Source organism: Strongylocentrotus purpuratus, unplaced genomic scaffold (assembly GCF_000002235.5).
Source record: "Strongylocentrotus purpuratus isolate Spur 01 unplaced genomic scaffold, Spur_5.0 spur5_scaffold_3, whole genome shotgun sequence".
NCBI lineage: Eukaryota > Metazoa > Echinodermata > Echinoidea > Camarodonta > Strongylocentrotidae > Strongylocentrotus > Strongylocentrotus purpuratus.
Genome location: NW_022145609.1, coordinates 38,099,539 through 38,167,423, shown reverse-complemented (window position 1 = coordinate 38,167,423; position 67,885 = coordinate 38,099,539). Strand labels below are relative to the sequence as shown.

Genomic DNA, 67,885 nt, shown 5'->3' with positions numbered 1-67,885 from the left:
GTTTCAAATTGGCATTTTAATCAATGGTTTAGAACTACAGAAACACACTCAGAAAAGGTTATTGAAAATCTTGTGCTGAATTTTAGCTATCCAGACTTTTTAGTAGCAACTTTTTTTTATCAACTGTAACAGTATTTTTATAATTTTCACCAGATGGAAAGACCCGTTTTTTAAATCTCTTAAATAAAAAATCTAGTTCTGTTTTAGATATGCAATATATTATTTAACACCAAACCTTTGAAACAATTTTTTGTTAGTCTCTGAATTTGTCAAGAGAAGGGGTTTTATTCATTGTTTTTCTGTTAATTTAATTTAACTTTAAATCATGTTCATTTATTTTCAAACTGCTTCTTTTAACCTTCATCTTTTAACACGTTTTTTTGTTATCATGATAAATACATTCTCTTAATCTTCACGTACATAACAGGTACGACATACTAACAAGACTTTTCAAAAATACTATAAAACAAAAATTGTTGGAAATATTAGAGTGATGTAGGTCTACAGTTATGGGAGAAAACTTGCCACTCTTTTTCTCTGTACTTTTTTAAATATCACTTTATGTGGATGCTATATTCATTATGGAGAATGCTGTGTAAATAGATTTTGTAAAAGTCATGATGATTGTCATATTGTACAAAATAATAAAATATTTTGTAAGCAAATCATTGAATGCTCATGGCTGTCGTTCATCTTGTGTTATCGAGAACTGAGGGCGATCCAAGAGAGAGAGACAGAGAGAGAATGAGATACAGAGAGAGAGAGGGAGAGAGAGTGAGATACAGAGAGATGGAGCAGGAGAATGAGAGAGAGAGAGCGAGAATGAGAAACAGAGAGATAGAGAGAGAGAGAGAGAGAGAGAGAATGAGATACAGAGAGATAGAGCGAGAATGAGAAACAGAGAGATAGAGCAAGAGAGAGAGAGAATGAGATACAGAGAGATAGAGCGAGAATGAGAAACAGAGAGAGAGAGAGAGAGAATGAGATACAGAGAGATAGAGCGAAAGAGAATGAGATACAGAGAGAGAGAGAGAGAGAGAATGAGATACAGAGAGATGGAGCGAGAGAGAGAGAGAGAGAGAGAATGAGATACAGAGAGATAGAGCGAGAGAGGATGAGATACAGAGAGAGAGAGAGAGAGAATGAGATACAGAGAGATAGTGCGAGAGAGAGAGAGAGATGGAGCAAGAGAATGAGAGAGAGAGAGAATGAGAGAGAGAGATGGAGCAAGAGAATGAGAGAGAGAGGAAGATTTAATGGAAAATGATAGACAGACCTGTGGAGAGAGACTAACAGAGGGGTAGAGAAAGAGCTAGGGGAGTGCAGTGTATAAGGGAAATCAAAACGAGGAAAAGAGTGGTTCCAGATTGATTGATTGATTTTTTTTTTTATAACAAACAATAACAAACACTAAAAACAACCCTAGAACTGCTACTTGATTGAGAGAGCATTTTTCATGTGAAAACAGACCGAGCATTAAAATCAACTACAAGACTCTGAAAAACAAAGCTTTGAACAGTAAATTTCCATTTATATTGTCAGATCTACATTTTAGTGAACAAGCATGGAAGTAGAAAGAACATAGGAAACAAGAAATATCTCCTAAATATTACTTTAAATTATGCGCAATGGCTCTGTTATTTACCCGCATTCTTTTTTTTAAAATTCAATTCGTTAAACAGATTGTTTTTAAGGTATAGAAGTGTTAGCAAAGAAAATGATACTAAGCTGGAAGAATTTTTTAATATACTTTTATTAGCCAATGTTTTTGTCATTCAATCATTGTGATTAATGTAAATATGTATTGAAATGATAGAAATAAAAACCTCGCTTGAGGAAAAGAGAAAACAAAAAAGAAAGTAGATCTTCAGAATCCTTCAAACGTAGCAAATGGTTTAAGTAAAATATAAACAAATCAATTAATAAGCCTGACAACTGTTTCATTCACAATACATTGACAACACATGTACACATCCGATGTGCATTACCATGACAATATCAACAGATTCTCAATCAGTCTATCAATATGACGTCATGACGTAATTAGTACACTCTTATCTGTGAATTCGTTTTTTCTTCATCGAAACCGGATGAGCGTAGCAAGGATCTAGTCACGTTCTGTATCGTCAAAACAAGGTACATACATGCAGTAAAGTACCATACGTATTTGAAAAACTCTACGTGCTATAAATCCATAATTGTGGTTTCTTAAAACTAATTACGTTGCAATGATGTTGTTTATATTCATTAACTTCACCAGAGGATACATTCAGTAAGGGGGAGATCGCGTATTTAAAGAGATTTCGCTACCCTCGCGGTTAGCAATGTTCATATTTGTTACAGTTCATCATACCAAAATAAAATGTACATCTATAGATGTGAGTGATATATTTATTCGTTGTATCTATGTGACATGACTTTTATAAAAACAAATGATCAAATCAAATCAAATAAATTTTGCTCCATTCTGGACTGGTGTAGATGCAAGTACATGGAAGGGGAGGGGGTAACACCCCTTATCTTTTGAAATCAGTTTTTCTCATATTCATTGATTATTATGTATAATATTAGGAGACCACACGTCTTTTACTACAATATTGCTATGGTCATGTAAATTAGTATTTTTTCGTGTTTTCTCAAATTACAATAATTTACATCTAAAAAAAAATATTTAAAAAATTGAATTTTTGTGAGTTTTTATATAATCATCACCACTACGAATCATTTGTCACTTCACTTTTTTCGAATTTTCAAAATTATATCTTCAGGGTATTAGGGTCACTGTGTGCTGGTAAACTTCTCTGAAAATGCTTGTACGAGCTATATACGCATGGTTCATCAGTCGATGTTTCGAATTGGTGCTTTTCGAGGGGGTTGGGATGGAGAAGAATAGAAGGGAAAATAAAGAAAAAAAAACTAAACTAAAGTATACTATTGCTTTTAATATTATTACCGTTTGGTTTGTGTAAACAGGTTATGAATTGGATGATCTGGGCGGGTTGAGCTCTCCTCCCAGAAGACATTTTAATGTAAATGAACATCCTTCAAATTTATTTGCCCATTTGCCCATCAATTATGTAAGAAAATGCATATGGACATAACATATAGATGTATTAAACTTAGGGGTAGGGCAAATGGGCTTATTGCCAGGGGCGGCGTTTCTTTTCATGACCAGGGGGGGGGGGGGGGTGCGGGGAGGCGAAATGCGAGGGACGAGGGAGCATAGTGAACGAAAGGGGCGAAGGTGACAGAAAGACTTGCGAAGGAGCGTAGCGACCTTGCGAGAATTTTTTCGCATTTTTATTAGTGTAAACGCTGCGCTCTTGGGCCCTCCAGACTCCAGAGCCTAAAAGTGTGCTACAGTCTGTAGACAGTATTTGCTAAACATTTCTTTTTTGCACTTTTTCAAATTTACTGTTGGGGGGGGGACGAACCCTAAACAAAATTGAGGGGGGGCGTGTCCCCCCCACCCCGTCCCTCCGGATCACCGCCCTTGCTTATTGCTACTCCCTTGTTCTGGAAAACTGTTAAGCAGTACAAAAAAGAAAGAAACGAAATCGATCGATTTGCAGGTTGCAAATAAATACATAAACCCCACCCATATGGTCTGAAAAAGCTGATGTGACCGCCCCCCCCCCCCCCCTCCTCGAAAAAAGCAGTGTCTACGCCACTAATTTATGAATTGTTTATCCAGAATACTATGGGAAATATAATATCAGGGGAAAATGAGGGAAATTGAGGGAATTTGAACTGATCGACCGCTTGGATACAAATTCTCACACTCGTACAATGTTCCTGGAAGGTAATGATATTTCCGGAGGACACATGGGACATAATTCACACTAAGAAATAAGGATGCGATTGGGGTGAAGATTTGCATGCACCTGCGAGTATTTGGCAGAGGGTGCTGCTATTGTAGCAAAATAATTGTACCTTAATATTTCTTAGTGTGTACTGCTCCGAACACAAATGCGATTTCACTGGCGGATCCATGGTTGTCAGATGCGGGATCGCGTAAACAAGTCAAGTCAACCCCCCCCCCCCCCCCCCAATGACGTACCCGCCCCGCCCCCTCCTTGTTGTCTATCTGTCTAGAAGAATTCCTCACATTTTGACAAAAATACGGGCCGAAAAAAAGGGAAGAGGCAGGGACCGACAAACTAGCGATATTATTTCACCTGATACAAAGTTTAAAAGGGCGATAACCTGCCTCTACAACATGAATGTTTACTAGATATAAACAGGTATCATGACGATTTCACCGACTGCTCATCACTCGTCGAATGCCCATCATCATCACCATCACATCACATCTAGATCCCTCATCACCATCAAAACTAGGGCAGATGATGGGCCCATTGTCTCGCTCTTTAGAGCAAATTGATGCGCAATTGTGTATCCTTTTCACGCTTTCTCAATCATGCATTAGACAGTCAACAAAATGGCAGACGGAAAATTCACGATGGAGGTAAATGCGTCTCCATGGGAAGAATATACGTCAGAGGAAGAATCGAGAATTAAGAGAAGGGGATTTTTTATATTTTTTTGGTTAAATCCAACAGTCTGGATGGTCAGTCACCTCTCATTTGATCCGAATCATTTACATTACATTTATGATGTCCTGAACAAAGGTCATCATCTCGTCTTTCATTAGTTAAAGCGCTGCGAAACAGTTTTAAATGGTGAAGTGTTAAACCCCTTTAAAACTGCCGTTGTATCTTATTATGTATACCCTCTGAAAAGTAAAATATTAAATCACCATTTAAAGGGGCCGAGCAGAGACCACTTTTCAGAATGTCAGATAACAATAATTTATATCAAGAACGGCAAATTGAGTTTACATGAATCTGTCACTGTTTAAAGATAACACAGTTTGTATCAAGAAAATGAATCTTTCCAGAATAGAAAAAGAAGCAGAAGGTAAAGAAGCGTAAGAAGATGACACAGAGAGATTAAAACAAAGCAAAACACAATAAACAACAGCAGCAACAACAACTTCAAAGAAAACAAAAAGAAGTGACTGCGACACATAAGGATGTTGCTAGTGGAAATTTTAAGGAGGCACATGTCTTAAAAAATCGTCTACCATGTATAGCATTGAAAATAGCTTTCACGAACTTCCGAGGCGTCAGAATCTCCAGCAAGCAAGAGAAAACGAGAAAATGAGGCTCTTCACATTTTTCCTTTGGACGCTATGTTTTACAACTCATCACGGGGGAAGCCCCCGCCCTCCCCAAGTAACCTTACCCTAAAAGCTAAAGTGTTTCTCGTTCTCCTTCGCACGCGCGGTCGATCTCGCTTTCTCAGTAACTCATCTGTTACGAATGAGCGTGCTTCGCGTTTTGAATCGACCTCATCCGACCACCGCTTGATTAATTTTCCGGCGAAGAAACAATTGCGACTCCCACTCTTTGCTATTTCTAGGACAATATCGGCGCTATATAGTATGAGCGAAACTACTCGGGTTCATTTTGAGTCGTTTGATCCGGTCGTTTTGAGTTCATGACCAGTCGACCATGGGGTATTCCCGGTTCAAACGAGGAAAAATATACTTTTATGCGCGGAACTGGTGAAAGGCCTATATTCGGCCAATGGGGCCTCGTGCCCCTCCCCCTCCTCAAAGGTACAAAGAAAAAGAATGGGGAATCTGATATATGTATTTTTTCCTTTCATATCCAATTTGCACCGGACTTACTGATAAGTCCCCCCCCCCCCCCCATCTCACCTTCCTCGATGACGTAATGAGTTTCATGATCCTTTTGAAAAAATACCGAGTGCTATGCAAGGAAACACAGAACTTAATGTGAATGTATAACATTGATTTATAACCAACTCGCAGCTACTGCTTAATCCCATGACAATATTTGTCCAAGTATCAGACTCGAAACAAAATACAGGGGGGTGTTTCACAAAAAAAACTATAATAAGATAGACTTAACTGTGGCAGACCATTCCTGCCACTGGTTGCTCTCACCAATGTGATCTATGGATAATATTTTTCCTTCAATAATGAATTATAAAAGAATTTAAATTCTAAAGATTTGTGACCATGATTTGTACGTCCCTTGAGAGACCAATGCCAGTAAATGGTGAGAGCAAACAGTGGCATGAACGGCATGCCATAGTTAAGTCCAACTTAAAGTCAATCTCAGTCTTTATGAAACGCTAACGCCCCCATGATCTTGTTATTACTCCTCTGTACGAAACCATTCAGAATGTATTTTGATCTCCACATGCCGAGAAAAGGTCAAAATTAGCAAACATATAGATGAAACATATCATATTTGTCTTTCGTTTTATTTAAAATGAAATATAATATATTACGTTTCCTGATTGAACACGAACACGCGAATGAAATGAAAAAATGAAAACTCGGAAACCGTTATCCCTTTTCATATTGTAATCGTGTATGTCATTTTCGAAATGGGTATTTTCATAACATATATGTTGTTAGGATCCCTTGTATTCTCTATAAACATGAATAAAATCATTGTTTTTCGATTCATTTTACATGAGATAATTTGTCAAACCCAAACATCGCATTTTCCTGTCAAAATAAATTACAATAGGCTGTGTAGGCATAGGCGCCGGAAGTGGGGGGGCAGGGGGGGCAGTTGCCCCCCCAGTCAAAAAAGTGGGGGGGCAAAACGCATTTTTGCCCCCCCTAAACGCCCCCCCCCCCCTTAAAAAAAAAAAAAACAGTAAAGGAGTAAACATGGTTTGTATTTTTAATCAAAAAGAACGTAACAATAATAAAAACCTGAATTAAATCACATATACAATTCCATTCAAAGAAAAAGGAAAGTTAACAGGAATTAAATTTCATAAACATTGCGCATGCCACCTATACGGGATTTATCAATGGAGGTCTCTATATAATAGCGATACGCGCATATCGTGGACATATTGTGCGAGAATGGGAAAGCGTGTCCGTTTTTTTGTTATAAAAGATGAGAAGACATGAGCCCCTGAACGCTGGCGTACTGATGGGGGGGGGGGGGGGGGGGGTGATGTATTTTTTATTCGAAACAAGTGATTTGCAAATGTTGATGTTGTGACATGATTTTCCGGGAATTTTTCTCCATTTTTTTTGTAATTCATACCTTTTTATGCGTTTGTTGGAAAAAAAGAAATTCTCAAATTACAGTCAGGCGAAATACGCTTATTTAGAAGCCTTTAGGTCTTGGTCTGCAAAGTGGCTGGGCTCGAGCCCCCCTCCCCCCCCCCCCCTCCTTTTTGAAAAAGTATGTTAAAGAGAAAAAGAAAGAAAGACGAAGAAAAAAATAAGTGACCTGCCAATGTCACAAATAAGGTATAAAATATGCTCATCTGACCGTAATTAAATGCTTAAAACCCCAGAGCTTACAGGGGCTCCGCCCCCGAACCCCACCAAGGGCCCTAAGGCGGGCCCCTGGATGCTCAACTGACCGTAATTAAATACCTAAAACCCCTGCGCTTCCGGGGGCTCTGCCCCCTGGACCCCACCAAGGGCCCTAAGGCGGGTCCCTGGATGCTCATCTGACCGTAATTAAATGCCTAAAACCCCTGCGCTTCCGGGGGCTCTGCCCCCTGGACCCCAACAAGGGCTCTAAGGCGGGCCCCTGGATGCTCATCTGACCGTATTTAAATACCTAAAACCCCTGCGCTTCCGGGGGCTGTGCCCCCTGGACCCCACCAAGGGCCCTAAGGCGGGTCCCTTGATGCTCATCTGACCGTAATTAAATGCCTAAAACCCCTGCGCTTCCGGGGGCTCTGCCCCCTGGACCCCACCAAGGGCCCTAAGGCGGGCCCCTGGATGCTCATATGACCGTAATTAAATACCTAAAACCCCTGAGCTTCCGGGGGCTCTGCCCCCTGGACCACACCAAGGGCACTAAGACGGCCCCTGGATGCTCATCTGACCGTAATTAAATACCTAAAACCCCTGAGCTTCCGGGGGCTCTCCCCCCCCCCCCTTGGAACACGTCAATTGCCTTACAGAGGGCCCCTGGATGATCATCTAACCGTAATTAAATAGCTAAAAAGCCTAAGCTTCCGGGGGCTCAGCCCGTTGATCCCCTGCCGAGGCTCATGCTCTGGACCCCACGCCAATTTACCCTCTACCTGATCGATAATACTCCACTTTGAAAAACGTTCCGCGGGACCTGCATGTAACGTGTAAGACTGGTGGTGATGCAGATTTTTCGTCTGCCCCCCCCCCCTTCCGAACTTTATTTTTCTCATTACGTCACTGCCCCTGGAATGTGAGCCCCCTGGAATGTTTGCCCCCCCAATCCCAAACTGCTTCCGGCGCGCCTGTGTGTAGGCCACAGCGGCAGAAGGAGGTGGGGCGATTCATGCTGATTTTCCCACAAAAGGTGCCCTATCATTAAAAAAACAGTGCCACCCCCGCCCCACCCGATTTGAACAAATTTAATGAATCTGATCAAAAGAAATGATATAAATTAATGGATAAGGGGAAGGGGAGAAATGTAGTAAAACGAAAAAATGCTAATCATCAAAATTAAGGATTAGACATGGTAAATGATTAATGGTAAAAAAAGGAGTATCCTTTTACCAAAATGAAAAATACAAATCTTACATTTTCATGTAGGTGTTTTGCTGCATGTCTTTAAAGATACTAGGCTATGTCCCTTTTGCAACCAACATCATATTCTGTAGAACTTTGCAGGAATGATGTCATGTATGTCCTTTCTGTGAACTTTAAACGTTAGCAGTGTCCTAATATTCAAATTATGCAAGGAAACCTGTTTACTTGCTGGACTTCACTGTCAGACACTATTGAATGACTGACTGTTTTTTTTTCTTCTTTGGTAATAACATACATAAAATGAGCTGTAAAGAGTACATGAGTATTTGTCTATATCAATAACCCAATTCTTGTAAAGGCCAAAATTAAATTGATTGAATCTTTGCGCAGCATAAAACGTATGACCATTCAGTACAATAGTCTGAAAATCAATCGATTCGACTAATATTTGTTATTTTCCCACTTAAAGACATTTTCAAGCCCCCCCCCCCCCTCCCTTTTTTTAAGGGAAGTTCTAGATTAGTATTATCTTTGAAATGCCATCGGAATTTAACCTTTTCATTTTTTACCTGCAAATGGGACATAGTACCTTTAACATTGCTTAAATTCAACTAAATTTAAACGATATGAAGCGTGTATGTGTGTTTGGGGGTGGGGTGGAGGTATGATTTGTTTTATTTCAAGCCTTGTATATCACTTTAAAGATAAAGTTGAATTCTGGTCATGCGATTGCATTGTGAAAGAAACGGTGTAGAATCGATCAGAAAAAGTTGATCATGTAGCATATAATTATTGGTGTATACTGCAAGGTTCTAGAGTCATCAAAATGATAAGAAATTTGGCCAAGTCTTGGTAAAGTAACAAGCACTGTACACAGAAAGACGAATATGGGACTACACATACATGTGGCATATAAATCTGGCCTCATTTTTAAGCTTTTACTTATTACATTTTGAATAATAAAGGCTATTTAAGAGTCATGCTTTTTTTTTTTAAGAACGTTTTTCTCTAAAAATAAAAAATAAATGTTCTTCCCACTTGTAGAATAACAATGATAACGCTCACAAATAACTTTTCACCTCTCCCCAGAACTCAGTCAACCATCTCCGGCTTTAAATCATTTTGGGATATCAATTTTATTTCGTTTTGCCACTTACTCACGTGACCCCCGATCCAAGTACAATCTAATAACAGGGACTTGCTAATAAGTCATGTTTATACCATAACATGAGTGAGACGGTGATTAGCGATAATTATTTGATTCGTGCTGGTCCCAAAGGAGGGGAAAGCACGCTTTTACTTCCGTGAATGTCGCTTGCATGAACCGGGGCATAATCGCTCATGAAAAGAGACTGTAGTCATCCACTTCCCCATTTCAACATTATCGTTTTTAACAAATGAGAGAAAATTAAAGGGACTCAGTCCAACCTTGAAAGTAAATTACTCTCTGAAAAAAAGTAGAACAAAAATCAAAGAAGAGTTTTGGTGATGGTTTTGGTGATTGTAATTATCAGGAAATGATTTTTAAAAAGAAGATTTGTTTGTGTAAATGAAATTGTAATCATTATACATATTACGGGAATTTCGAATCGGCTGAATAGATCACGCCGCTATGATGTAGTGGTCGACAACTGTTCCGTTTGTTCCCAACACACAAAATGACTAAAATGCCATTTTTTATTAAAAATGTATAACTCGGGGACCAGTGTCTTTTCTTTTTAGAGGACCTAAATTAATAATATACTATCCATACTTTAGTTTGAATAGTGCCCCGAGAGAGAAGGGACTCGGAGTAAAACAGAAATCACCGATATTTTTTAATACGACAAAACGGGAAAGTTGACCATAAATGCATACGTCACAATACACAGCCAAAATGGTAATGTAAGATTCTCATCTTATTTTTAATAATAATAATAATATAATATATTACATTTATATAGCGCTTAATACAAAGTGTCTACCTGCTTAACAAAAATAAAATTAAAGTAATGTTAACCTACAAATTACAACAATATAATACATGATACATAATTATAATAACAAATTCCTAATAACAATCATACAATAATAATAGTTAATATTTACATAAATCTTTATAGTTTAACAAACAAAATATGATTACATTACAAATAACATTACATATTGAACAGATAAGTCTTAAGTTTACTCTTGAATGTTTCTAACGTTGGGGAGTCGCATATTTCACGGGGAAGATTTTTGTATTATTTCTCCACTCTATTTCAGACTTGCGCCATTCTATTTCTTTGTATCTTATTTGTTTGCTTTCACACGAATGAACTTATCACAGTGGTTGGATTACCCTTTAAAATGCAAGTGCGGCACACCCGTTAAGTGATATCAAATTTGGGGGTAATTTCAGTTAATGGCTTTTTCTAAGCGTAATTGCACTTTATCAAGCCATTTATTTCAGGGTGGACAAATCGTGAACGATTCTTTTTCAGGTTAAATGGGTGTCTGCGAAATTAAATTGAGCAACAAAATGTTATTACTAGATTGTGATCTAAACAGCAAGGGGGTGTCAATACACGATCGTGAAAATAGGAGGGGTGAGGGTGTCGGCTAGAAATTTATAAATTAACCAAAAAATGTGCTAAATGTGCCGACAAGGGTAAGATATATAGTCGACAAAATGTTTGCGTTTTTCATCAAGGAAAGCAAAACCCAAGAGAAAGAAATGTCCCCATTTTTTGGCTATGATATTTTTTTTAAATGATAAAAAAAGGGGTTGTCATATCCCAAACACCCCTAACCACGCCATTTTGCCTGATTACTTTTGAGTATCTGATGGGGCGCGTTGAGCAAATCAGAGAGGGGGGGGGGATTACCCCTCTCTGTATACATGCAGAGCGGAGTTAAAGAAAATAAAATTAATTAAATGTAGTGCATTTACTGTCAAAATGGCTTACATTAATTAAGCCGTACAAAAGAAGAACAAAACGAAAAACCAGACAGAAGTGGGAGTGGGGGGGGGGGGGCAGGGGCGTGTTGCATGGGCAAATCAAATGTGAACAGTTGCCCATCCGTCCCGGTCGAAAACCCAACGAGCCTTATGACTTTAGTTTTTATCTCATGACGGACGTTTTTACGGAGTACTGTCAACATGGATTGCAGTGCTGAAAGCGGGAATCCGAACTTGGAGAGATAGGGGGGGGGGGGAGGGTGTGTATGGTGTTAAGCGGATAGAAGAGCAGAAATTTTTTCCGACATGTCCCTGTTTTAGCGACTAATCACTTTGGCACGTTCGGTGTACTAGTATTTTGCCAAAACAAAAACAGAATTGCAGAGCGGAGTAGAAGAGTAAAAGGAAACAATGTAGTCGAGTGCAATTTACTGCCAGCAATAAATTAAAATGGGCTGTGTAGGCCATAGCGGAAGAAGGAGATGGGGGCGATTCATGTTGATTTTACCAGGAAGGAAGGTGCCCTGTCATTAAGAAAACAGTGCCACCCCCATCCCCGATTTAAACAAAAAGTACAAACACTCTTACCTTTCTTGGGAAATATTCATCGAACACATTCACACCTACCCCCCCCCCCCTCCCCCCTCCCCCGCCCCCTTTTCCACTGAAAGGGTCTAGGGATGACCCCGGGTTCCCGAAACATTTTCCTTGGACACTTTACAATTTCTTTTATTTTTTTTTTAAATAAATATTTTGTTCCTTCTTTAAAATATCCCGGATCCGCCCTTATAATTCTATAGTTCTTTTCTCGCCTTCAGTTTAGTGAAAAACTCAACTCACTTACTTTCTGCTTTAAGTATGAAGAAGACTACTTTCTTTTCGCCTAGTTTAAAGCCCCTGTATCATAATGTGAAAGAGGATGTCATTTAAAACACATTTCTGCAAGGATTTTCAAAACAAATGTGTTTGGAGTCGAATATTGATGAAAGTATACAAAATGTAGGTTTTCCGCGTAAGACAGAAAACACAAATTATGTATTTAAAAAAAAAAATTGTTCTCAAACACATTTGTTGGTGGGCTAAATCTTTGCTGCAATGTATCATAAATGACATCCTCTTTCATATTGTGATACAATTTAAGTGAAACTTTGCCATCTAATTTTAGGAGAATTTGGGTCTCCCAACACTTTAGAGGGGCTTTAAGAAATTCCCCTTAATTAAATGAAGTATAAGTATCCTTAGCCTGAAAGTACTCTTGCCATTTTCATGGTGTCTTTTTGATCAAGTTGCAATAGCGACAGGGTTTACTCCCAAAATACTATTAACATTGAATAACATAAAGCCAATAGGCCAAATACGCAGTTTATTTAACATTAATTATGCAAGCAGAAAATCGCAAACTCATGTTTCATGAAGTCTCTATTCTTTGTATTTTCAAAAGACTAATCCACAACCGATTAAAGATCGAAAGGAACTGTAAAACAAAAAAGCTATGCATTTTTGAAAACACTGTTATTCAAGAAAACGAAACATGTTTTATTTGAACTATGTTAAGAAGCTACGATGTTATTTCAATTGATTGTGTATGATTGTTTGATTTGTTCAAAAGCATATATTTATCAATAAATTCATTTTACAAAAAAAAAAAAAAAAAAAAAGCCAATAGAGTTGAGAATGTGTCTGTTCATCAATTTGAATTAAATGATTTTATCTAAATAGAAACAACAGTTCGAAAACATTTAAATAAGCGATCAAATGACACTGAATTGCTGAGAAGAATGGCATATACGAAATTATCATATTTGTAAAGAAATCACATTAAAAGATACTATCATTTCAAATGATCAAAATCAGTACAATTAATTCATTATTGAGAATACAGATCGAAGAGCTTATCGTAGAAGTAGCTTCGGGAAAGTTGATCGTTTAATCTGCCAAAATCGTATGATCAGGAAAAGTAAAAGTCGAAAGACCTTTTCTTTGGGATCACCCGCCTTCACCACACTGCTACCTGAGACTTTGCAGGATGTCAAGGGTATTTCCCTCTCAGACTGAAACGTCAATCAAACCTTGAGCCACAGGAAATACCAGAAGGATGTAGTCAATAATTTATCATACTTTTGATAAAACAATTAAAAAAAAAAAAAAACCTAACGTCTCAATATCATGTGTGTGTGTGTTTGTGTAATTGGGTTTTTACAGACGTTTACACTATGAACATGACAGACAAAGAAAGCGGACAAAATATACAGTTTCTCAGGTAGACAACGGAACATCTCTTCACTGCTATTATGTAAAAAGGTGAATAATATGCATGTGACACCTGTTCTACACATTTTTACATAATAGCAGTGAAGGGATGTTCCTTTGTCTACCTGGGGAACTGTATATTTTGTCCGCTTTCTTTGTCAGTCATTTTCATAGTGTTAGCAATCAGATATGATTATATACGTCTGGGGACCGACCTTTAACGTCACCATCCGAAAGACATATTTGCACGTTGCAATACAAGGCTAAAATGTTGATTTTTCGAAATTGGTTGCTATCATGATAAATAGATTTCCGCGACGCCCCTTCCTTGCATAGTAGCCTTAAATATTACACCCTGATTTAAAGAAAAAATGGCAACTACAACAAAAATTCATATTGTGTTTCGTTCTTGGAGAATTGCATTTTTGAGAAGCAATTTTTTTTGGGAACTTAAAACGGTGCTCCTTTCTTGGAAACTTGTATTTTTCAATTAGAGATTAAAACGGCATTAGTAAAGGTTGAACTTGTACATATCAATTACAGATTCTTAAGCATTGACGTCAATACTAATCCGAGTGAGGATCGTTAGTAACACGATATACACCATTAAAACGTGGTAAAATTCCCGTTTTGCGTGAAATATGCGATATCCTTTATATTATGAAAATATGACGGGATTTTACACAAGAGGTAAACATTATACTACCAGCATAATCAATGAGCTAGCTACCTTTGAGTTTAGGTTATCAAGTTTTAGAAGGATGTATTTACGCACTGGGAAGAGCAGGAGCGGTTCTGGACGATTTGTTATTTTGTAAATTTGTTGTTAATTTTTTTTTTTTTTTTTTTTGGGGGGGGAGGGGTGTCTTTGTGGGGCTTGTTTCGGGATTTTCGCATTTATTTTTCACATCTGTCTGCTCTTTTTTTTTTGGGGGGGGGGGGCTTGAATAATTTCTTTTAGAACCGCTTCTGCTGAGAAGACTTCGGTACGAAAAAAAAAGAAAAATTTAAATTAAAAAAAAAAAGCAAATTTTGTATATATAACTACATGAAAAGTTCTATGATTAACATTTTCTATAACAAGCATCAGCGTACGGCTAAAATCGGGTTAAATTAAATAAATTAAATCTCACGATTTTTTTCTTTAATTTGTTTTGGTAAAAATAATGTCAGACCCCGCCCCCCGCCCCTCTTGCCAGAGAATTCTGGATCCGCCACTGAAAACAGCTGATCGTAAGAAAAATGATTCAAATTTCTGGATCCCGGATGCGGATCGATGCCTGTAATATCCTTTCAAATATCTCTAATAACCTGAGAATATATACAGCGGGGGAGGGGGGGGGGGGGGGGGTCATAGTCAGTTCATAGCATATTACATTTCGATTTTGCCACCGATGTGTGATCAAATTTTTAATTTTACCGGCAGGCCTTATCGAAATTCATTGAAAACTCAAGATTTTCAAATAGAAAATCCAAAAGGGGTCTCTCTTTCCTTTTTTAGTGACAACTCTGATTTTGTTATGAGTGAGAAATAATGTCATGATTTATCAAGTTATGAGGCGCGATAGCTCAGTGACTCAGTCGGTAGAGCAGTGGTCTCGTAATCCGGTGACCCGGGTTCGAAACTAAGCCGATGCGCTATATAGTGCCCTTTGGTAAGGCATCAATCCTAACTACCATGCAGGTCACTCGGAGAGGACCTAAAGCCTTCGGCCGTCTGGTTGCTTACTTACAAGCATTTTTTGTTGTCTTAGCAGTCAGGTAAAATAACCAACCATCAACGTTATATACCATTTACGTCCGGGGTGGGTGAGATCGTTGGCTAGCATAATAATCAGGGAGCAATCGCCTTGCCCCCATTCCCTCCATAACGCTGCCCCTGCATCTCGTTTTTCAACAATGAGGTCATGAAGTGTGCAGATTAATTTCAATAGCCTGCATTTGTTATGGTTTAGTTGGCGAGGCTCTTCTGCGAGAAAGAGAGGCGACCGATAATTGATAAGAGTTGGGACTCAGTATAAGGGCAAATCTCTCTCTCTCTCTAAAAAAAAACTTGAAGAGGTGAATTTTCACTCTATTTTCACTTTCTTGGGAGTGACGTCCGTGATCTCTTGTTTAGGAGTGAATATCGATTGATTTTCGAGTGCTCTCTAAGAATCTCTAAGAATCTCTAAAAAGAAAAGAGTGAATGTTCAAGATGGGGAAAGAGGACACTTTTTTTTTTTTTTGGTCTCGAAATTTGACAATTTGACATTTGCTCCGTTTGGGGGGGAGGGGGGAAGGTCAACTTATTTAGATCAGCCATAGGTATAATTTTAAAAAAAAAAATTACAAAAGGGGGGGGGGGGGGTTCCTCCAAAATAAACACATCAAAATACCCCCTTGCGTAAGCGCCCTGACCTTGAACCTTGAACCTTGAAGAATTACTCTCCCAAAAGCGTGACCGCTGTCCTGGAGAGGGCTGTGCTGTGTTGCGTGCTGTTGGTGATGTGCTGTTGGTGAAGTGATGGTGGTTGTTCTCCGTGCACTATATTCAATGTGCAGGGTGCAGTGTGCAGGTGGGTCAGGTGTGTCCCTCGTTATAACATCTTCAGGGGCAGGGGCGGCGCCATAGTCTGTATGGCGGGTAGTGCCGCTCCCTAAAGGCAACTGTATTTGCAGTGACAGCGTTGCTTGGTAGAGTGTTCCAGACACGGACTGCTATGGGAAACATGCTGTAAACAAAAATTTTTTTTTTTTAAATCGCTAATCTATGACGAGTCTGTCAATATAGTAAATGTAGTTAATGGTTAATAGGAGAATCATAATAGTATATCGTATATTATTCCATGAAACGTTTACACCAATAATTCTCTGTATCACCTAGTCATACGTACTCTTTCATTACCTTACTCTCTATCCAACAGGCCGTATATATACACAGTTTCCACTTTTTTTAGAGGAAGAGAAGGGCGGGGGCGCTTGTGGCACACGTCATCAAGATTTGCTTATCATGGAGCCCTGCCAGTTCTGTTTAAAATAAGTTTCTATTTAACCATATTTTTTTTTAACGTTTAATGATTTTTTATTATGTTTTCAGAACTGCAAAAACAAATTGAATTGAAAAAAAATGAATGAAATTTATGGGCCTGACCAACTGACTTCGCTATCTTGTGATTTAATGTAGTTGTCGGACTTGACAATGAGATTAATACGATCTTGAGATTGCAGTGACATGCTGAGACCTTAGTAAACATCTCCTATAACTGAGGATGCTCTCGAAGCCACCATCAATCTTTGAGTAGGCCTGAGTGGTACTCGGTCACTGTGTCATAAACTCAAAGGTTGATTTAATTTGAATGGTGTATAGCTAACATGGCGCAGGGTGCCTCTCCCCAGTCGAATTTTGTTTAAAGGGAAAGAGAAAAAGAAAGAGAGAGAGAGAGAGGGGATCGAGAGAGAGAGAGAGAGAGAGAGAGAGAGAGAGAGAGAGAGAGAGAGGGGGGGGGGGGGGGGGGGAGGGGGGGGGGGGGGTAGTGAATATTAAGAGAAAAAGAAATAGATTAGATAGGGAGAGGGAGAAAGGGGAAAGGGGATAAAAGGAGCTAGGAGAGAGAAAGGGATGGGGGCGCCTAAATAATTAACATAATGTTTGTTTTAGGCGGTACATTTTTATTTCATTCAACAGTTTGACCTACTTTCGTTTTTGGAAAGTTGAAACCAAATGTTTCCCCTAATGCAAAATAATAATCTCCGAGTTCTAGTACGAGTGCACGGATCTTTGTGAAACATTTCTGGAAGAGAGCTCTGACGTCATCCACTCTTTTCTGGGAATATTAAGCCACACAATATCGGCGGAAACTGAACACATGTATGCACCAAAACGTCTGCGAGTCTCGTTCCGACAGCGATTGATACTATACTGTGTGCGGATTGTGGAAAGAGCTTTTCTGCTGCTAATTGTCACTTTGAATGGGCTATAATACACATTATTTGGCGACTCAGGTTAACGATATGGTAAGTGCTCATAATTTTTATTCTGCTATATTAAAACACTCTTTTACTTTTTCGTTGTGATTTAAAGAACTTATTGTCGAAGTAGCCGAGGAGCAGTCGCTGTGTTTGGTAGCGGACCTCCCAGTTCATTCCCGCCCCACCTGTAGGGCTGGTATTGGTAGCGGGAGACTGCAGTCTAACTGAGACATGTATGGCCTTTGCACACGGCGTAACTCAGAAGTTTTGCAATTTAGCCAATAGCATTAGTCATATGGAATTCCTGGTACAACAAGTTAGATAGACGGAAGAAATAGTACTGGAAATAATCCCTGGCTTATTGTTTTGTTTCCGTGTAGAAGGAATCTTCCTTGATTGGGAATTTGTGGGGAGTTTGAGTTCATGATATTTAAATTTGAAAAGGGTGATGAAAAGTTTGAGATAAATCAGATAAATTATGACTTGTTTCTTGGATTCTTTTCCTCCTAAATACTGTGAAGAAGAGTTTTCATTGAAAAGAAAGTTGCACATAGTACTATTATGAAGTTGCAATCAAATTGCTTTTGGGAAATCCTAATTGAGGAATTCTAGAGGGGAACAAAATAGATCTAGATAGCCTACTCTTAAACCATTGAGTGTCACAATAACAATAAATGATAAACTCTTGTCTATAATCAACAGGGTTGTCCTCGGCCCCACTCTTTTCTTTGGACTAAAATGTTCATGAAAGCTTTTCTTCTCCAGATATTTTTCAATCACTATTTTTCATATCATCTAGGCCTATAGGAGGAATATGATCACATTTATACTTGTTATTGTTAATTTTACCATTTCTTAAAATGGCAAAGATAAATTGCTGAATGGTTATGCTCAAGATGGTTATTTGAGTAGAAACTGGGGAAAAGACAGCAAGACAGCAACAGATAGAAATGACAACATAACAACAACACAACTGTTGTTGAAAACTTGTTTCCCAACTCTGAAGACTTGCTTTCCTCAATTATTTGTACTTTTCACATATCTATTTTTTAACCAACTTCTATGTTTCCTGTGATATGTCACTCATTGTAATTCTATCCCATTCACATTTGTAATCGAATCTTTTAGATACCATTTGATTCAAATGGCATTTAAGACGAAGGATATGAAGAGAAAGAAGTTATTTAGAGGAAATAGGTATACAAGAGAAGAATGTAGTGTCATAAAACATAGAAGTAAAAGGAGATCATAGTTGAAAATGTAGGATTGTCCTCTAACTCTGCAAACCAGCAGTATAACATGTTTAATACATAATAGTGGTAAGAACCTGCAAATTTGTATCATCATGTAGTCAAACATGGTGCTAGACTATTTTTCCTTTCTTGCGTCTTTTTGTATCATTACCCTGTTAAAAATGTAACCATTTTTTAGGGGGGGGGGGAGGCATCCAAAGTGACATTTTAAGGATCAGTGTAATCTCTATTTGTATCAAGTCCCTAGGCAAGCATATTCAAAAAGATTATTTTTACTGATTAGGAGAAATCTAAAACTCTTAAGGAAGGAAATATTATGTACATGTTATATTTTAAGGTCCTTTTACATAAATCTATTCTTTGTATAGTAAACAGGAAGAAATTTATATCATAACGGAACTCCTGTATGTTTGTTCCTGTACCTGCTAAATATCATGTTATAAACATTTCTTCCTTAATATAAAACAGTCACATCTAAAAATATTCCTTAGAAATTAACAGTAGTGAAGAAGAAGAAGATGAAGAGGAAGAGGAGGAAGAAGAAGAAGCAGAAGAAGAGGAGGAGGAAGAGGAGGAGGAGGAGGAGGAGGAGGAGGAGGAGGAGGAGGAGGAGGAGATGGTCAATACAATGTAGTTTAATTCAAAGTAATTCTTGTCACTTTCTCTTTAATATTCAACTTTCAGTTTGAAAAGCATTCAATTATTTCTGTTGTAAATAATGCATGCATTCTTATTTATCATAACATTTTAGTTACAATTTTCCATAAGCTTCCCTTTTTTAAGAATTGAATGAAACAATTTTGAATTTGCACACAGAATTGCCCTGTTACCCCTTTTCAGATACAAAAGTGTACATACTAAACTCTCTGGTGAAACTAGCCTATAAAAATGCTTGTCAACAGCATATACATTTTGTTACCAAAGGGTTCATGATTAAAAGCCTCCCAAGAGCTGAAAAAGATCAAAAAACTATTCTTGGTGTGTTCATAGTTGACTACAGTTCAGTGACTCAATGTGAGAGCATTTTGTCTGTGACGAGCCAGAAAGTTTTGAACTCTGTTAAAGGTACTATGTCCCTTTTGCAGCCAACCACACATTCTGTAGAACTTTGCAGGAATTATGAATATGTCATGTATGTCTAATTGTGAAATTTAAACATTAGCAGTGTCCTCATATTCAAATTATGCAAGGAAACCCATTTACTTGCTAGACTTCACTGTCAGACACTATTGAGTGACTGACTGGCTTTTTTCTTCTTTGGTAATAACATACATGAAAAGAGTTGTAAAGGGTACATGAGCATTTGTCTACATCAATAACCCACTTCTTGTGATGGCCAAGATTAAACTGATTGAATTTTTGCGCAGCATAAAATGTATGACCATTCGGTACAATCGTCTGAAAATCAAGACTATTACTTTTGGGCTCTATAGCCCTAAAGTCGATTTGATAACCAATAGTCATTATTTTCCCACTTGAAGACATTTTCAAGCCCCACCTTTTTTAGAGAAGTTCTAAATAAGTATTATCTTTCAAATGCAGTTGGAATTTAACTTTTTCATTTTTTTGGCCTGCAAATGGGACATAGTACCTTTAATGTTTATATGATAATGCCCTTTCGGACTGAACAGGCATCTCTGCCTTTGGGTATCTGATGAAAAGAGTTAAGTTTTGTGGAAATTTCTCTTTGAATGCTGAAGAAGAAAAGATGATCGAACTTTGGTAATTATACTACGGTGACATACCTGACATCATACATGTAGGGAGCAATAAATTAAGGATATTTTTAGGTCTACAATAATTCATTTGATTGATGGTGGTAGATATATGTGCTTTGTCGTCTTTGGAAAATGAGGAATGGCCCCTGTTTTAATTGTTGTGATTTTTCTTTGATCTTCTGTCATGAATACATTGCCAACACCATGATGAATGCCTCACTATTTTCTTTACTGTTACGTATTATTTACAGATAAGATTGCATCTGAAAACGGGCAGGGCAAGCGCAGCTGGAACTGTGCAGCAGATAGTGATGGTTTTCATAATAGTGAAGAGAGCTTTATGTAAAAGATTTTGTTAGAAATGAAAAATATCCAATTTAAAATAGGAAAGTTATGAATTTTTGAAATTGTCATCAGGGCAAATAGGAGGGGAGCTCACAAGATTTGTCACTAACTTCCTATTTGTGTTTGATTGATCGCACCTTCGAAAATCCATAACTTTCTTATTTTTTGCTCAAATTTTACTGACCTGTTTCTCTCATTTTTCTGCTTCTATTAAATCAACTTAATACCAAGATAGACTTGCTCGTTAAGTCCAAACTAAAAGTCCAAACTAAAAGTTACTGAATATAGTTTCCTTTGGGTTCAGGACTACATGAATTTTACTCAGTTTTATTCAAAACCCCCCTCCCCTCTTCAAATTGAAAAAATGTGTGGATTTGTAGTTGAGTATGTATATATGCCCCCTGCTTCCATATATCCACCTGTTCAACCTGTTTCACCTTCAATGTACCTGATGTACCAATCTACCTGATTTTGTGCCCCACTAGTTCAATGCTTCAGTTGGTCAAATTTGGAATAATTCAGAAGAATTATTGTCATGCTTGGCAAATCTTTTTGTTGATAGAGAGATATGCTGCAGGGCTGTAATTCTATGGTGGCATATATTCTCTTGATTATGACTGTAACCTTAAAGGTACAAGTCAAGCCAGCTTAGGCTGATTAATGATTTGAAGTTGTTCCACATTTATATATTTAAAAAAAAATCAGATTCACATAGACTGAAGGGTAACAATACAATAATAATAATAGCTAGTTCTTATATAGCGCTTTTCAGGACCGAAGGCCCTCTCAAAGCGCTTTACAGATATAAATATCATTACCCCGGTCATAGGATTCAGGCTTACCCGCACACAATGTATGCACATTCTCCACTCCCTGGGGAGCATTCCAGCCAGGCGTCTTTTTTACAAGCGCACACATGCTAATCTAACCACATTAGCTTTCACATCCTATTGGGTACCCATTTAACACCTGGGTGGAGAGTGGCAAATTTAGATCAATGTCTTGCCAAAGGACATTAGTGCCGCGGTGGGACTTGAACCGCGAACCTTGTGATCCACAGTCCGGTGACATATCCACTCGTCCATGACACCTCTACATACAATACAGGTAGAAGAAGTACAATGAACAATTAATTAGCAAAGTGTATCGAGGGAAGTCTATATCTATACATCCCCAGGGAGTGGAGAATGTGCATACCTTGTGTGCGAGTAAGCATGAATCCGATGACCGGGTAATAATATATATCTGTAAAGCGCATTGAGAGGGCCTGCGGTCCTGAAATGTGCTAAAGGACGAACTATTATTATTATTATTATTATACATTTAGGCAACATAAAAACAATGTGAAATGTGAGGAGATTAAATTAAATACAAAAATCAAAGTTTTTACAAGATGACGTTCATGTAAAGAGTGGTATTTCCAAGTCCGATTACTAGGAAAAGGTGAAATAAGAAACCTACAAAGCGAACAAACTTTGGAGTAAAACAAGAAAAGAAGTCCTAATGATAGCATTCCTTGCAGGTGATCTACTAGTGGGCTTACAGCTTGAAGTCTTATCCAAGGGACTTGGTAATGAGGATGATTTGATTTGGTATTGAACCCGAGACCTTCTGATAATGAGACCACTCCTCTACCACTGAGCCATCAGCCTCCTGTGATGCATTAGGCCTATCCATCCAAACTTTTAGGTATTGTAAAATAAAAAGTGAGAAAGACAGGTAGCATAAATCATTTTTCATAAAAATGAGAATTGTAGTCACTTTGCCTTCTGGTGTTTTTGCTAAACTGATGCAATAGGTAAAGAGGTATAATTTAAGCCCTGTATCTGTGCTTACACTGCAGATTAATAGGCATATTTCATTAGATAAGTTGCATATAAATAATACTTTTAATGCAATTAATTTGCTGAAAGTTGCCCAATCTGATTCAAGATTTTTTTTTTCCAGAGAGATTTACTGTAATTCAATGTCCTACTCCTACATTATTCAGATGATGATGATGATACAACAAGAATAGAACAAATTAATTTTCAGTTAAAAATGTTGATATAGTACCTTTAAGTATGTCAAACTTTGTAATATATGAGTAATTGCGGTGATGCAAATAGAGCTGATCAAATGATTACGAATTCAAAATCAAAAGGGTATTAAGGAGATAAAGCCCTGAATGAAATTTAAAGAAAAGCTACTTTTAGAGCACCTTCATTCATTTCTTGACGATAAACCTTTTTTGTGAAGCGACCTGCGGCAAGAAGTCAATGCTCTTTCGATTTAAAAACATCTTACAAAACAACACTTGTGAGGTATGTACATAATACATGTGTAGCGTCATGCCATCATGATCATTGATAATTGACATCGTCAATGTACTAAGCGCATGAATGCTGAATATGATTGACCTAGCTTTGGTTAAGATCTTGTTATAACTTCTATCAAATCTGCACAGGGTTTAATGTTAATATTAAACCACACCTTCCACCATGATGCACCTTGCCACATGACACATGAGAGAGAGAAAAAAAAATCAAAAGTGAAAAAGATCAATTTATCTGTTTAATTATATAATTCTTCTAGTTGATAAACGGCAAGAATTTCCTCTATTCTAACTTTAGCTTTATTTCTTTTATTCGGTAGAGCAAGTAGAAATACTTACAAACCCTTGGTTCCAGACTAGACCTAGTTTGGGTTAAGATCTTGTTATAACTTCTATCAAATCTGCACATGGTTTAATGTCTAAAGAGAAATACAACTCTCTAATGTTTGTATTTCTTTGTTTTCCAAGCACTGGTATGTTTCACAAACACACCTGGGGGAAATATAAATAATAGTAATATAATATTCCGCTTTTATTTAGCGCTTAATACGAATGTCTCTAAGCGCTTTACAGATATACTAGTATACTATCATACCAGTCATTGGATTCAATACTTGCCCGCACACACTGTGTGCACAATCTCCACTCCCTGGGGAGCATTCCAGCCAGGCGTTACATGACGTTCAAAAACTGTTTGACCAACAATGACGGTGGCTTCCTACCGGTACCCATTTAACACCTGGGTGAAGAGTAGCAAGTGCAGGTTAATATCTTGCCAAAGGATATTAGTGCCGCGTCGGGATTCAAACCCTCGACCTTCGCATTTGCAGTCAAGCACCTTAAACCACTCAGCCACGACACTCCCAAACATGACATAAAAAGAAATTCATTAATAGGTGCCTTTTTGTATGTTTTTTAAAATGTATTATTTCCCCCAAACTTTGAATTGATATTTCACCTTAGTCCAAACATTGCTACAGAGTACCTTAGTTATCTTAGTACCTTATTGGTTATTAGCTGCATTCTACGATACAAGGCTCATGCGTTTTCATTTTGAAGTCATCCTTTCATCTATTGTTTATCTACATGTATTTCATGCGATAATCTTAAAATGTGTTTTTTACTTCTGATGGATGATTAATAAAATTGAAATGAAATTGAAAAAATTGAAAAATGCAATTATTGGTTCGTGGTAGGTTTCATTACTGGATACTTGAGATGAGGCCTTTATCTCACATCTTTATTATAAAAGAATGATAATTACGATGAAAAATTGATATACTACACGTAGTTGGCCTTTATACCCTTCATGATCCCTTCTGTATTTAGAAGAACATGATTGTTAGTAGATGCTGCTTGTAAGTATCGGCTTGCATGGTGATGTAGATATACAGTAGGATAAACATGGTGCATCCGCAAGCCTACTGTATATGATTGTTATTATAAGTTATAATACATGAGTGCTTTATTGTTTTTTCAAAATGTTGCTGGCAGCTATAATCGTGAAATATTAGTATTATGTTCTCTCATATGGACTTGAAAGAAGAGAAGCTTGGACAATGACGGATCTTCAACATCTGTGTGTAATTCAAGATTTCTTGAATTTTAGTAGGTTAAAGGTAACGTACTGATTGAGGCTAATATAAAGTTTCACTCAGGGCAGCATTTCACGAAACCATGGTAGGGTGGTTGTGATGTTTTTTCTTGTATTCCACTCAAATATTTTAAGACCTGAACACATAAACATGTGAAGACAATTTTCCCCTTAAATGTCAACATTTTGTCTGTGTCGCAAAACAGATAATACAATACATTACAAGAGATCTGTCTTTTTGATAAGTTCAAAGTACAAATGGGACCACCAATTCCGCAGAATGCATTTTCAATTCCAAAATGAACAACATCTATGCAAGTGCAAACACCATGAAACCCTTTTGAGGTTTTGGTAAACATTCTATCTTTTGTGTATGATGAAAGGTAAATCAATCCAATCCCAAGAGAAAGAAATGACTTTATTTGGTTCTCAGTTTGAGATATTCAGGGAATCAGCCACAATGGAATTGGGACTGTATAAAGTAGTGAAAGAATTTTTGGACTCAGCTTCTGAATAAACCGAAAGACGGAGCTTTCATATCACAATCTCCATGTTTTCTGCATGACTGGCTCAGGTTAGATTTTCTTATTATTTCATATAGATTATTGAAATATTTATCAGTCTTGACCAACTTGACCAACTTGGACTCCAAAAAGGGTTTCAGCTACATATAATACCTAAGGTTGAGATAACCAAGTGGATCAGAATCAAAACACATATTCATGTCACATTTTTTTCCTTCAAAATAATCTTCAATTTCTGTCGGGATAAAAGTGAACACCCTAATCTTCCTCCAAACCGATGATAACACAATCACATAGAGTATAATGATGACATTAGGCACAGCACTTATCTATCTTTGGCAGCACTCTCAAGATATTAACTCAAAGCACAATCCTACTAGGAATGAAATCTAAGGCACTCTAAGGGCACAGCAATACCAACTATACATGTATCTGTCACTAACAATTGCATAAGCATTTTAAAGATCCCTTGAAAATGGCTTCAATGACAATCTCTCTTAAGTTCAATCAAGTATAGTGTAAGATACTATAAGATCTATTAACATATCTTTCTGTTATGCCATTGACGTGCATACAACATGAATCAACGAAATAAACGTCATTAGATCAGTGATAACACTATTTCTATTTCAATATTTACCCAACTTTGTCTATGACTCTTCTTTGTAGATACTCGGTAAATAATAAAACAGGAATTATGACCCCCTCCCTCCCCCAAAACACTAAGTAAACATTCCATTTAGAACTATAAAAATTGTATTTGTTGCTATTATTATTATTATTATTATTATTTATTACTTTACCTGTTGCTTCAAATGCCACTGTTTGCTCTCACCATTTACTGGCATTGGTCTCTCAAGGCACTTAAAAAAAAAATGCTCACAAATCTACAAAAATTTTCAATTTTGTTATAATTCATTATAGAAGGAAAAAATATCATCTAAAGATTATATTGGTGAGAGCAAACAGTGGCATGAATGGCCGGCCTGCCATAGTTATGTCCAACTTAAAGTCGATCTGAGTCTTTGTGAAACACTCCCCAGAACTCTCAATGAAAACGTGGAGCCCTGCTATATAGTCTTGTAATATTAGCCACCAGAAATAGTCTTGTGATAATGGGTTGCGCTTTACCTTGTAATTTTTAAAGATCGATCTTGTCAAGATTTCTGACAATAAATCAATACGAAGGTCACTTTGTAGGTTTAAAAGCACCTATACTTAGTACTTTAGCAGGGCCTCAGTTAGTTTGACAGACTTTATTTTAATAGTGCAGTGAAGTTGAAGTTCGAAGGTGACCAACATCTCATTACCTCATCCTTGCATTGGGTGTCAAATTTCATTTCTCAACATGCAATCGTACCAAACTCCCGGATACAAGGAAAGTTCAGTCTCCAGTCGAAGAGTTGATGACAATACAACATATTGTTTTTGAATTTTTGATGGTATAACTCTATTATCAAATAAACATTCACTTTACTTGTATCTAAGAGAACTGTTGCTGAGCTTGCGCCATGAGCGTCCTTGGATGGTGTTTGCGATCTATCAGTTTACACTATTATTTTTATTATTACGTACTAAGATATTACGGTAATTATTATTACATTATTATTATTATTATTTATTCAACCATTCATATAAAAAGCACAGCATGGCAAGAGACAGGTACATAATAAGAATGAACAAACACATTGCACTGCAAGCATAAAACATTGGATTTTTCTCACATTCAAGTATTTTTTGGGGAAGTTTGTAAGCAACTTCATATCGACCAGCAAACATACCGAAAAACCAAAATAAAAAAAAACAAACACCTTTTGAGTCTTGAATGTTTTTTTAAAACACATTTCACTGATTTTTGCAGTGTGAATGCCCGCTCTCAAAACATCGTTGAAGAAATCTGGTGTTTGGTCACATGACTCCCCTCCCTTCTATGCGATTGCCTGCAGAGCAGCGCTTGTAAATGGATATATCGGCCTGTCCATCTTGGTAGGATAACCAGCCGGCATTACCAGTAAAATATTTGAAATCAAGGGCAGGGTCAGGAGAAAATGGAGGCATAGATATGAAGATCCATCACATCAACCTTCATTATCTAGGGATAATGCTTGTCCTTTGTGGCATCATAATAGTGTCAAGCACATTTCATTGACTTAATAGAGTACCCAAGCTGTGACATCATAAAAATCTATTTTTAGAATTTCTTAATTTCAACTTCATTCCGAAAGAGCATTAAAAATAATGTCCAAATATTGAAAACCAATTGAATATGTTAAGTATTAGCTGAGTCTGAGATATGACCGTCCAAATAAATAGAGTTCAGTAGGAAATATACAGGATGATGGGAGGATCAACAAGTAATCAAATTATTGCACTTTAACAGGGCATGGAATCGTAATGTCCATTCATATCTTTCTAAAATTTCTTTCCTGCTCATTTATCTCCTTCTCTGTCCCTCATGCTCTTTCCCCTCTTCCACCTCTCTCCTCTCCTCCTTTCTCCTCTCCTCTCTCTCTCCTCTCCCCCTCCTCTCTCTCCCCTCCTCTCTCCCCTCCTCTTTCCCCTCCTCTCTCTCCCCTCTTCTCTCTCCCCTCTTCTCTCTCCCCCTCCCCCTCCTCTCTCTACCCATCCTCCCCTCTCTGTCTTTCTTTGCCCTCTCTCCCTGTCCCTGTCTTATCCCCCCTTTTCTCTGTTTTATATATGAATGGAAATTGAATTTATGAGTCGAGATATTAGAAGTACGCCAAGAACACCAGTGTACTTTTACCTTTTCTCATGCTCTCTCTCCCTCTATCTGTCTTCTTTGCCCTCCTCTCTCTCCCCCTCCCCCTCCCCTCTTCTCTCCCCCTTTCTCTCTCCCCCTCCTCTCCCCCTCTCTGTCTTTCTTTGCCCTCTCTCCCTGTCCCTGTCTCTTCTCCCCTTTTCTTTGTTTAATATATGAATAGAAATTGAATTTATGTGTCAAGATATTAGAAGTACGCCAAGAACACCAGTGTACTTTTACCTTTTCTCATGCTCTCTCTCCCTCTATCTGTCTTCTTTGCCCTCCTCTCTCTTGCCCTCCCCTCCCCTCTTCTCTCCCCTCTCTCTCTCCCCTCCTCTTCCCCCCTCTCTGTCTTTCTTTGCCCTCCCCCTCCCCCTCCCCCCTCTCTCTCTCCCTCCTCTCCTCTCTCTTACCCTCTCTGTCTTCTTTGCCCTCTCTCCCTGTCCCTGTCTTATCCCCCTTTTCTCTGTTTTATATATAAATAGAAATTGAATTTATGTGTCAAGATCTTAGAAGTATGACAAGAACACCAGTGTACTTTTACAAGTCATTAGGTGTAAGTGTGAACAAATCGTCGCTGTTTTCACAAAGTGATGGTAGTGAAAAAAAATTGCATTCACTTTGCGTTACGATTTTCCTCACTACCGTCACTTCATGAAAATAGGGACGAAATGACGGTAGTGAGGAAAATCGTAACGCAAAGTGAATGCAATTTTTTTTCACTACCGTCACTTTGTGAAAACAGCGACGAATTTAGCATTGCTGTGATTGGTCAAATCTTTCACTTCTATTGTTGTAGAAGCATTGCTCTCAAGTGGTTAAACTCAGTGCATCAGAGTTTTTGAAAATCTTTTCACTCATCATTGCTGGGATTGGTCAAAGTTTTCACATCTATTATTCTGAACATAATAATCTTGCTGAGAATTGTGAACAGCTAATATAGTGCAGAGGGGTTTCAAATTCTTTTCTCTGTTAAAACTTTCATTTCTATTTGAAAAAGATTGCATGCTTTTACATGCAAGTGTGAAAGGGAGGGAAAAATATGAAGAAAAAAAGAAAGAAAAAAAGTGTGAAAAACTGCTTTGACATGCAAGACAGTGTGAATAACTCAGTGCCAATGAGCTCTCAGTTACTTTCACTCGGTACTGCTGTGATTGGTCAAAGTTTCAAATCCATTCTTTTGCTTACAAGTGTGAACAGCTAGTGCATAGAATCTCCACAATTCTTTTCACTCTTAGAATTGCTATGATTGGTCAAATCTTTCATTTCCATTGTTTTAAATACAATAACTGTACTTGTAACTGACAAGTGTGAACAGTTTGGTGCATAGAATCTCCACAATTCTTTTCACTCTGAGCATTGCTGTGATTGGTCAAAGCTTTCAAATCCATTCTTTTGCTTACAAGTGTGAACAGCTAGTGCATAGAATCTCCACAATTCTTTTCACTCTTAGCATTGCTGTGATTGGTCAAAGCTTTCAAATCCATTCTTTTGCTTACAAGTGTGAACAGCTAGTGCATAGAATCTCCACAGTTCTTTTTCAGAGCCATTTTAAAGCTTTTAGCAAAGCCCTATATGTAGATAATGTTTTGTAAACTATAAGCATTATCACTCATTTCAGTCAATTTTAACATTTTTATTGAAGAGCAGTGGATTATTTTGGACAACCTTTTGATTTTAGGCACAATAATAACTCTCTGTGTTAATCATTGTTAATTAGATTTGAATTTTTAAGCATAACAATGATCTATTCTACAAAAAGGTTACTCATGTCACAACCATTCCTCCAAACTTTGGTCTACCACTAGTATTATAAAAGTTAGTAAACCTCTAGGCCCGAATTCACAAAGCAAGGTTTGTCGACAAACCTCCTTTGTGAATTCGGGCCCTTATGTTTGTGGTTCTATTTACATACTATGCATACTTCATATCATGTTTGCACAAAGTATCATATTTAAACAAGGTTTACACGAAGCAAATAAAGTACGTTTTGTAATGACTCAGGGACATTTACACATAGTCAGAATGGTGAGAAAAAGTGCAATTAGAATCTGTCTTTTCCCAACTCAACAAAAATTCTCACCAATTTCTGAGATTTGGATTTAAAATCAAATCTTACTGCCCCTGTATGTTTTGGGAATAATTGTAGATATTTGATGGCACTCTGTTCCAAAATATAGGTCATAAGAAACAAGGTCAGAACATTCATTTCATATATCCCACAGTGGGTTCATAAGAAGTCAAATTAGAATCACAATTCAAATCTCACTTTTTTCTTGTATCTGAATAGTAGACCCTAGCAACTGCTTGTATGTTTGTCAACTTGTAGTACTATCTAGGACAGTGTTATTTAGCGGAAAAGATACCAACACCATCACGTCTTCCTGTTTCACTAGTACTACCTGCGTATGCAATTGCCTAATTGTCATTCGGGTGTCAGTATAAAAGGAAACTGAATGTAAGCCTTCAAGCTCAATGAGCAGATCGGGTATCTACCTTGCGGACAGGATCTGTTGCTCGTTACTGGTGCAATGCATTCCTTCTCTCGGTGTCTGACTGGGTTCCCTCTTTGGTCAGGTTGTGGTATCAGTTCAGTAAAGTCAATTGATGATGTCAGAGTTGGATAAGGTTGTTCTCTTTTGATGCTAGTGATTGCTTTATTCCTTTATTCTGAGACTGGATTTTACTTTTAGGTAAGCATTATTAGTTATCTTTTTTCTGTCGTTATAATCCACTCTCTTGCTTTCCATTTGTCCTACTTCCCTATCTTTCTTTCCATTCACCCTTCTTTCTTTTCTTTTCTTCATTTATCTTTTCTTTCTTCTTGATTGTTCCATGCACATTTCTTTACTTCTTGTTTTATTTATCAATCATTTTCCCCTCTCAATCATTTTCCCCTCTCAATCATTTTCCCCTCTCAATCATTTTCCCCTCTCGATCATTTTCCCCTCTCAATCATTTTCCCCTCTCAATCATTTTCCCCTCTCATTCATTTTCCCCTCTCAATCATTTTCCCCTCTCAATCATTTTTCTCTCTCAATCATTTTCCCCTCTCAATCATTTTTCTCTCTCAATCATTTTCCCCTCTCAATCATTTTTCTCTCTCAATCATTTTCCCCTCTCAATCATTTTTCTCTCTCTATCATTTTCCCCTCTCATTCATTTTCCCCTCTCAATCATTTTCCCCTCTCAATCATTTTTCTCTCTCAATCATTTTCCCCTCTCATTCATTTTTCTCTCTCAATCATTTTCCCCTCTCAATCATTTTTCTCTCTCAATCATTTTCCCCTCTCAATCATTTTTCTCTCTCAATCATTTTCCCCTCTCAATCATGTTCCCCTCTCAATCATTTTCCCCTCTCAATCATTTTTCTCTCTCTATCATTTTCCCCTCTCATTCATTTTCCCCTCTCAATCATTTTCCCCTCTCAATCATTTTTCTCTCTCAATCATTTTCCCCTCTCAATCATTTTTCTCTCTCAATCATTTTCCCCTCTCAATCATTTTTCTCTCTCAATCATTTTCCCCTCTCAAACATTTTCCCCTCTCAATCATTTTCCCCTCTCAATCATTTTTCTCTCTCAATCATTTTTACATCTTTGATTTTTTGGTTCTGTTTTTATTTGAGATAGTTTGTCATTTTTCTTCTCTTTCATTCTTTATGTATCTTTGAGGGCGCGTTCATGCTTGATTTTGACGGCCAGAATCAGGCATCTGTTACGCGTTTAGTTTAAAACACGATTGCGTTCATGCTCACTTTTGTAGAATCACCGAAAAACGGCGATCATGATCGCCGATCGTAAACTCACAAAAAGATGCGTTTACAATTTGTAAACGCATTTAAATGGGGTAAACGCACTGACCTCTAGTGGGTCTACGTAGCATGCGCACACAGGTTTGCGAATCCAGCTGAAGGCCACCCAAGGAGAATTGCCTGGAGAAGTGAGCATGAACAGTGCACCGTGGAACTGCGATTACGATGAGCGTTTACGATGAGCGTTACAAATCGCTCATTCTGCCTTCAAAATCAAGCATGAACGCGCCCTGAGATACTTGTCTCCTTTTCTTATATTCATTCTTTTCTGTTCTCAGAGATATTTTTATTCTGTTATTTTGTCTGTCTTTCTTTCAATCTCATTTTGCCCTCTCTTATATATTTGTTTATCTTTTTCCTACTCTTCTTCCTTCTCTTCTATTCTTTCACCATAACGCTTCCAACCATTATAGTTTTCTCTATTCCTTATCTCTACTTTTACACCCTTGCCTTGGCATCCATCACCTGTAACAAATTTCTTTGATTTATGATGACTTGATATAACTATTTTTTAATAAATGTAATGCTTCCTGGGAGAAATTTCAATAGTTTGAACATTGAATGCCACAAATATTTTCAAACTATTGATATAACTACTTCTTTTACTTTGAGCTTGCTTTATTTAATATCTTTTTCCTACTCTTCTTCCTTCTCTTCTTTATCTTTCTCTATAACGCTTCCAATCATTATAGTTATCTCTATATATTCCTTATTTCTACTTTTGCACCCTTTCTTTGGCATCCTGTTCCTATTTTCTTTGATTTATGATGACTAGATATAGCTTGTTAACTTCTTTTTCTTTGAGCTTGCTGGCCTATGCTATAAACAACGTTCCCAGTGTGTTTTTTATTGCATCCAGTAGCTGCATTTACACTGCAACAAAAATCATCAATTTTCTCACATTCCGAAATTGAAAAACCCACCTCTGTAGTGTTTTTTTAAAACTCATGCAAACATTTCACTGGTATTTGCAGTGTAAGTACTTGCTCTCAGAACATTGGTGAATGTTTCCGTTGTTTGGTTACGTGACTCTCATAGCTCCTGTGCGATCACATGCAGAGCTCTGCTCACACAAAAAAACACAGAACGATCGAGCAAACACCAATGTGTTTTTCCACGAGTGTAAATGGCTGCACCCCCCCCCCCCCGTGATTTTTCTAAATGGTTTTGGGGCTGAGTAAATGGGCCTATTTATGATATTTTGTGGAAGGCCCATGCATACTCATTGCGGGTTTATTTTATGCATTGTGACATGTAGGCCCTAGACCTACTGGTTATAATTTCCATCTTTATGTATCTGTGCTTTGGATCTATGCCACCAATTTTTGTTTGTTTCTTTGATGGATTTCTTAGAAGTAATATGCCTAGGATTACCCTTATTCAGACTACTAAGATTCATTGTATGGGGGTACAAAAAACACATAGCGAAAACAATGTTTGGGCACCAAGTCAAATGATAAATGCATCAAACATCAGGGACCTGTCCTCGTCCGAACAGGGCACAAAAACTGTAAGTCTGTATAACTGAGTGAGTGGGCCTTATGGCTAGACTCTAGAGAGCATGTATGATTGGCCAGTTGTCATATCCAGTGGCGGATCCAGGGGGGGCCCGGGGGGCCCGGGCCCCCCCCCTTGAGAAAAAAATCATGTAAAATCACGTGATTTTTACCTTTTTGGGGGGTTGGGCCCCCCCCCCCCTGGCGCTCAAGGGGGGGGGCGCAAATTGAAATTTTTTTGAGGATCCAAAAAAAAAATGTGCTCACTCCCCCCCCCCCCCCCACTGAGCGAATTTTTGGCCGGCGCGTTTTTCAAATTTTCGGGAGCAAAAAAAAAAAAGTTGGGCCCCCTCCCATAAGAAATCCTGGATCCGCGCCTGGTCATATCACCTGACCTCGTTTAAAAAAGTTTCTTCAAACGATGTGACTTTTATTTGTGCAATGTTATTAGCCTGTGCATATGCCCCATTTGTATATGATGATTCTTTACACGATGTTTTTTATATGATATTTTTTCTGGTCTGAACAAGCTCCTTGCTCCACAGAGCATCAAACAGTAGCACTGGCTGCTCAACTTTTGAAAAGGATTTCTTTTTTACCCCAGGCGTTCATGCGGGGGATGATAGCAACTAGACATTTAGGTCTGTCCTCATCAGACCAAAGTTGCAAGACTCTGGATATTTTCTGAAGCTCGAAATTGCGTCCTCACCAGACCAATACACTCATCTCAAACTAGCTCAGACGGGCGCAAATTAGCATTTAGCCCTCTTTTTTGGAAACAAGACCAGATTCCTAGGGATATTTTGTCGACCAAATAGCCTGCTAATTGCAACTGCGGGCTGATGATGCAAATTAGCTGGCTAATTTGAGATCGGGCTAGTTAAACTAGTGGGTTATTTTGCAACTTCAGTCTGATGAGGACGGGCCTTTTGTGAAAAGATTAGGTATGATATTGTTTGAAAAGTATTGATGGCGTTGTGGTGGGTTTTGCCTATTGTTGCAGAGAGGCACTTGTGGTTATATATGGTTATATCTTTAGATTAATGTATGAGTGATTTGGGTCATTGGTTATGACAACGATTTGTTTCTTTGCGGGAACTTCTCCCCTTTTATCAGTGGCACAGCTGCTGATGGTGTGTTGTCGTGGAGTTGTGTATGTAAACATAAGTCAAAGTTTCTATATCGCATGATTAAATTGTAGCACTGAATAGATTGTAATTTGAAGCTGTGTGGGCGTATATACATGAACATGTAGGTGTATATGACTTTTTCCTGAAATTAAGCGACTCGATGGATGTGGACCCCAATTTAATCACTTTTAATGTGGGCGGGGGTGGGTCTAAAAATGATCAAAAGTTTATCATGAAAAAGTTCATTAAGTTCAGTTACAGGAAAGAACAAAACTATACAATCTAGTTCTGTCACTTTTGTGAAATTGATATATTTAATAAAGATACTCTAATGTAGATTTTTTGTTAATGATTTTTCAATGAACTCAGAAAGGTTTTCATGTAGCTATTTAATCATTATAATACTCATTTGAACTTTAACAGCAATGCAGTTTTGTTTAATTTCACACAACTTTCACACACTACAAAATTATCATCGCACAAACCGTGTTGATTACTTGTATCATATAGCAAAGGAAACGACACTGTACCACTAATCTTCACTGTTATCTTTGCCATTTTTCCTGTTGTCATTTCGCACCTAGATCTCTGGAATTAACCTCTGTTCGTACTGGCATCTTCCAGAGTATATAATTATTGTGATTTTCTGTAAAGGAATGAGCTTTTTTAGTATCTATCAAACGTACCATATGTCTTGTAAAGAAATAAACTCTCAAATATGGAAGTAAAACAAATCTGCAGTAGTAGTATAGGCATATAGCTGAGGTTTCATGAATGAGTTATTATTTTACCATAGCTTTTACGGTACTGGTAGATGATATATGAAAAGGGGTTAGTAATGTTACAAAGAGTTTAAATAAAGCATAACAAACTATTAAAAGGTTAACAAATCACCTTTCTAGGTACCAACCCACACCATCGCCTTGTTGAGTTAATGTTATTAACTCTTTGACCTTTTGGGGGAGTATGAGAGTACAATGGAAAACATGAACACATTATTGTACACACCCACTCATACATAGACTGAGGAAAGATTTAATTACATTGTATACTTCTGTGTCATACAGTATCCGACACATCGAGTACACACTTTGAAATACATAAAACATTTCTATTGCCTTACTCTGTTTTCTTGGAGTGAATATGTTGTAATATAGCACAGAATTCAAACTCTATCATTGCTTCAAGGTTGTGTTTTTTTAAATACCACTTTGTAAAAAAGTTACACTGGAATATTCAAGTTTTTATTAGGGGTATCCTCACTTTCTTTGGATATTGAAGCTCAGTCACACCAAGGAGCGTTACAGCCTGATATGTCTTTAGTCTGTCACACCAACGAGACCGAGACCCTCTCCTTCGTTCTGTGGATGATTTATTTTTAGTGGGAGATTAATGGGGCGGGGGAGGGGCCTGGCCCCTTTATGGCCCCTTTGTGCCCCCTTGCATGCTCCCCATATGAACATGTTTGTGCACCATGTGAAAAGCAAGGCCAAATGGAATACAAACAGTTTGAAAGAATGGGTATTCAGAATTAAAAGTTATGGTCAGGTGCTATGACCATCTGGTCAAAAGAAAGACACAATCATAAAGACTAGAAAAATCAACCTTAGGCAATTTTTAATGGCCTTATGTGTAACCTTTTGAAAAGTGTAAACAAATAAAATGATCACATATGAATCTGAACATGATTTCTAAAGGCAATTCAATTGTGTATCGAAATTGCCCTTCTGTTGCTTTTTGAAAGGTTTGTGATTGTTATAAAATGTTGTAATTTTGTTTTTAAATGTCTGACCCTATGTATATAATCTCATTTCACAGCAGGAGCCTTTTAGAAGTAAGGGAAAGTGGTAGCAGATATTGAACCCCATCCTGTGAACAGGTCGCTGGTTCAACACCCAGGTCCTATCTTCTTCTATCTTCTTTTGGCACAACATCTCTAAAAATGGACACTCCTGCTCTGTTGGTTCTATTCTACATTGCTCTCTTCACATGTTGCTTAGCAGGTGAGTCTCAAATTTTCTTTTCAAAGACAGAGCTCGACACTGGTAGTCACATGTGGCCCTGGGCCACCAACCTACCCCTCAGGGCAACCAATCATTTTAGAGAAGCATGCACTCGACAGGGGCAACCAAAAATTATACAGTGCGAAAAACTGAATACCACTTTTTCCACTATTTAAGAAATTGGTGAAAAATGATTCAGGCTAGTTTTGCTTCTCCCTCTCCCTCCTTTGAAGACAGCATTATTTATTTTCCTCTTATCCTCAAGCGAGGTTTTTTTTCTCCATAATTCAATACATATTTACATTAATTACTCAATGATTGAGTGAAACATAAACATATACATAAAGTATATTCAATAATTATTTCAGCTTAGTATTATTTTCTTTGCTAACGTATTCATAACTTAAAAAATAATCTTAGCAATGACTTGAATTTAAAAAAATCAAAGTATGTGGGTAACAAAAAAGAACCATTGAAGCCAGCATTATAATTATATGCCAGTATGCCATCGATTGTGGCTTCATTGCATTCACCACTAATTCATCAGATGGATGTCATTACATGAAATATCCTCTTTTCATTGAAAATGAAAGGAACAGGCAGGGTCTGGAATGTATCACTATCAAATCTCATTCTTTATTCCAGCTAGTGGCATAAGATAGTCTGTACACTTTAGACTGCTTTTAACTCCTGTTATTCAAGAAATTTAATAAAACAAAATGTTTCTTCTCATACCAAGTACAACTAGTATTATTGCAAACAGGACTTACATGTAGTTTTGTATGCTGCCAATGCATTTATGAAGACATATAGCACCCCAAACCAATTAGCCTTTAAATAAGACTTTAAATCAACCGATCACAATTAAAAACTTCACATTAAAATACCATCTGCTGAGAACCAGCGAACAGGAGAATTCAAAAGACAATGTGAAAGTGCCCAAGTAGGGAAGTGGTCATCCCCACGTTTGATATTGAAAGTAGTTGTCATTTCGTAATCCTTACCAAACTTTGTGGTTAGTTGGAGTCAGTTTTGAACAGGATGCAATAGAATTCACTGATGAATGACTTAATATTCTTGGCAGCAATAATATCACATCTTCATTCATGCATCATTACTATATAAAATCAAAACTTGTATTTATATCATCAAATAAACACAGAAATAATTTGTTTCACAAACAGTTTTGAGTTTTGAGTTATTTCATACAAGTGTAATTGCTTTCTCTTTACAATCTGAACCTTTCAGTTAACCTTTTCGTTTACCATTGAAAGTCTGACCATCAGAGACTCCGGTCTGACTTTCCAGAGACGAGGAATGTGCCCACGTCACAGGAATGCTCATTCCAATGTTTTTAGAGGTCTTGAACTTCAAACGCGGGGGGGGGGGGGGGGGGGGGGGGGAAGGCATAAATCTCTCTATAGGCTCGATCCACTGCCAGTTTATTTAAGTGCTGCATCTAAAAGTTATAAATAACCTTCAGAAAACTTAAAGACATGTTTAATAATATAGAGTGAAATATGTATACTGGTTTAAAGACTGCCCAAGGGAGTCAAGAAAAGTGGTCTTTATAGGCAGCTGGTCTTTAAGTACAGGTTTCTTTAGTACATGTTTTAATGAGAAACCACTTCAAAGGGAAACAAACAATGTGGTCTTTGTAGGCAGATGGTCTTTTTATACAGATGGTCGTTAAAGCAGGTTTGACTGCACACCGGTATGTATTTTTTATCATCTAATATATCCTACAAAGGTATACTTTGATAATTGTTAGAATTTTGAGAGTCTACTGTATATTAGTCAAGAATGTTGGGAAATAAAAGCTGGTCTGAGGGTGTGCCCCCCCCCCCCTGTCAGTCAGCCCACTTGGATACCTCGAAAGAAGGATATTGCCTCATTCATGTAGGAGTCATGTGACCCTTCTCAAATACAGTTTAGTTCCTGGAGGATGAGGAGGTAATTGAGGTTATTTATTTGTCAAAACTTGGCAATTCAATGATTTTTTTAGTTCAGTTTCGGTAATTTCCCCATCATAATATAATCTGGAAACCTTTTTAACCACAAGGAATACTGGGCCTGGAATGATCATGCTATCCTCTCGGTCACACCCATTTGATGGGGCCACAGAATTTCTTGCTGATTTTTTTTGAAAGGCTGCAATAGTTAGGGAAAATGTAAGAAGTTTACCAAGAGATAGACCTCTCTCTTTACAATAAATATTTATTTCTCTACATTTATTTTCCATACGAGGCTGATCTGCATATTTCTCTAATTTTGTTTTTGTTTTTCCCTAATCTGTCCTGAAAACAATAGTTTGACCCCTTACATACTCAAATTTTAGGAATATGTATAGTATCAAAGATTAACTGAAAATTCTTCTTTCTTTCGCTGTTCAACTGCTGCAGAGCTTTTCAAACAAAAGAATGGTTAATGGCTACAGGAATAAAGCTTCATTTTCACAGAAGCTTCTTCTGCCTTTAATGCACTCCACAAACTTCTGCATGTTTTTACTAGTTCAGTTGATTCATTCACCTCTGCATCACACTGCACCTGGAAGCATATAAAGTCTTTTCAACAGTAAGAAAATAACACATAGGAACAGAGAGTGACTTCAACATTGAAAGCTAAAAAAAGAAAAATTGAAAATGAACAATACCTCTAGAGATGCAAGGAAAAAATGAATTGCTACAAGGAAAATATTGCTTTTCGTCTCAAAATTTTTGAAAAGAACTCAGTCAGTAGAGCGTCCGCCTCACAACCAGAAGGTCGTGGGGTTTGAATCCCGGCCGCGTTATACCAAAAGATGTTAAAAGACGGGAGTTGCTGCTACCTTGTTTGGCGTTCAACAATAAGGGATAGAGCAACGTCAATCTGGCGCTGCTCAGTGGCTGCCGGGCTCACGATCAATTGGGCAAAAAGAATTTTCATTTTCGGTTTAACTTAATAAAATTTGGAGTGGACATTAAAAGATTAAAAGATTATTATTATTATAAACATCGAGGATTGACACTGCTCTTCCATTTGTGTCCGCACTCCGCGGACTTGTTAACAATCCTTTACTTTTACGAATCTAAAGGAGTATTAAATTTTGCTCGTTTTAGGCACAAATCGTCCATCATTAATTCACAAGTGGCTGACGCATCGTGAACTTGTTGACTGTTAATTCAATAAAATTGAATTTGGAGTATCATAAAGACGCACCTGTCACTCTCAGTGTACAACACTGCGTGCCTCTCCTCCAATCTTCAACAGTGCTTGTTGAACTTCAGACTCGGTTACAATCCCAGTGGATGTTATAAGATCATATTCATTCTCAATAGCTGCAATTACAGTGTAAGCAAAAATCATCAATTTTTCTCACTTTTGGTTTTTCTTGTCTTGGCTAATCGTGGCTAAACACCGGCAAACACGGCAACAAAAAACGAAATTGAAAAATCCACCTTTGGAGTGCATTTTTTTTTAATGCCTGCCAAAATTTCACTGATTTTTGCAGTTTAAATCGTTAAGATTCTGGTATTTTGTCTTGTGACTCTCCTTGCTTCTGTGCAATCACAGAAAGAGTAGCGACAATTGGTATGAGCAAACATTGACTTTTTTTTCCTTCCCAGTGGTCAATGATTTTTTCCAAAATGGTGTTTCGCCGGGATGTGTAAATGGGCCTAATTTTGAAGACTTGAGTTACATCATATTGAGATGTATACATTAATCATTACCGTGTCAAATTTGAGTCCCAATTTTCTTTTTAAAAATGCTCTTTTATGAAAAGTGTGAAGTTGAGAACCTGAAGTAGTTCAGGGAGTCGATTTCAAACATATCAAACAGGATATCTAAAGTAATGATTTTTTTTTATATAAACTTTATTATGAGGTACTAAAGGTATAATTCATTAGTTATATTAATCACATATCATGAATGCAGTAATGCTTTAAACAAATTCAATTTAGCTGTGATGAAAGTGTTTAAACAGCAGAAGATTTTATTGACTGTGAAGAGAATTTAAAAAAAAAGACATTTTAGGTGAGCTGCAGCACACCTTACAGTGCACAAATAAACAGAATGAATTGGCTCTTGGTAAAAACAAAGAGTTGATTTGAATGATTTGCATTTTGAATTTTAAAGCTTATCTGCCGTAGTTTACAGGAGGGATAAGACTGCCCTGCAAGGTCACTGGACAGGTGGTTATCTCATCAACTCAGCTCTCAGTTAACATAAGAAAAAGAGGATTATGGGGGACCAATGGTCACCGATGAGGCATTGTTTGTTATATAGAGGGCGCAAATAGCTACAAGTAGTGCGGTGGGCCTTTAAAGAAATCTGTCGGTGATCTTTATCTTAATTATTAAACCTGATTCTCTGTCATTCTTTCCTTATCATTCCGGCGGTTCTCACTTCCTATTTAGACAAGGAAACCACTTAGCTGACCAGTCGTTTCCAACCTGCTTCCCTGCCCTTTTTTTTCCAGTTTGTTTCTTGGAAAAATTAAGTATATTTATAGGAGGTTATCATTAACCATCAAGTGTAGAGTACATCAACACGGTAATTACACATACCCCCTGTCCACACACAACATTTTCTGTGACTAATCATGATTAGCTATACCGTTTCGCGATAGTTTTACGACCAAAATTGTAGGTGTGGACGCTCACTAACGATACGTCGTATAACGAAACTAGTCTAACGAAACGCAGGTTTGGGCATCGTTTCGAACTGAAACTCGATAAAGAATCACGCCTAATCACGGAAAATGTTGTGTGTGGACAGGGGGAGTGTAACTAGTGTAACTAACTGGGCGGGGCTTAACGTGACCTCGAGCGAAATGAGACCAGACCTCTTATCACTATCGCGAAACTGTATAAAGAATCACGGAAAATGTTGTGTGTGGACAGGGGGCATTTTATACGATGATTCTTTAGTGATGACGTTTCTTGTGTGTGGACATCCTGGAATTTATACGATGATTCTTTATACGACGTATCGTTATAGAGTTTCGGGATAAATTGTTTTGTGTGTGGACACGCTGATAGTATATGCAAGAGGAAGATGATACAGCATGTTTTTAAAATTTATTAGGAGCATGTTCCTGATTATGATCGGTTCTCATCACTGGTTTCTGTGCGTTTTTTGTGATGATGAAATGCTATTGTTGTTGGTTTAACTTCTTAGTTTTTTGTTTGTTCTTGTTTTCCTTTAAAAAAAATAGTGATTGTGTTTTTGATTGGTGAATTATATTAGACTGATGTTAGAGTCTACCAGTATATTGCATTAGGATCTAGCAATCAGGTCCGCTGGAGTGATCTGGAGCGGTCTATTTAAGTATGAATAGGGTCATATATACACGGTCCACTCAAGTATGAATAGGGTCATATATACACGGTCCACTCAAGTATGAATAGGGTCATATATACATGGTCCACTCAAGTATGAATAGGGTCATATATACACGGTCCACTCAAGTATGAATAGGGTCATATATACACGGTCCACTCAAGTATGAATAGGGTCATATATACACGGTCCACTCAAGTATGAATAGGGTCATATATACATGGTCCACTCAAGTATGAATAGGGTCATATATACACGGTCCACTCAAGTATGAATAGGGTCATATATACACGGTCCACTCAAGTATGAATAGGGTCATATATACACGGTCCACTCAAGTATGAATAGGGTCATATATACACGGTCCACTCAAGTATGAATAGGGTCATATATACATGGTCCACTCATGTAAGAATAGGGTCATATATACACGGTCCACTCAAGTATGAATAGGGTCATATATACATGGTCCACTCAAGTATGAATAGGGTCATATATACATGGTCCACTCAAGTATGAATAGGGTCATATATACATGGTCCACTCAAGTATGAATAGGGTCATATATACACGGTCCACTCAAGTATGAATAGGGTCATATATACACGGTCCACTCAAGTATGAATAGGGTCATATATACACGGTCCACTCAAGTATGAATAGGGTCATATATACACGGTCCACTCAAGTATGAATAGGGTCATATATACACGGTCCACTCAAGTATGAATAGGGTCATATATACACGGTCCACTCAAGTATGAATAGGGTCATATATACACGGTCCACTCAAGTATGAATAGGGTCATATATACACGGTCCACTCAAGTATGAATAGGGTCATATATACACGGTCCACTCAAGTATGAATAGGGTCGTATATGTACAGTATCAAATCCTCAGCAGGCCGACCCTAAAACTGACAAAAACAGAACTCGAGCATCCATTTCGATGCGACAAGGGTTTCATCAAATGAAGCCGGTAGAAAAAATACAAAACTAATTGAAATCATCTCCTGCAACTCTCTCGAGTGAAAATGTAATAAATGACCCAAATTTGAAGAGGTAAGGGAAGGGAAGTAATATTTAGATCCCTCCTCTTTTGTTTTTGTTTTTGATGTAGCCAATTTGAAGTCCCTGATTACGATGCTGCAGGTTGATTAATTTCCCGGCTCAAATTAGAAAGGAAGTGAATCCTCTAATAAATACAGGACCTCCTTTTCAATGATCTTAGAGTTAGAGACTTGAGGATTATTAATTCATAAATTCATTTATTACACCCTTTGTGATCTTGCTTGTGCTCCCCTTGCCCTCTCTTTATTAGCTTTTACTTCTACTGTTTTGCTTATTATAGGCACCGTATAGCCAGCCCATTCATTACTTCTCATTTGCATTTTAATATGAAGGGTCACAAAGAGACGGATGTTTGATTAAAAGATGTCATCAGCTCTAATTATTGAGGCCTCGTAGGGGTGTTTATCTGGCCGTTATTAACCTCGCTCGATCTTTTGTATTATTCCTGACATAGAAAGTGCTCTAGTTCTACTCGTCAGTGTGTCCCTTGGTAATGAAAACATCACCTTCGTTCTAATTTAGATTCCATCAGAATTAGATTATAGAAAGGGAAAAGAGGTTGAAGAATTGATACAAAATACAGTTGAACCTGCCTTTAGTGGCCACCTTATAGCGAGACCACATTTTTATTTCCCTTGAACCTTGTTTCTCATTGAAACCTGTGCTTAAAGCCCACCTGCCTTTAAAGACCACTCATCTTGTCTCCCTTCAGTGGTCTTTACATATAGGTTTCATTGTATAAAGAAAAAGAGTATGAAGAAGTAACACATTTGGATTCAGATTATAGAAGAGCCAATCGAGCAAGTTATCTCAGAGAGCTAATTCTTGATAAACAATGGAAATAAAGGGAAAATGATGAAGAAAGGAAAAGTGATTGTCAAAAAAGAGGAGAGAAATAAGAAAGAAAAAGTGGAAGAACATGAAATTTGAAAAAGAGAGAAAACAAAATGCAAAATATAGCCATTGGGTGAATGAAAAAGGGAAAAGAAAAAAGAATCTAAAAGGAACAAATTAAAAAAATATACAAAGAAAAGTTAACAGGGTTGCTGTTTGAGGGAAGAGAAATATATTACAAGAAGAAGGAGAAGCAGGAATATTATTCACTGGAATTAATCTGTATGAAACTGCATGTCTGGTACTATTCATTAACTCACTAATGGCTTTGCTAATGAGGTGATAAACATTTTTGAAGACGTAACCTTAGCTAGAAAGTGCAGCTTTAATTTATTTAATGAGTAATTGGAAAGAGCCAAAAAACAAGTAGAAGAGTTAATACAAGTAGATGCAGAAAGTATTTACTGATGAGAGAGCCTGAAGAGCTGATTATGAAACAAATAGAAAATTGAAGAAGTGGATGGGATATTTTGCATTGAGAATAGAGAAGAAAACACAAAGTGATAATCTATTTTCGTAATGTAATTCAATGCATACCTCTTTAAGAAGTGCCTCCATACAATTTGTCCATTCATCTGTTACAAATAATTGTATTTCAATAGTCAGAATGCAAATAGCATACAGTAATTGTTGCTAGGTAGGGCAAACATTTGGCTTGCCCTACCTAACAACAGGTGAATTAAATAATTGTATTGAGACACTTCACAAAGACATATGCACTAAATTTGGTTACAATACGAAAATAACTCTTTGTAATTGAATGAATAGAAGCAGGAGTTTACAAAAAGAATGTATGAAAGATGACAAATTTGAATGACAAACAATGAAAGAGTAGAATTGCTGTTGGAAGGAAGAGGTAGATAATAAAGGAAGAAGACAAAACAGGAACAACATTAAAGGACCTTTTGGAATTCATTTGTATGCCATCATGTATCTGATTTGATTCACTAAGTCATTAAATGACTCACTAGTGGCTTGATTAATTACGTGATGACATTATAACCAGGCCATGAGCTGGATACAGGAATCACTCATGAATAAAACTCTAGAATCAAATCACAACTTTATCATCTTCTGTCCGCTGGGCGGTTAATAGGCAATTTTTATACGGTAATCAGATTAAATAATGCACACATCTTTGTTAACATTATGGCTTGTCTTACCTAACAACACATAATTTATGCAATTCACATTCTGACTTTTGAAATACAACTACATTGTATTTGTAACAAGCGAATGAAATAATTTATAACATGTAGTATGCATTACATTTGATTAAACTATGAACATTGTCTATTCCACCCAAGAAGTTGGGTGTTGAGCACTTTTTGGAGACTCAGAATAGCCCCAAAACAAATGTTGCCCCAAAACAGAAATAGTTAGGCTCATAATAAAGTGTATAGCCAAAAGATATTTATTATCTTTTGTATCTTTGCATCATTGTGTATATGTATAATGTATAAGAATTATATTCACAAGTCATGTACCACTATTTATACTTTTATGTTTGTTTGTACTCTCATACCCCGAGAGAGGGGGGTCAAAGAGTCTATAAAATTCTACAAATTCTAAATTCTAAAATACTCAAGTATACAGATCTGTAAATAACGCATCGTTAAACCATTTTTTATTTCTCTGATCTTTTGACAGGGTAGCCCATTCACCAGCAAGTAGTGGTCTTCCATGGGGCCCTGAATGAACATATTTACATCGTTTATAACATTTATACAGAACAGTTACAAAAATAATACTCGTTTGCAAAATAAACATATATCATAAACCTAGTAAACAGTAATGTCAATAGGAAAATATTAATTAAGTCGCAATTATGTGAATAAGTCATGTAAATATTACAGAACATGCACGTAGTGTATATACGGCTGAGCCATTCACAAATTACAACTTTGTTTAAACAATCTCTTAAATGAATTGACAGAGGAAGCCGTTCTCAATGAATTATCTAGCTTATTCCATTCAAATATGGAAGAAACAATTGGGCTACACTTATAACAATCAGTGTGAAATCTAGGCACACGTAAACATCCACTGTCTATTTGCCTTGTATGATGCTCATGTACATCATTAGGATTGATTAAGCCTACCTGAAGGTAAGAAGGTGCTAAGTTATGAACGCATTTATATATCATCATAACACGACTTAACTCAAACCGCTTGTCTAGTGTCATCCATTTAAGACTTGTGAACAAATCAGCCGACGGTGTGTCATATGTCTTGTTCAATATTATTCTTGCGGCCCTCTTTTGAATTTTTTGCAGCTTAGTTGTATGAGAATGAAATCGGTTCGATGGACCATGGTTCAACCTTTTGTTCCGAAGCATGCTCTCTCTTGCTACTCATCCTTTGTAACGCAGTAGGGAGTAATATATCTTTGTAAGTTAAGGGGTTGGTGGGGCAGGGTAGAAATTTGGGGAATTCCCATGCTCTACTGGCAGAGGCAATGCCTTTGTAATATTTGTACCCTCTGTATTTTGAAGAACAAGATTTTATGTATTCATAAAATGTCGGTGGGGTCATATATTTGATTAAATTTTTTTTTTTATGACAGTCATGTTGGTTGGTGTGGAATGCTAGTCTTTATAACTTATTGTGACATAAGTTTGCAGCTCTGTGGTATAGTATCTTCTGTAGTCTCCAATCATAGACTTTGTTTTGACACTGGTATGTAATTTAAGATGAGCCGAGTCTAACCAAGATTGTTTGACACAGCCAGAAACTGGCAGATCTAGGCTCTGCTCAAGGAATTGTGGTACAGTGTCAAATCAGAACCTTTATTTGCAGACTAGGCAGGGACTGAGGAGCAAACATATCAAGAATGGCTGAACAATAAAAGTCTAATAATAACCTTGTTTCAACAGAGGAACAGTATATTTGATGGTAGTTTATACAATTATGAACTAGTATCAACAGAATCTGTTTGTTTGTGATGATGTCAAAACTGATACCTCATTTTGTTTGAGTATGCATAACGTCAATACACTCATCTATTGGTATCGTCTGCAAAACATATAATGATAACAGTACACCAATGAATTATGATAAAAAAAACATTACTCTTTAACGACTTTGTAGGTCTCCACTTCCAATTATTAACACGTCATAAGAGAGATCGTGGCATTGAACTTCCAGGGGCGGATCTAGCTTTTTGCTAAGGGGGGGGGGTTGACCAAAATAATGACGATGCGGAGCATCGTCCACGAGCCGCAAAGCGGCGAGCCGATTTTTTTTTTTTGGGGGGGTTTATTTGAACCCCGTAAGTGATGTTTTCCTGGCATCTATTAACACAATGGAGACCATAAAAAGCAGTGCATGATAACGTCTTTTTAAATCAAGTAACAGTTAAATACACAGTTATATCCAGAGTTATCATGTGTTTGGTTAAGTTACCAGATGAGTTGAATATCTTCTCACAATATTTGCACTTGAAAGGGTTTCTCTCCAGCGTGCGTTCTTTTTTCTTTCTTTTTTTTTCTTTTTTTCCCCCCTTTTTTTTTGTTTGTTTTTTTGGGCCGCCCAAGGGGGGGGGGGGGTTTAAACCCCCTAAACCCCCCCGTAGATCCGCGCCTGGCAAGGGACTCTGTGACATTTGTTCGCCCAACCCCCCCCCCCCCTCCCCCAAAAAGAAATAATAATAATAATAATAATAATAATAATAATAATAATAATAATAATAATAATAATAATAATAAATGAAATAAATACATAGATATAGAATAAAATAAAATTACAAGTTTTAAAAAAAAGATAAGATTTAAAAAAATGGTCCCCGGATTTTTTTTTTGGGGGGGGGTTGCAACCCCCCCCAACCCCCCCTCTAGATCCGCTTCTGACTTCTTTACCTGATGCTAAGGAATATTTGATCTTTAATATTTGTGCTTGTTTTTCTTATTTCAGTTTCATACACTTCTTTGATATACCTTTCTAACCCATTTGATTGTTAACTATAGTATTACTTCATTTCCTCTTTCAGTTCATGTTCAATCACCATATCTGTGACCATATCTGAGTGTGACCATGTAATGTGAATTTTTCACACAATTCATTTTTGTTTGAATTAGTATACTGGTGAATATTAGATCTCTATCTTGTTTCTGTTCTTCTTTAAACAAATAAACAGAATTGGACTGAAAGTTAATCAACACAATATACTTCCAACTGTGCAAATATAGGTTTCCTGGAACAATCGTTTTGTACCTTTGCGAGTATGCCACACAGGCAGTGCCAGTTCGAAAACTGTGAAAATTGAGGGGGCGCCTTACCACCTATAAAACCTAAATACATGTATGTACAAATATTTGGAGTTGCTCAAAAGTAGAAGGTTGATTGTTTGATCCCTTTTTATCTGCCATTGTCACAGATATTGTTTGTTTTGTTTTATTTGTTTTTAGCATTTCATGCATGCCCTCTTACATGTTTTTAGTATGTTATGGCCGCTGTCCCATGACACATGTTTATGTATATGTAAATGTGAAATGGCTAAGGCTAGGTTCCTTATTGAACACTTTTTTCTATTCTAACTTTCTACTGCACAGGGTTTATCTCTAGCTTGCAGCTCTGAATTTCGAATTTTTGAATGTTGACGACTCATTTGTCTCTCTTACCACAGGCAGTCACTGTTCTTGATATCCTGTACTCTACCTCTACCTCATCTCTTCCCTCCCAGAGCTCCTCGTTTTCTGTCACCTTCTCTTTTCTCCCTCCTTCTCTTTCTCCCTCACATTTCCTTTCTGTTCTACTCCATTCGACTCCTCCCTCTCTCTCTCTCTCTCTCTCTTTCTCTCATTTGTTCTTCTCTCTCTCTCCTCATACCCCTTTCTGGGAGAGAAGGGTGAATGTCTCAGAGCACTTTTAAATTCATTTATTCAATGCATTCTGTGCACTATCAAGATTCATTTTTAAATGTCAGTTTTCAAGTTTATATGTCAGCTTTGTTAATGCTATTATTGCTATTATTATTGTTATTATTATTATTGTTGTTTTTTCTTTGTATCGGTATCCTCGAATGTATTTATATATTGTTTATGTTGTTTGTATACATGTATGTACGTCACTCGCCAGTGGAGGACGAATTTCTGTATTTTTTTTAAATCAGACAATAAATTATCTTGAATCTTGAATCTTGAATTGTCTGTTGATATGGACAGTTGCTTTTAAACTCTATGTACATTTCTATTCATATTAAATGCCCTTTTGGCTCTCAGCAGATTTTTTTTTTTAATTTTTAATTTTTAATTTTTTTCGGGGGGGGGGGGGGGACTTGGCCTTCACCTGCTGTAAAGATGATGTTTTAGAACAATGATTATCTAAACATATTCTTTGTCTATTCATTGACAAACTGAGCAGGGAGTACTATACTACTATTTCCCTCTAATTGTCAGAAATTGCTGAGAATTCCACCTCTGTGTTCATTTAACTAGAAAGAATCAAGAATTATCTCATCTATGTTTTCACCAAAGTTTACAAGATTGAATGGAAGGAATTGGATGAAATAATTAAGTCTTCAATTCAACAGTAGTTTGATCCTGGCAAATTGTGGCTGCTTTTGAAACTTAATTTTCCTTCTATTCCTAAAATAAGGCTAATCTCCTGTATGAAAAGGCAGAGAATGATCTCCAAGAATCCACAAGTAGTTCCTTGTAAATAGGCCTTACTTCATCAGCTTGAGTTTGCCAAATAACATGCTATTTTCAGACTCGGGATATTAATCCGAAGCTTGAAATTGCGTCTTCACCAGACCGATACACTTATCACAAACTAGCGCGGACAGGCACAATTTAGCCCGCTATATTTCCCAAATAGCGGGATATTTTGGAAAAAAGACCAAGATTTCTTGGGATATTTCTTGATCAAATATCCTGCTAATTGCAACTGCGGGCTGATGAAGACGCAAATTAGCTAGATATTTTGTGATTGGGATAGTTAAAAAAGTAAGGTTATTTGGCAAACTCGAGCTGATGAAGACGGGCCTAATGAAAGGATCCAACCTTGAGCTGTGGTCCGCTGCACAACAAGGCGGGGGACAATCAAGACCATTCAGTAATCTCTGCTTGCTACTGTCTAATTATTCTTGTATAATCTGGAAAATAAGTGACAAGTTGAATGGCCTTGCTTGGTAATTAATGCATCCAACAATCGTCAGAGCTGTCCAATAAGGCTTCAGTTGCTGCGTTGTTTCCGTGAATAGATAAACCCATCGTGCCTCTCATTTCCTCTCTGAAAGTATGTGGCTAGGGTTTGGGAAAATGTATGGCCAAATTTGACTGAATTAATGTAGGGACTTGTGCGGGATGCGACTCTGTCACAATGACCAAATTGTTTTTGACAGTTTCGTCTTGTTTTTCAAAATCCATTATTCCATATCAAAGTTCATGGTCAATTTATTGACTGGAGAAGTGGAGATGCAAAGATGTGTTTAAGCTTTGGCACAGTACGCATTTCCTATATGGGATAGATAGTATGATGTGCCATCAATGATTTCCAACAAATTTGAGGGTAATCATTTGAAACAACATCAAATTAATAATTTTAATAATATTGGATATTTTAATAACGCATATATCCACCACGCAAGATGCTCAAAGCACTCCAATATTACCCTGGCTCTGCTAGGCTACAGTTTCCGGTACTTATACAGCATTCAAGGAATTCTTTCCTACAGGTATCCATTTAACACTTGGGTGGGGAGTGGTAAATGCAGATTAGTGTCTTGCCAAAGACACAGGACTCAAATTGATGTAAACAATGTGATCCACACTCCAATGACATATCCGCTAGACCACGACACCTCTATTGTTATTAAAAAATTATATTTCCCCAGGGATCCTAGTCTTTGTGCAGTCAGATGAATATTAATTTCTTTATAAATGCCACTACTATTATGGATGGTAACAATACCAACATTTCTCCACACCCACTTCTACTCCTCCTTCTCTTCCTCCTTTTCCTTCTACTCCAGTTCACTTCACTTCAGTTCAGTTTATTCAATACTTCATTAAAAATATACAAAGGTAAACAAACATATAAAAATTAAAAATTAATATTGATATATAGCATGGGAATGACATAAACAGAGAAGACGATATAAACAAGAAAAAGATTTGAATATATACATTAATGAAAGTATTTGAAGACAAGACAGATAGACTGGGATATAATTTGTATCATTTTCTTCTTTAACCAAAAAAAAGCATGTTCCTTTTTAAGTTGTAACTTAATTCAAACTCTCAAATTCTCATAATTTAACTTCTTTACTATATTGGTCCGATTCATTTTGCCATTCTGTTTCTTTTATTTTTCTGCTTTCATACAAATCAACTTTTACAAGGGTTGGATTGCCCTTTAAGTATGATTATATAATAAAGTTACTTGAAATTTGTAATTTTCCTTCAAAACGAAGTCTAATTTGGTGACTGAAATTATTATTTTCATATGTAACTTTCATGTTTCCAACAAAAGATGGCAGCAGAGGGAGATGACAGGAGACATGTTCATGTCTCCTCAAGAAGATATAACCTACTGATTGAACAAGAATTTAAAATGAAAGTCCTGTCTTTCTATTGATAAGCATCCAAAGTTAGTCCTGCCTACTTTGAAGGAAACCTTAACTTAGTCTTGTTAAAGGTAAAGACCAGTTATGGTCATGCGATTGCATTGTGAAAGAAACGTTGTGGAATCGATCAAAAAAGGTTGATCATCTAGCATCTAGCATCTGCAAGGTTCTGGAATCATCAAAATGATAAGAAATTTGGCCCATTCTTATTATAGTTACAAGCACTATACACAGAAAGATGTATATGGGACTACCCTATATCTCTCACAGACCATGAGAGAAACAAATTTACCAAATATATGAATTAGTAGGCAGTTTCCCGGCAAATTTTTTATCATCATGTATTAGTCAAAACATATTCTTTCACATGATTGGTAATGAGAGCTTCCATTTCATTTTTTGAAATTGGGGCGTTTTCAATACTGGTCTTTACCTTTAACCTCTTTACCAAAAAATTATCAATAATTGTAATCTTTCCCTTGATAGGTGCTGAAGAAGATGGTATAGCGATTATCAAAACTGGTGAGGTGCTAGTCCTGGACTGCTTTGTGGAAGGCCCGGATGGAGAACAAGACCATGAAGTCGTCTGGTTACTGAACGGTAACCAGGTGTCCAACGCTTCTAGACTAGTCCTGGAAGACCTGGACCATACTTATCACGGCAGCAACATAACATGCTACAATGGAACAGCTCTGGTGCAATCCAGGATCATACATTTTCATCATGGTAAGAATTTAAGAAAGATTTTCACCCGGCCTAGGAACCCATTCAGGACACTGAGAGAGTTCTGAGGGAGTGCTAAATATATCATCTTTTCCACTATACACTGGACACTAGTGTCTTCCCTTTCTTCAAATTTTTAGAAAATAATATAGTCATGCATTTGAAAAGAAGATACATAGACCAATCATGTTGTAAAGATAAGAAAATTACTTATTTCTATGAGTTGAAAGAGAGAAGAAAATTAGATTTCTGAAATGATGAAGGAATTACCTGATATCCTGCAAGTATTGTTTAAAAATAACTGACCTTAAGTCAGGAACTGAAACTCCTTGCTCAAGATTTCTTGATTTTGTTTTCTTCTGGTTTCAACAGAAGATGTCCTAGAAGTAGGTGAGACATTGAGACTGAACTGCACAACGTATCCCACCACTGCCTCCAATGTAACATGGCACCATAGCAACAAGATGGTTACATCAGACTGGGTTATCACTGACCTTGATAATGGCACATCGCAGCTGAAGATACCCAATGTGATGCTTGATGATAGTGGGGTTTACTCCTGCATGTCTCCACAAGGTGCTACCATCAAGGTCTTCAATGTCTCAATAGGATGTGAGTACACGATATAATGTCAAGGGATATCCTCAAGAGGCACTTGTTGCCTTGCACTATAATCATAATAATGATAATAATAAAAACAGTGCTTTTAAAGCGCTTTCCATCAAAGTCTCTAAGCACTACAACATACAAAATACAATGAAAAACAATAATATCTAAAACAAAACAAAAAATTACAAATAAACCTACAAATTACAATACATATGAAATATAATAATAATAATTATGATAATATTCCGCTTACATAGGGCTTACATACTATTACCCCCGTCATTGGATTCAGTGCTTGCTTGCACACACTGTGTGCACAATCTCAACTCCCTGGAGAGCATTCCAGCCAGGCGTTACTTGACGCTCAAAAACTGTTTGACCAACAATGACGGTCGCATCCTACCGGGTACCCATGTAATATCTGGATGGGGAGTAGCAAGTGCAGGTTAATATCTTGCCAAAAGATATTAGTGCCGTGTCAGGATTCGAACCCTCGACCTTCGAATGTCCAGTCAAGGGCCTTAAACCACTCAGCCATGACACTCCCAGACAATAATATACAATAATGTTGAAGCGTTGAACAATAGGGGATAGAGCAACGTCGATCTGGCGGTGCTCAGTGGCTGCCGGGCTCACGATCAATTGGGCAAAAATAATTTCCATTTTCGGTTTAACTTAATAAAATTTGGACTTTACTTTAAAAGATTATTATTATTATTATACAGCTCCCTCTTGGGCAGTAACTCACCAGGGAAATGGTTTGTCCTGACAACAAACCCTGGGACAAACACTCACCTCAGATAGTTACCCTTTTCAAAATGTTACAACTTGAACAACCGTCACCAGCACAATAATGGAACAATTAGGAATAATTCACCAAGGTACTTGTACTATCTATTGATTTGAGTTGGATGGTTATTGCTAGGGGTAAGCTAGCTGTAGCCTGTATGGTTATAAAATGTCCAATATAAAGTTATTGTCATGAGTTGGAGATTGTCCATATAAGTTGTCCTTTGGTGATAGTCCAGAGTTATACTGTCTGTTGTTCTGTAAGTTGCTCTTTTGTTGGAATATTGTCCAAGTACATCTTGTTGGCTTATTTGGTAGCGACATGTACTTCACGTGCAACTTACTATATCTGTGTTTTGAAGTACTTTGAAACATTTGAAATGATTGCATCAAAATTTGCCAATATGTGCATGCGAGAAACAATAGGCGTGCCAACGATTAAATGCTTTCAATGGCTATAAGGATTAATTTTGCATGTGTTTGAAAAATAGTTTTTAGGTAGGCATCAATACATACATGTAGAAGTACGCAAACATGTGCCTCAATATGGACACATGAGCATGTGTTTGAGAGATTGTTTTAAGTTCTAAGTTCTTCAAATTGTATAAACTTTATTTGCCTGTGCATCAATATAGACACCTACGTCGGGGAGAGTAATTGTTTTAAGCACTTAGTTCTTCAAATAGGATAAACTTTATCCGTAAGGTGTGCATGTTGACATAATTTTAAATGATTTTGGACATGGCGCATGTCAGTGGATATCATACCTAATGTCATTTTCTGACTTTTCCAGCCCACCTGTACCTGTCCAAGTGCTCATCTCTAGTTCATATTTCTGTTTCTTCTATGCAGTATTTCCACAAGCGCCAGAAGTTGACTGTTTTGGATGCAATACTGTGGACTTCACTTGTGAATGGAAGGACATTTCTGATACTCATTTACCAACTGATGTCACCTATGAATACAAAGAGTACGGGTAAGCACAAGTCAGAGATGTACAATGTAACTAGAAATTCTTAGCCAATTATTTCAGTTCTAATTCTCATGCATGCTAATTTTGATATTTGGTGAATCCAATAAAATAATATAGGTAGTACACAATAAAAGATAGGGCCTAGTCTTGTGTAGGTGATTTTTTTGTTGTCAATCCTATGCTGTGGCATAGTACTAGAAGGCCATCTACATGGAAAGAAGTTGAGGGGAAGACCTCCTAAAGGCTTTCTAGATGATTTAATTGCGGAATGTGGAGCAACGGGGTATGAAATGCTGAAACGGATGGCTAAAGACCGAAGTACTTGGAGAGACACTTGAAGTAGAACTCTGATTGGGTCACTGAACCTGTCATAAACTGACAGATCACTATTGATGATCCTACAATTCTTTTTCTATTTGTTCTTTTTGTTTTGTTCTAGATTTCAAAAATCCTGGACCGAGTGCCCAGGTTATCGTGAGTATGGATGTCACTTCGAAGGAAAGGATGCGTCAACATTCAGACTCAACATCACCAATGCACTAGGGACACTCAGTGTTGATGTTCCGGAGTACAGCCCTCTCGATCATTGTAAGTGAGAATGCACCCTTGGTGTAAAGGGTTATGATAGGCCTGTCTTTATCAGCTCGAGTTTGCCAAATAACCCACTATTTTAACTATCGCAATCACAAACTAACCAGTTAATTTGCGTTTTCATCAGCCCGCAGATGCAATTAGCGGGATATTTGGTCGCGGGATATTTGGTCGAGAAAATATCCCGAGAAATCTTGGTCTTGTTTCCAAAATATCCTGCTATTGGGGAAATAGCAGGCTAATTTGTGCCCGTCCGAGCTAGTTTGTGTTGAGCGTATCGCTCTGGTGAAGACGCAATTTCGAGCTTCGGGATAATATCCAGAGTCTGAAAATAGTGGTTTATTTGGTAAACTCGAGCTGATGAAAACAGACTTATTGATAATAATAATAGTGGAGTCTTGTATAGGGTACAAGTCTGGCACATTGCCACTCCAGTCGCTCCATTATTATTACTTCGGCTTTAGCATTAGCCATTACAATTGCTCCAATGCAGACCCATTTTGGTTGCCTTTTCATGTGGCTCGTAGTAAGGCAGGAGATCGCACATTCACTGTTGCAGCAGCTAAGGATTGCAATAAACTTTCCTCCAGTATAAAAGCTGCTTCATCAGTGGATGTTTTTAAGAAACTCCTTAAAAACCTACTTATTTTCTACTTGATTCGCTATTATTTTTTTGTTTGTTTAACGTTATGTTAAGATTTGTGGTTATATTGTTATATTGCATATTATTGTAAGCGCTGTGATATAGTGTACTACGAATAGCGTAGCTAAATGCCTATAATATTAATAATAATAATAATAATACAATCAGTGTGGTCTCAAACTATGTGGCATGTCCCGGTGAAGGCTCGTGCTTTAGTGTATAGATGGCTCATGCGAGATGCTTTCGTGATCTCAGTCCTTGCTTGAAATCTTTTCGCCTGCTGTTAGATACACGATCAATGAGTGGTTCGCAACAAAAATAAACCCCCTGTGAAAATAACTGCGAATACAGGAATGGGATATCATAAATATTTTGTTTTTCCCTTTTGTCTGGTAGTTACTGCCCCTGCGCCTAACATCACAAGTGTTGTTCCTGTATCCTCCCATACAATGGATATCCGATGGACGCTCTCTGGTTGTAACCTATACATTCAGCATTTTAAGTACAAGTTGACATATCAAGATCGCTCCACAGGGGAGGAGCTAACGGTGAGTTAGAAATTATTTCTATGTTATCAAGAATTATATACTAGTCACCGTGACACAGGAGGATGAGATAAAAAGCAATGTTGCAACAACAAAATTAGGATAATTAAAGTCATTTTGTTTTAATAAAGTTGAGTTCTGGTCATGCAATGGCATTGTGAAAGAAACTGTGTGGGAGTGGTTGGTAAAGGTTGATCATGTAGCACATAAGTGCCGGTATTTGTGAGGATTTGGAATCATCAATATGATAAGAAATTTGCCCAGTCTTGCTAAAAGTTACATGCACCGTACACAGAAATGTGTATATCGGACCGTGCTCGGAGTTAGGCTAGAGAGAAAAGCTTTAAAGCTTATCTGCCATAGTTTTACAGGAGGGATTAGACCGCCCTGCAAGGTCACTGGACAGGTGGTTATCTCATCAACTCAGCTCTCAGTTAAGAAAAAGAGGATCATGGGGGACCAATGGTCACCAATTATGCATTGTTTGTTGTATAGAGGGCGCAAGTAGCTACAAGTAGTGCAGTGGGCCTTTAAACAGAACCCGACAAGAAAATTTGCAGTATTTTTTCTGGTATTCCTTAACGGGACTGGAACCTAGCTAAAAGAAACTTGAATAGTTTTGACCTACAATGTACGGTATATGATGCCATCTTTTATGAGCCCTGTCTAGACCGTTCCTACTAAGACTTTAGGAGCATGCGCTGAACACAAGAATCCAGCGCTTCAATTGTGTTATTATTCAAGACGGCCAATTCACTTACCGGTACCTGTCTCAATTCTTAAGGATAAAGTTAGATAAAGAAGTGATTTGTTATGTTATCCTTCTTAAAGGTATAATGCAAAGTTTTGGGAAATTTTGAAAATTGGATAGATAGTAATTCTTTAAAATGCTGATATATTTGGATGCCCCTGTGGATGTATTATAAGCACTAGAAAATGTAGCCCCTAAAACACTTCTACTTTTGAGAAATTAATCAAAAATTTACCGAATCTCCCAGTAAATTTCAAATATTTTAAATAGCACCTAAGGCCATTCCATGGTAGCTGCGACCATGAAAATCTCAGATTATGCAGTTCTGATATAATTTCCAAACGGGCATAGCAAATCGGTCGATTGTAGTCAAGAAACATTGTTTAACAGTAATATCAGTCTTGAGAGGGAGCTATACAACCTAAAGAGTTTATTATTTACAATTTCATCACTTTAGACTCGATTTCAAGGGCGACAACGATCCCTGAATATTGTAGGACTGCGTCCAATATGTTCATTTGAACCAAATTCATGACCCCATACCAAAACTTTGTATTACCTTTAACTCTGATTTACTTGCATACCTCAATTCTTCAGGATAACATGATGCATGTATACTGTATGTTATTTGTAATGACTGGCTTAATTAAATCAATAAAATTGAAAATTGGATATCATACTAGCATGTGTAAAAGTGGTTTAACCCAAATATGATATGATTTCTCCTACAGCCGGTTATTATAAAGTATGACAGGCAGCATGCTTTAATTCTGGAAAATGCCAATACAGAATACTGTTTTCAAATGACAGCTCGTAAAAGTTCGTCTGACTGGGGGCTGTCATCTAAGGAAGTGTGCCGTAGAACTCTACCAACAGGTTAGTTTTTGTTATCTCTCTTATTTTGATAAAGGTCGGTGGAGGAGGCGATGTGATGCAATCAGATCCCCTATGTTCTGAATGCCGGAACCGGGTTCAGTGCAAGACACTACCGATATGTTCATTTGACTAGGAGAGTCGCGCCCTATGCGGGTAAACCATCTAAAAAACAAAACACTGAAAATGAAATATAATAATAAATGAATTAACAGTATTAATGTAGAGTGTGCATCAAATTCCTATACCCTATAACGTACAAATAGGTACATGGAATTATGTTTATGGTATATAGGCCTGTGTAGGCATGCTGTTTATTTACAAATTTTATGGGCCTACATGGTTTTTATTTTTCTGGCATGTTTTATTTTCCCCTCGTCGACAAAGTGGGAGGGAATTTAGTAACGCCGCCGACCTTCCGTCCGTTCGTAATGAATCTGGTTTCCGTTCGATCACTTTAGTAATGTTTGACAGATTTTGATGAAATTTGGTATGAAGGTACATGGTATCAAAATACAGCCAAAGTTCGATTTTGGTCAAAGGTCATAGCTCATTAAATATGCATTTCCATTTTTTCAGTGTTCTTTAATTTTGTCACCTTCTCACATGCTTTAATCTTCTACTGCAAATCCCTGATTTTATTCACATTCTTTTTTTAAATCCTCATACCAATTACAATAAAGTTTATTTTCAGATCTTCTCATGGGTCATTCTATAAAGTTGTAAACTTTTTGTACATCCAATCCCCAGGTATTAATAACTTCCCTGCCTAGTAATGTAACAGTATAGTCTAATGGAGGTAACTTATGTCGTATATAGGCCATATGTACCTGGCGAGAGGGTGCTACGCGTTGCATTGACTTGTTTGTTAGGTAGTGTACCATGCAGTGTTAAGCAAGGCTTTACCAGAAGCCTGAAGTTATCTGAAGTTCAAGTTAGTATATAACCTTGTAGGTGTAGCCTAAGGGGGTGATGTGATGGTTGCCCCTCAAATGAATCAGAAAGGAGAAATATGAAGAAAATGCCCCTCCCTTCCTCCACTTTTTTCTCTTTTTTCAGGTGGGGGGAGGGGGGGGGGGGGAGGGGGGGGGGTCATATCCAGTTGGCTTTTGACTGCAGCATCGTGTGGATGAAGTAGTAGATCATGTAGTCATAGGAGAAGGTGCAGATTTTTCTATCAGAGCTGTATTTCAAAATGTTGATCCTTATTCTCCATCTCTGCATTGATTGCTAGTGCCCAACGTAGGCTTTGAGGGAACAGACTACACCACTATTCAAAGTGAAGAGAGAGAGGATGAGAGAGATATTATACTAACATGGAAGGTAAGATCCGAGATCTGTTGTTGTTGTTTTATTTTTATTTTTGCAATAAGTACAAAATAATAATTTTGAGTACTGGTCTTGCTATGTATATTGTAGAACAAATTTTCTTGAAGCTGTTACAAAGAGTTTAGTTGATTATGTAGTAAATGGGAACAATTGTGATCATCAAAGTTTCCACAAATTGAATAAATTGTGCCGAAAGTCTCAACAAATGAAAAACAGAGGACACAGCTATGAGTACATTTGTCTCCAAGAAACATGTGGCATATCAGACTTTCTACTTCTACTTCTATAGTAATACTCATCAACGCCTGTTCAGCATCTAGATGAGGGTAAAGCATAGAGTTGTTATATACACCGATTCGGGCGACTTCTGGTGGAAGTGCGCCCTCATAAGGTGACGCCATAACTGGGGGGCGTCTGACTGCAGCTAGCTAGCTTACATTGCAACGGGTATGCTATACCTATACCGAACCTCGCCCAGGCCGGCCAGGGTCGCTGCTCCGCTAGCTAGTAACCGCTCTCGAGCTCTCTGTACTGTCAGCTGGATCGGAGAAGCCCCCCAGTTATAGCGCCGCCACCGGCGGGCAGGTACATAAAACCCCCAAACCGAATCGGTGTATACAGCTCTATGCGGTACAGTTCCTAAAAAGGGAACTAAATTGTTTCAAGAGCCACCTTGAACTGCTCCAAAGAAGGCAGTTCGACGATGATCTGAGGTAGCTCGTCCCAGTCCTTAAGTTTCCTGGGGAAATAACTAAATTTGTAAGTGTCCATTGAAGAGCCTAGTCTCATATATCGTTGTTGTTGACTCTTCTTTGTTAACTGTTCCGTCGGTTTGATAGAGAGGGGGAGAGAGAGGGGAGAGATTACTTTATTCCAAATTGTTTACTATTTCTATTCCTATTTTAAATATGAGAGCATTTCTGGAATCATCCTTTACCGTGGACTTCTCTTTTCTGATACTCTTCCAAAATGTCTTTATTAATAGTTGAGTGGTTTAAACTGTGGACTGGGAATTATGCAAAGGTTGTAGATTTGATTGAGCCCTCGTGTGGCACTTGTGTCCTTTAGCAAGGCATGAAACTACATTTGACACTCTCTACCCAGGTAGGAAGAAATTTCATGAATGCTGTGGTCGTCTTTATGTAAAAGGCTACATCACTACTGTAGTCATCTACATTTTTTCTCCATCTCTGTCTGTCTCTCTCCTGACTCTCTCTCTCCCCCTCTCTCTCCCCCTCTCTCTCTCCCTCTCTTTCTCTCTCCTCTCTCTACTTTCTCTCTCCTCTCTCTACTTTCTCTCTCCTCTCTCTACTTTCTCTCTCCCTTTCTCTGTCTCTGTCTCTCTCTCTCTCTCTCTCTCTCTCTACTTTCTCTCTCCCTATCCCTCTCTTTCTATCTCCCTCTCTCCCACTCTCCCACTCTCTCTCCTCCCTCTCTCTCCCTCTCTTTCTCTCTCCTCTCTCTACTTTCTCTCTCCTCTCTCTACTTTCTCTCTCCTCTCTCTACTTTCTCTCTCCTCTCTCTACTTTCTCTCTCCTCTCTCTACTTTCTCTCTCCCTTTCTCTCTCTCTCTCGCTCCCACTCTCCCACTCTCTCTCCCACTCTCTCTTTCAAGGAAGAAGCATGTGTTATAGAATCTGCTGAGAAGGGCCACATGGAGGCCACTCTAACTTGTACGTTTCCTTGAAGGAGTTCATTAGACAAGTGTGACTGTGTCTGACCATTTTAAAGTTGAATACATCCCTGTGTCTTTCATGCTTTCTTCAATCTTTACTCTCTCACTGATTTTATTCACAGCTGATTAAAACTGACAGTAAACCATTCCAGGGAGTTAGTCGCTTCGAGTTAGAAGTGAGACGAGACCGAAAAACCATCGACGACGGGACAGAGGGCAACACTACGATCATCTATGATCTTGAGGGTCGTAATGATTACAGTCTGGATCTGGACACTTTCAACCACACAATACAAGGTACAGTGAAACCTGCTTCAGTGACTATTATGCAAATAGTGAATGGTCATGAGTGCAATGGTACAAGATTTTGCACGGGGTGAAAGATAAGAGACGCTATATTCAACGAGGCGCAGCCGAGTTGAATGGAGCGTCTCATCTTTCACCATTGTGATCATATTAGTTGTGCATGCTTTGGTGTTCACTATAACAAAGTATGTGGATGGATTAAGTACAGATTTTCTCCGCCAGTGCAGTAAAATTTCACGAAGTTCAAATGATTGATATATATCTCTATTCGTTCGTTCGTGTCTCCTTAGATCAAGATAGTTATGTAAAGTTCTTTAATTAAAAGTAAATTAAATTAAATTAAGTTCTTCCATCTTTATATCTCTATTAATTGCTGCACACAAATTGCTGCGCAGTTTTGAATTGAGAAGCGGATTATATTCCATGTAATACAATACTATTCATGCCAAAATAATATGATAATATTTAGGGGCACTAGAAACAAAAAGTATCAGTACCATATTACTCTTAAAATGACAGATTTGCAAAGAAATAGACCTAAAATATAATAAGTACATCACATAAGACTATTGGGGAAAGAATTATGTTATAAAGGATCTATTTTTGTATCAAAGAAAGGGATTGAATTGATATCACGCCTTGCATCTTGCTTAACAAGTTACCATTCTGGAATGTTTGCCTATATTCAGGTCTTGCCAGGTATGAGAACTATACGATCACTCTGTTGGCAGTAAACTCAGCTGGAAGATCTAAAGCTGTAACCCTAAAAGTCGTTGCTATGGTGGTGAGCAAAGAAGGAATTTCAGGTAAGAGTATGTGTATATATACAACTTAAAGGGAAAGTCCACCCTAATCATTTAGGATTGCTTTAATAGAAGCGGAAACATGAGAGAAACAGGTCAATGGAAATTTGAGCAAATGCCAAGTAAAAATGAGAAAGTTATGAATTTTTAAAGTGTGTTCGAACAAACACAATTTGGTAATTTTCCTATGTTTATTTGGATATTGCTCAAATTTTCACAAATTTGTTTCTCTCATTTTTTTTGCTTTTATTGAAACCAAGTTAATATCAGGGTGGACTATCCCTTTAAAGTGTACCGATCACCAACACATATTTTGGTCTGTATGCTAGGAGTTCCATGTCGCTTTACTATATTCAAAATATGAACTTCAAATATTACTTCTGTAAAGAGATATTACAAATGAAAAACACTCTCAATTAGCAGAAAAGCTACATTAAAAGAGATAGACTTAAAGTCAACGCAATGTTCACAAAGAATAGGGCCAGCATCGGACCCAAGCCTTGGTAAAGGGGTTTTCTAGTATTCTTTATTTTCTTCATAACTCTATATCTGTCAGCCCATAGATTGCCAGGTTAAAAGTGTTTTGACAATCTATTTTTACATTCTTGCTGTACCCAAATTATTATTTTGTGTGCAATTTGATCTTTAGTTTGTAATATCTCTTTGGTTCTGGTGGCAAAAATGAATTTAAAATGAAACTCGTTGGAAGCAGGCATACTGTTACACGTCTATCAGCAATAAATTTGTAAGATATTTTGATGTTCTTATCTATTCATGAGTTTGCATTCCAAGAAATCTGACCTTTTTCAATGTCACTGTCGCGTGCGATATAGTACACGCTTTGATCTTTAGTACTGGTAGCTTGAATGAACTTAAAATGAAACTTGTTTGATGCAGTTATATTGTTCCACGTCTATCAACAATAAATTTGTTAGATATTTTTATTTTCCTATCTATGACCTTTGCCAATGTCATTGCCATTGTCATTGACATTGTTGAGTCATAGTCTTTGTCATTATCATTGTGTTTGTGTTTGTCTTTGTCATTACATTGTCATCCCCATTGTCATTGTCATTTTCATTGTGACTCTCATTGTCAGTGACATTAGTCATTGTCAGTTTCATTGTCAGTGTGCTTGTCTTTGTCGTTGTCATTGTCTTAAACTTTGTCAGTCCATGTAGAATTTCTGTACCCTTTAATTCATAAATTCTTGTCATTATTATTTCCCATAGTTTTGATTATTGCTGGAGTGTGTGTTCCGCTGGTCGTCCTGCTAATCTTAGCCCTTCTTGCCTTTGCGTACCAGAGACTTGAGAACAACTCAAAGGACTTACCAAAGCCTGTCTACCGTGACGTAAGTAACCTCTCGTTCAGACTTCCTACACTCATCGTTTCGCTTTACAAGAATCATATAGCTTTAATAGCTTGTACATTGTATGTTGAAACGTCATAAAATGTTTTTTGAAAATTTATTTTGGTATGCCCTTGTTTTCTGTGATGTTTGAAAGATGGAGGAAGCAAAAATGCTTCAGAAACATGCTGTAATCACTGACAATTAATTGTCCTTGTTTTCAGAAACACCACATTCAATAACTGTTTTCAGAGCTACCATGGTTGCAACCGATATTATAGGCCTTTAATACTCAGATATGACGATGCAAAACCGAAGCCTTTTATTGGTGATGACATAGAGTGACATACACGTCACATATCTGTATTTTGTAACACAGTTCTAACTCAGTTCTAACTCAGCAAATTCATGCAGGACCTTTGTTGCGTGCAATTGCAATTCATTTACACATGAATAAACCACAGCAGTTTTTTGAGGTATTTCACAGGGTCATATCTGAATGAGCCTTGATTAGGCCAGTTTGTGCCCCGGCCCCCCCACTCAGTGTTATTTAGGGTACGCATATATGCATGTTCCCTCCTTTTGAAAACACCCCCCTAAGTCCGGTGTGTACAGTCAATACGGGCCCGATTTTTGTGTACTACGAGCCAGAGTTTGATGCGTGAAAAGTACCCCTTTACAGGACATTTTGGTAACACGCATGGTATCCCTCCGTTCATGGAGTGGCATGTGCACCGTGCCATTTGAAATGATGAAAGGCACGCTCATGCAACTTTACTTTTCATCTTCTTTTCCTATAGAATGTGGGCAACGTGAAGCCGACCAATATCGAGCGTGAGGTGTTTGATGAGCTCCCATCAGTCACGAAGGAGAAGCAGAGACAACTGCTCATCAGCCTTTCCAGAGAGTCAGCAGACTCTCAGTCAGAAGACAAAGGTTACAGAACATCCAGTACCAGCACCTCTGGGGTGGAGACAGACACATCTTCCTTGGAAAGGGGGAAGGTGGAAAAAGTTCCACTTCTCAAGATGCGCGAGATGCGGAACTTAGGCGGTAGCATCGACTCAAGTCCGTATTCCCTGCTGTCTGAACTCACCCCCTCCCGGCCTCATCTTCAGATGGCGCAGGATGCTGTGGAAACAGATTTGGACTCGTTTTCGCCTCCGGGAGGACACTATTCCTCCACGGATGAGGGGACGTCGGTGGGAGGAAGCAGCTCTTACAACCAGCTCAGTTGCTTCCGGGACACGTCTCATCCAAATCCTTACTATTCAATGTTCGGGCAGGTTCCAGTGAGGTCTATTGAGCCATCGAATGACTCAGGATATGTAGCTGATGGGAGTCAACAATGCTCCAATGTTGGATATGACGATCACCTACTTCGAGCTGACGATGCGGATGACGAGTCAAGCCAGCCTTCAACCCCAGCCACTCCGAATTGTGCCTACTACTCCTCTCTTTCCGATCGTACTGACCCTGCTGGCCAAGATAGGTCCTCTGGACCCTACTGTGATCCGTACGTGATTGCAGCGGCCATGCCAAGTTCCCCACCATTGAGATTACAGTCTGTAAACCTAGCCACGATTGAAGAGAGTCCAAACCATTATGTACCCCAGGCAGCACCTAGGGTCCCAAATTCTCATAACGGCTCGCAGCCCCCCTGGAACTCTGGCTATGTGGATAACACTGACATATTTATGGGAAGGCCTTCTAGCCCACAAGATGATGCGAGTATTGACAGTAACCCCTCTTCTTCACAATCCTCCCCAGAACATGCTGTCATCATCCACACAAACACAAGAAGAAATCCTGACCCTTCTGGTGAATACATGGATAACACATACTTTTCCCATATGCCCAGTACTCCATTAAGCAACAGCAGTCTTCCAACATCAGCGGTCATTGATACTCCCATCGCCAGTCCAGTCAAGAGTAGCCCAAGAACACCTCAAAGCAATGGGTACGTTGACTGCCCACCTACCTCAAACTCGCCCAGCACCAGACCAAAAGGCAACTCTGGTTACGTCACGTGTGAGCAACTCCCGCAAGTCCAGACGTCTCTACCTCTTGAGGACACCCGCCAAGCCTCTGAACAACCCTTGCAGAGTCCTGCTCATGTTGGCACAGTCCTGCCAACTCTCTCAAGAAATGCCAGTGCATATGTGCCCATCACTCAGATGCCTGTTCCTGTACAAAGTGCTTACATCCCTGCAGACACTCCTGCTCAAAGACAGGCTTCACAGATAGATAGTGGCCCTTCTGGCATGGACACCATGTTGCCTCAGTCCTTACCTGCAGCTGATGTGAACAATGAACCTACTGATGGAGAACAGGAACCTTTGCGTGATGATCACAGGCAGGTAAATTCATCAGGGTACCAGCCACAGGAAGAAATCCCAAATACCAAGTTAGAAAGGGTACGAGAGAGTCCTACCCTGAGCAACAGCAATGAAGGACTTCAGGTCTGTGATGGCTCTGCACCTTCGCAGGTTGGTCCTAACAGACATAGATCATTACCTTGTGTTAATAATGGAGGCTATGTCAGCAAGGACATGACAAACTTCCCCTGTAGGACTGATCCTTCATTCCCAATAGAGCTGAATAACAATGGATATGTACGCATCAATTGAACAAATCGTTCCTGTTTTCACGAAGTGACGGTAGTGAGGAAAATCTGCATTCAAATTGTATGCGATTTTCATTCACTACCGTCACTTCGTGAAAATAGGGACGAAATACAGCAGTCACTTTTACTAAGTCACCAAAGAAGTGAACTGAGCAAGAAATAAATTTTGATGGATACATTCTGTTCTCAAGGATGCCTACAACAGTTACATATCTCAAGGATGGTGATGACTGTGATGACCCATGGAGGCAAAGAACTTGTTTGAGGAGAAATTGTAATATATATATATATAATCTCCCATCTGAAATGGGAGAGCCTGGAGAGGAGAAGAAATGCTGCAAGCCTCCACCTCATGTACAAGATCTAAAACGACACAGTAGCCATCAATGCACACCATTACACAGCACCCATGATTGCCAGCAACACACGACAGTATCACTCAAAGAAGTTGCTGGCTATCCCATCCCGCACCCAGCTCTACCAGAACTCATTTTTCCCTCGGACAGTAACTACGTGGAATGCACTTTCAAAGATCACCCTTGACGCTACTTCACTGGAGGTCTTCAAGGGAGCGTTTCCACCAAGCATCTAGACCAAGAACTAGATAGTTTATTCCTCAGCACTACATCCTGACTTATGGATCCTGCTGAGTATCGTCGTAGAAGTAGAAGTAGAAGTATATTCCAAGTTTATACTCATGATCAGGTCTAGCGCCATCTCTTGTTCAATGCCTTTTAAGATTCCCCAGTTTAGTTCTCGATCTATTTTAAGAAGTTTGACATTGTTGGAAATGTTTGTGTATTTGTCTGAAACTTGTGATCATTATGTAATTTACTGTAATAGCTACATGTATAGTATGTATAATCCGTAGGTGTTACAATATGTGTGTCCCAAGACATTATGGATTTGCATAAACATATACTGGTCCATACATGTCCGTTATTGTAGAATACAGGACATGGTGCAAAAAAAAACTAATGTTTAAATTATTTCCTTGTTTTATTTTGTTTATGGATTAATCAAGGCTGTCAACAGGTTCTCAAATATAGGGAACACCAAATTAGGGAGTGGAATGTTCTAGTAGGGGGCTGGCTCCCTCTCCATGTAAGGACTACTTAAATGGGGTGTTAAAGTAGGCATACATATCAATGCATTGTTGAGTAAAAAATCCCCCCCCCCCCCAAAAAGGGGGGAGAGGGACAAATGTTGTGAAGTTCTCCCTTTAAAGCAGGGGGGGGGGGGGGGGGACATGTACCCCTTGACCCCTGCTCATTAACACTCATGAGATTAGGGAAGTTTTATTTGTTTGTTCTCTTTTCTGGGGGGGGGGGGATAACAAGATAACAGGATAACAAGAAATCAATCCTAGAAAGCATTTAAATTATTATCCAAGATGTAAAATCTATATTAAATGGTCTAAAAATCAGAGATTTTAGATGGGGTTCTCTGAATAGGGTAACAAAACTACTCTTGACTTCAATCCTTTTTAGGTTACTTTTCAGAAAGTTATTTGTGCTGATGATGTACAGTACTCAATGCCATATCGGGTTACATGTATGAAAATGTCAAAATGGCAGTGGTAATAGTGGTAGTACTTTTCTCCTTCTAATTTTGATATTATCTTTACACGATGCATTATCATGCTCAAATCAAATGTCATGTATGTACAGTTTAGTATTATTATGGAATATATTGGTGTTCTGTATATTTTAATTGATATGATATATCGTTATGAACTTAATCCTACCCTTGTATGCCTTCCTTCTTTCTTTCATGTTCAGTACTGACGAAACACTTGCCTTTCTTAGATATTTATAAACAATTTCTTTACTTTGAG

General features: G+C 37.9%; 1 protein-coding gene across 3 annotated transcripts; it reads left to right on the top strand.

Annotated features, from left to right (window-relative positions):
• The first annotated feature begins 17,579 nt into the window (after positions 1–17,579).
• LOC100892849 lies at positions 17,580–67,227 on the top strand. Of its 3 annotated transcripts, none has more exons than XM_030996291.1 (13): positions 17,580–17,699; positions 36,424–36,605; positions 51,948–52,187; positions 52,557–52,796; positions 54,435–54,558; positions 54,995–55,143; positions 56,186–56,337; positions 57,817–57,961; positions 59,193–59,281; positions 61,085–61,259; positions 61,958–62,074; positions 63,304–63,425; positions 64,223–67,227. In XM_030996291.1, the coding sequence occupies exons 2-13, from the start codon at positions 36,545–36,547 to the stop codon at positions 66,050–66,052; spliced, it is 3,444 nt and encodes a 1,147-aa protein (XP_030852151.1). In that variant the 5' UTR covers positions 17,580–17,699; positions 36,424–36,544; the 3' UTR covers positions 66,053–67,227. The 3 variants fall into 3 exon arrangements, with proteins under 3 accessions (XP_030852151.1, XP_030852149.1, XP_030852150.1); XM_030996289.1 differs by having other exon boundaries at positions 36,421–36,605; XM_030996290.1 differs by lacking the exon at positions 17,580–17,699 and adding an exon at positions 30,726–30,856 and having other exon boundaries at positions 36,421–36,605.
• The last annotated feature ends 658 nt before the right edge of the window (positions 67,228–67,885 follow it).

Bases quoted from the DNA above. Each gene is read 5' to 3' on its own strand.
- LOC100892849 (XM_030996291.1), top strand. From the start codon at position 36,545: ATGGACACTCCTGCTCTGTTGGTTCTATTCTACATTGCTCTCTTCACA. The intron at 52,188-52,556 runs GTAAGAATTTAA...TGGTTTCAACAG, and splicing joins GATCATACATTTTCATCATG to AAGATGTCCTAGAAGTAGGT. The intron at 52,797-54,434 runs GTGAGTACACGA...TCTTCTATGCAG, and splicing joins CTTCAATGTCTCAATAGGAT to TATTTCCACAAGCGCCAGAA.